General features: G+C 46.5%; 2 protein-coding genes and 1 non-coding gene across 3 annotated transcripts; 2 read left to right on the top strand and 1 right to left on the bottom strand.

The window, feature by feature from the left end:
* Positions 1–17004: 17004 nt before the first annotated feature.
* LOC149338471 (uncharacterized) lies at positions 17005–18513 on the bottom strand. The gene is made up of 2 exons (XM_089550328.1): positions 18372–18513; positions 17005–17453 (listed from the first exon to the last, which is right to left on the bottom strand). Exons 1-2 carry the CDS (start codon positions 18511–18513, stop codon positions 17005–17007), a joined length of 591 nt encoding a protein of 196 aa, XP_089406454.1.
* Positions 18514–38927: 20414 nt separating this feature from the next.
* LOC149338470 (nicotinamide N-methyltransferase-like) lies at positions 38928–59756 on the top strand. Its single transcript, XM_089550327.1, has 4 exons — positions 38928–39034; positions 53899–54037; positions 55052–55262; positions 58661–59756. Exons 2-4 carry the CDS (start codon positions 53902–53904, stop codon positions 59088–59090), a joined length of 777 nt encoding a protein of 258 aa, XP_089406453.1. The 5' UTR covers positions 38928–39034; positions 53899–53901; the 3' UTR covers positions 59091–59756.
* Positions 59757–61739: 1983 nt separating this feature from the next.
* Positions 61740–61813, top strand: TRNAP-GGG (transfer RNA proline (anticodon GGG)). Its single transcript has one exon. It is a non-coding gene; the product is annotated as a tRNA-Pro (tRNA).
* Positions 61814–71590: the final 9777 nt, after the last annotated feature.

The raw sequence follows: 71590 nt of genomic DNA, 5'->3' as shown, positions 1-71590 counted from the left end.
TTGTTCTGCATGCTACGAAGACATTATAGATGGTGAAGAATTTATGACTTGTGCGGATTGCTGTCAAAGGTTTCATATAGGGAAGTGTGCAGGGGTTGGGGAGCGGAGTTTCAAAGCAAAAAATGCTGAATTAAGAAAAGCCCTGAAATGCTTGACATGTCGATCTTCGGCGTCTCGCAGTCATGATAGCAGCAGTAATGCATCTTCTGCTGTCTTATGCAAACAGCTTGCTGAGATTAGTAGGTCTTTGGCAAATCTCACAGCCAAAGTGGATGATCTGACATCTTTGAAGGAAACCGTTTCAAGCATTGAAATGTCTGTACAACATATGTCTGACACGTATGACAAATTGCTCGAAGTATCTAATAGGCATGAGAAGGAAATCGAGCTCCTACGTAAGAGAGTTGACGACATTGAGGCAAACCAGGACGAGCAGCAAATTCGAAAACTGCGTCAGGAATTGAACGACCTGAGCCAGTACAGTAGGCGGCAAAACATGGAAATACATGGAATGCCTGTGACAGATGGTGAAGATTTACTGAGCAAAGTAAACAGCCTTGCTGTGAAGCTTGACTTGCCCACACTTGTAGCAAAGGACATTGAAGGGCTACACCGCCTTCCATCTCAACCTGACAAGGTGCCTGTGGTTTTGATCCGTTTTGCCAACCGATCCACAAAAACAGACTGGATTTCAAAGCGCAAAGAATGCGAAGATGACATTCAATTCTTTGATAACCTGACGGCTTCTAGCAGGAATTTACTGTGGCTCGCTAAAATGAAGGCTAAGGAAATGAAGTACGCTTTCGTCTGGTCAAAGGAAGGAAAGATCTACGCTCGAAAGCGGGCTGGTGCACGAGCCATCAGGATAGCTTGTGAGGAGGACATTGATAAGATGGTTTAATCACTGTTGCTGCGAGACTGCGCAGTACACCTGCTCAACAATGGCTTATTTTACTGCCGAGTCATTCACCGACTTTCTAAAGGACGGTGCTTGCAATCCTCGCAACACACTATCTCTTTACCACTTGAATTGTCAAAGCCTAAAAAATAAATCAGAAGAAGTAGAAGCTGAATTAACTAAACTGAACTTTAATTTTGACCTTATTGCCTTCACTGAAACATGGTTTACCTCAAATGCAGATGTCAGCGAGTTTCCTGGTTACAAACCTATTTCAGTATTTCGAGATGGAAAGCGTGGTGGTGGTGTATCTTTATATGTGCAAAATTATTTGTGCTTTGAGGTCTTGTCGGATTATTCACTTGTTTGTACTGATTTTGAAACTGTCTGCATTGCTTTTCATAGAGTTGCTATTATGGTTGTGTATCGCCCCCCTCAAGGAAATTCTGACAATTTTTTTCGCTTCATTGATTGTTTTCTGAAGTTTGCAAACCAAAACAACTGGCGTATCATTGTGCTAGGTGACTTCAATATCAACTTTTTGGAGGATAACGCTCTGAAGATTAATTTAAATGAAATAATGCTGTCTAATGGTTGTGACAATACTATTGAATTGCCTACTCGCATATCCTTGCACTCTGAAACATTAATTGATTTGTGCTTCACTAATTTCCCACCTCAGAGTTGCATATCCGGTGTTTTTTCTTCTGGGATTAGTGATCACTTGCCTTTCTTTTCACTTTTTCCTGATACGACCAAATTGAACAAACCCGTTCACGCTCGTAGAGTTAATGATGAGAAGAGCATCTCCACATTTTGTCACTTGTTGTCTACAATTAATTGGGTAGATGTATATGGTGAAAATGACTCGTCCCGTGCTTATGATATATTTATTCAGAAGCTGCTTGAATGCTATTACGCTGCGTTCCCAACTCAAACTATAAAAGAACATAGAAAGGCTAGAAAAGAATGGATGACAGGAGCACTTTTGAAACAAATTAAAGAAAAGAACAAAATGTTCTCTCGTTTTTTGGAAACGCGATGCCCGGATGATTTAGTTAAGTTTAAGAAGTTTCGAAATAAATTAAACTCAAATCTAAAGAAAGCTAAATCTTTTTTCTATATTAATAAGTTTTCGTCAATCTTACACAATCCTAAATTACTTTGGCAAGGTATTAACGTTATTATAGGGAACAGGAAGAATTGTCTTCCCTCTGAGCTGAAAGTCAATGGGGTGAATTATGCTGGAGTTTCACTTGCCAATATGCTGAATGAACACTTTTTAGCTGCCGGAGCATACCGACCCTCTGCTAGCTGTCATTCAACTCGGACTGTAGACTCATACTTACCCTCTTGCAGTACTGAATCTATATTTTTGTCCCCTACTTCAGAGGATGAAGTTATTTCTATCATTAATTCTTTTAGAATCACCTGCTCACCTGGAGATGACGAAGTTGCTGCTTTTCCTATCAAATGTGCTGTAAATATTATTGCTGGCCCTCTTACGCATATTTGTAACAGAATGCTACTTTCTGGTGTATTCCCTAGCAAATTAAAAGTCGCACGAGTTACCGTTTTATTCAAAGGAGGCAACAAAAATGACCCAAATAATTACCGTCCTATTTCGGTATTGCCTTTGTTTTCGAAGTTAGCTGAGCGTGTACTCTATAGGCGACTAAACAATTTCTTACAAGCTAAACATCTTATCTGCCCCCAACAGTATGGCTTTCAGGCCGGTAAATCAACAGAATCTGCTCTGTTAGATATTAAGAACTCTATAATTAACAATTTAGAAACTAAGCTTTTTTCAGTTGGAATTTTTCTTGATCTGCGCAAAGCTTTCGATTCTGTGCAACATACAATAATGCTCCATAAATTAAAGACTTACGGGATCCGTGGAGTGGCAAATTCACTTTTGGAAAGTTATCTAACTGCACGGATACAGTACACTCAGATTCATGATGTAAAATCCAGTTTTGGTATGATAAAATTCGGTGTCCCTCAGGGTTCAATTTTGGGACCACTTTTATTTATTCTCTATATTAATGACATTGTAAACATTCCATTAACTCCTAATATCATGATGTATGCCGACGATACTAATGTCTTTTTTTCCGGCTCCAGTCTCCAAGTAATTGAACACCAATGTAATGCCTGGCTTGAGGAGTTAGCGGTTTGGCTCTATGTTAATCAACTTCAATTAAACGTAAACAAAACAAAGTTTATGCTCTTCCATCCAAAAAACAAACCATTAGATCATCACATCAAACTATTTTTTAATGACTTTAACATCGAGCAAGTTCGTAGTTGCCGGTTCCTTGGTGTGTTTTTTCGTAGCGATTTGGGTTGGACTGATCATATAAACTACATTAGACTAAAAATGGCCAGATCTATTTATGTTATTTATCGTGTTAGACATCTCCTCCCACTACAAGTTAAAAAACAGCTATATTTTGCCCTTGTTCATTCTCACCTGGTTCATTCATTCATACAATTTTAGTTTGGCTCTTCATATTTTTTATAAAGTCAAGCATGACTTTAGCTCTTTTTCTAACACTTATAATTCAAGAAACGTTGCGTATGGTCTACGTTCCGTTGCCCTATCTACTGCAAGACCCAGAGCAAATTATGGTAAACAAACAACCGATTATCAAATTATAACATTGTGTAATACCTACCAGTCTCTTATTCAGATTGCTTTAGAAAGTTATAGTGTGTCTGTATTCAAGAAAAAACTGACGATTCTTTTCTCGCCCGGTTAAATTCCAGCTAATTCTGTATACTTAGTTGTTTTTTTTAGTGTGTGTTTGTGTTCTGCTTTTTTTTAAAATGTGCATATTATGAAATGTTTTGTTTATTGTTAATTGATATTTATTATTGTCTATCATTAACTATTTTCTATTGTGATCATGTTTGCTCATTGTTTTTTTATCTCATGTCCATTCGGCCCCCGTTTCCATGATGTGTGATCGGGGTGTAGGCCTTGTCAGGAGGTATGCTTGGTCTACCTCCTTTAGCCTCACCTCGAGGGCATATTGTATATAATATGGCCAAATAAACCTACTACTACTACTACTACTACTACTCAAGCTGGCATCCCCCCGTAACCCCAACCACCCGCGACGAATGGGAAGCCGTGCAGTTCAGCTCGGACCTGGATGACCAGGACAAGGTGGTTTGGTTGGTTCATGGGGTTTAACGTCCCAAAGCGACTCAGGCTATGAGGGACGCCGTAGTGGAGGGCTCCGGAAATTTCGACCACCTGGGGTTCTTTAGCGTGCACTGACATCGCACAGTACATGGGCCTCCAGAATTTCGCCTGCATCGAAATTCAGCCGCCGCGGCCGGGATCGCACCCGCGTCTTTCGGGTCAGCAGCCGAGCACCGTAACCACTGAGCCACCGCGGCGGCTAGGGCAAGGTGGTGGACAGGGCCAGGCTGACAGCAGCCGCTGCAGGAGCCCTGGACTGAGGGTTTCTCCCGGACGGAGCAAATTTTATTGCACCCAATAAGTATCTGACATCATCATCATCAACGCAACACCCCACGGTGGCCTAATGGTAGAACATCCGCTTCGTGTGTGGGAGGTGCTGGGCTCTGTCGCGCGTGTGCATCCTCGGCTTAGGGCAAAAACATTCATTAGCGTAAAAGCATCAAAAATGGTCATCAGCTGATGATTTCACAAAACGGTCGTATCAGATGTCTGACCTTTCCGTAATTTATTTTTTATTTAGTGCGCACCAGGTAACGCAGCATGTTTGTTTGTGTGTGTTTGGTTTAATGGCGCATTGGAAACTCAGGCCATCATGCGCCAAACTCAAGGTATAGGAATAGTTTTCTGTGGCTTTTAATAGAAATGTGAAAAGTGATTAGGGCTGTAGAGGACTGCAAAAGTTTAAACTACCTAGTAATAATACAGGGAAAGAAATTTAAGAATGGCTAAAGGTGCTACAAATGGCTAAAGACTGCTACAAATATTCCTATTTTCCGAGAACCATTACCGAATGGAACAACCTTGCTGGTCATCTAGTCGAAGAGAATAATTTGTCCCATTTTGAGGAGCTGCTGCAACAAGTGAAGAAATTTTGAATGTTCGGTTGATGAGTAATTTGTTTAGATTTACTTAATTATATGCTTGGCTCTATGACTGCAGTATATATATTCTGAGGTTGTGAATTGATACAGTACAGTTTGATGTACTAATTTCGTTGCTGTGACGCCTTGTCTGCTGTATTTCCTTTTCTTTGTCCTTTGGTGTTACACAAATCATGTACCCACCGGCGATGGTCTTGTAGTTCAAGACCGCAGTATTTATAAATAAATAAATAAATAAATAAAAAAGCCTTAAAGAAGGTCAGGTCGCCTCAGCAGCGATCCTTGGCTGGGCAAGATGTTGAGCCTCCCGACCAGTAATACAAAAAACTCAGCCTCCTTCCCAGGAATGAGAAGGTGGCTGAGGTGCATAAAAAGAAATGAAGCAAAGCAGTGGCTGAAATTCAGAGTTTGTTGAGAAAAGCTATCTCTCTCAAAAAGCTAAACACACAAGATATATCGACAATTGCATCTTCACCCAAGAGTATAACATTGGGTGTAAAGGAATGGGCTTGTTATAGAACTCGGTAAAATAAATTTTCCTTAGTTTCTCGACTTTCGTGCATGAGAGGAAAAAGTGATTTACTGTTAATTATTCGCCGCATATTTCACAAAGAGGTCTTTGTTGTTTTGTCAGTAAAAGGTTAGAAGTAATGTGTGTATGTGCTATACGAAGCCGGCAGAGAATAACTTCTTTAAAACGTTCTTGGTGGGTGCAAGATTTCCATTCATCCAACACTGGCTTTATGAAATGTAGTTTGTTACCTACCTTATTGTTCCAAGTTAACTGCCACCTCTTCCTTAATTCACGGTGTACCAAGTGCATGCATTCATCAAAGGGTATGTCTACTCTGTCTATTTGCCTGCAACGGGCTTTAGTAGCACACAAGTCTTCTCTATCGTTGCCCTGAATTCCAATATGACTTGGTACCCAGCAGAATTTTATATTTTGTCCTTGAGCTATGGCTGTAGTTATGTTGTGTATGAGGTCACCAAGTAGCGGACTGAATGCATTTCTAGAGTGAAGGGCTGTAAGTGCACTTCGTGAGTGTGTGTATATAATACTGTTTTTCAGGTTCTCATTTATTATTTTTTTAAAGGCTAGAGAGATGGCATGACATACAGCAGTGAAGATAGACGCACACTGTGGAAGCCTTACTATTTCATTCTAATTCCCTTGTACCACAGCACTTCCAACGTAGGCATCTGTTATTGAACCATCGGTGTAAAAAGCTGCAAAAGTATTGTACTTTTCCTCAAGTGCAAAGAAATTATTGTATGATATGTTGTTGAGGCGTTTGTATTTTACGGAATTGTGTAAGAGTGAAATCACAGATTGTAGGAAACTTGTACCATGGTGGCAGTGGGTCTCGCCTTTGGGCAATGCTTGGTAATGTGTTAAGTACGCTGAGGTCCTGGCATATGTCTTCAAATCGCAAAAGCAGTGGCCGGGGAGCCTGCGGTTTGTTGTTAAAAAGCGTTCTAGAGGGGCACTTTGTAGCGATGGGGTAACATATATGCTTCTGTAGTGAACGGATTTTTAGCATGTAGGAACATGTGAGCATGGCTCTCCTGTCTGAAAGTGATTGTTCGTTGGTTTCTACATAAAGACGGTTTATTGGCGACGTTCTGTATGCACCAGTGGAAAGACGCAAACCTAAATTATGTATTGGCTCCAGTGGTTTAAGGTAAGATGGTCTTGCTGGCCCATAAACTATACTCCCGTAATCTAAGGTAGAGCGTACTAGAGAGCGATAAATTTGTAAAAGACATGTACTATCGGAACCCCAGTGTTTTCGTGACAGTACTTTTATTATATTCAGGGATTGAGAAGCTTTCTTTTTGAGGGTGTTTATGTGTGGCAGGAATGTAAGTTTCTTGTCAAAAGTTACTCCTAAAAACTTGAGTTCATCTTTCACTGGTAATGTGACCTCATTCAGGAAAAGAGTGGGATGAGTGTGCAACCCTCTTCTAAGCGAGAACAGTACAGCTACTGACTTTAGCGAGGAAAACTTGAAACCATTTTTATCTACTCATGTTGCTAGTCTGTTTACTGTCAGCTGTATTTGACTTTCACACGATGCAACACTAGAGTATGTGCAAGGAATCTGGAGATCGTCGGCATAGATTGAATACATGATGGACTTTGGAATTATTTTTGCTAGGGAGTTCATTTTTACTATGAAGAGCGTAGTGCTTAATATGCATCCCTGAAGTACGCCATCCTCTTGAGTGAACTTCTTAGAAAGTGTGGCACCGAGACGTACTTGAAATGAACGGTTGGACAAAAAGTCACACAAGCATTTCAGCATCCTACCACGTATGCCGAGGTCTCCAAGGTCGCGCAGAATGCCAAACCTCCATGTGGTGTCATAAGCTTCCTCTAAATCAAAAAAGACAGCAAGGCAGTGTTGTCTGTGTATAAATGCTTCTCGAACTGTGTTCTCAAGGCGAACAAGATGGTCGGTTGTAGACCATGTTTTTTTAAACCCACACTGATGAATGTCTAGAAGTTCACAGGAATCAAACACAAACATTAACCTAATGTTCAGAACATTTTTAAAGGATTTTGCAAGTACACATTTCAGGGCTATGGGTCTGTAATTGCCAGGGCATGTAGGCAGCTTCCCGGGCTTCAACAATGGTACCACAATGGCTTTTTTTCAAGCCTCTGGTATCTCTCCTGATACCCATATTTTGTTAAAAAATTTCAGAAGTGATACCACAGCAGGTTCAGAATGATGGGCGAGCATTTCTTAATGAATGCCATCTGGTCCTAGTGCTGTCTTTTTACCGGAAGAATGTACGCTCTTAATTTCTTGTAGTGTAATTGGGATATTATATGCTTCGTGAACATTGCCTGTTGTCTGCAGTCTCTGTCTTTCGGCTGTGTTTCTTTATTTTAAAAATGATTCTGTGTAGTGAGAGGAACTCGACATAGTGAAAAAATGTTTACTTAATTGTCGTGTCCGGTCGCTGTGTTGAGTGCAGCGAAAGACGCACACGGTACTTTAAGACTTTGTTTATTTAAAGCTGATGAGGGTGCGACCAGCGTCGACCGAGGCAGGAGCCGAACTGGCCGTCCGAAGAAACGAGGGAGCGGAGAAGCGTCCACGGGAGGGAATGGCTTCCCAAAACAGGAGGAGGATGCGGGGGCGCATCATGGGGGGCATCTGGCGACAGCGTGCGACGAGGGGCAAGTGGTCGTTAGGACGGAGCACTGCACTGGTAACACACAAGAGGGGGGTAAGTGGCCGTTCGGACGGGACACTGCAGGGGTAACACACAAGAGGGGGGCAAGTGGCCGTTCGGACGGGACACTGCAGGGGTAGCACACACACAAAAGCAATAAGGGGACACAACACTTCCTTCCCCCTTAGAAAGTTGCCTGGTATCGTGCAGGGGGTCGGCGCTCACGCGTGGAGGCGCGCTGGCTTTGTGCGCTCGGGGGAGAAACACTTGTAGGCTGGCTGTTGTTCGCTGTGTCTCCTAGGTCTGTCCTGGGCGAAGTCTCTTCTTCCGGGGGGAGGTGCCAGGCTATGTGGGAAGATGGTGCACGTGTTCTCTCCGCTGGCGGACAGCTCTCAGACGGCGTCGTAAATCTACGCAGCTGGTTGAGATGTCGGCGTGCTACTGTGCCATGTATGTTGACGAGCCAAGAGCGCAGGCCTATGCGTCTGACAATTGTAGCTTCCTCCCAGCGTGGATTTTTCAGAAACTGTCGGGCGAGGACGCGCTGCCCCTCATTAAGCGTGCCGCAGCGCGGAATTGCTTTTTCTTCCCGGAACGTCTCTGCCTTTGGCTCGTGGAGGATGGCTGTGAGCTGGGTTCGCATTTCACGCTCGAACATCATTTTCGAGGGGGTCTCGCCTGTTGTGCTCTGAACCGTCGTGTGCTGCTTGAAGAGAAAATGCGCAAGGCGGCGCTGCAGCGAGCCTGTCTGATCTCTTTCAATGGCGCGTTTTAGCTCGGCTACGTAGCGCTCGGCTTGTCCGTTTGTCGCTGGGTGGTAGGGGGCCGATGTAACTGGGGAGATCCCGTTGTCGCGATAAAACTTGAGAATCTCCGCAGACACAAACGGTGTTCTGTTGTCCGATACTACCTTGCGTGGCAGGCCGAATGTTGCAAACAGTGATCGGAGGTTGTCAATGACTGCTGCTGAAGTCGTCTGTCCCATTTGCCTTATCTCAAGCCACTTTGTGTAGGCGTCTACGACCACAAGGAAAGTGCAGCCCTCAATTGGTCCTGCAAAATCAATGTACAATGTGTGCCATGGTGTGTCTGGCTTTTCCCATTCTGGGACAGGAGCTTTCGGCGGGGCGCTCCGGCTGCTCTGGCAAGGCTTGCATTCTCGCACCATTGTTTCGATGTCGTTGTCAATGCCAGGCCACCACATGTAGCTTCTGGCACACTTTTTCATTGCAACGATGCCCCGATATCCGGCGTGGATGAGAGACATAGCTTGTGCGCGTAGTTCTCTCGGAATCACAACTCGGGACCCAAATATGATACAGCCGCGATGGGTGCTCAACTCTGTAGCTCGCCTGCGGTAAGCGTCGAAGTTGTCCCCTTTGAGTTTGTGCACGTTGCCTTGTTGAACAGCTGTGTAAACTAGCCGGAGAGCTGCGCACTTCTGCGTAGATGCTGCAACTGTGCCTGCTGTAAGCGGAGGTTCTGGCAGTGCTTCGAACATCAGAACGTCTCCTGGTGGAAATGGTTCGTCAACAGTTGCGTCTAGTGGCAGACGGCTCAGCGCATCGGCGTTTTGATGTTTACTCCCATTGCGGTAGACCAGAGCGTAGTCGTACGCTGAGAGTTTGATGCACCAACGTGTCATTCGCGGAGACAAAGTTGGTGGCATAGGCCTTTGTGGTCCCAGAATGCCCAATAGCGGTCGGTGATCGGTTATAAAGGTCACCTTTCGGCCGGCAATGTACTGGTGAAAATGTGTCGCCGCGTAGACGATGGCTAGCCCTTCTTTGTCAAGTTGCGCGTAGTTGCGTTCTGCTTGCGACAACGTACGTGAGGCGAAGGCGATGGGAGCTTCCCTTCCTTGCTCGTCAGTTTGCGATAGAACCGCGCCGACTCCGTACGGTGATGCGTCGCAAGCCAAAAGCAGAGGCTTCCTTTCGTCGTAGTGGCGGAGGACTGTACATCTTCGAATCAGGTCTTTCAGGGCATCGAATGACTGCTGATGGCGTGGCGACCATGTCCATGTCACATCTTTCCGAAGGCGTTGGTATAAGTCGTTGGCCACGGTAGCTCTTTGTTCCAAGAACCGGTCGTAGAACGTCAAGAGTCCGAGAAAAGCCTGCAGCTCCTGCTTGTTTGTTGGAGCTCGTGCTTCTGTGATCGCTCGCACTTTGTCCTCGGTAGGGTGAATGCCTTCTGCATCAATTCTGTGTCCCAGAAATTGCACCTCTGGCACCGCAAAACAGCATTTCGCTTTGCTTATGCGCAAATTTGCGTTTGCTAGCCTTTCGAGAACGAGCTCTAGGCGCACTGCATGCTCTTCAGTGGAAGTGCCACTGATAATGACATCATCAAGGTAGACACAAACTCCAGGAATGCTCTGAAGCACTGTCTCCATGAATTTTTGAAATATGGCCGGGGCTGCAGCTACGCCAAAAGGCAGTCGCTTGACTTTGTACAAGCCTTTCAGCGTATTAATTGCCAATAATTCAGCAGTTGATTCGCTCAACTTCAGCTGCTGATACGCCTGGGTGAGGTCCAATGTGCTGAAGACTCTTGCGCCACGCAGTACACTGAATACTTCTTCAGGTGTCGGTAGCGGGTAAGAGGACGCTTTAGTCGCAAGATTGACGGTGCTCCGGTAGTCTCCGCAGAGGCGTATGGTTCCGTTCTTCTTGCGAACTACGACAAGTGGTGTGGCCCATTCTGAATGCTGCGTCGGCTCGATGACACCTTGCTGCTCCAGTTTGTCCAACTCTTTTTCAACTGAATCTCGGAGAGCAAACGGCACCGGCCTGGCCTTCAGAAATTTGGGTTGCGCGTTGTCCAACAACTCCAGTGTGACCGGGGGCCCTTCGTTTCCTGGAATCTCTTCCGAGAATACTCTTCCGTATTTCTCCTGCAGTTGCTCAACCATGTTCTGGCTCGGCGTCTGGTGTATGCCGCATATCATCACGCCTAGTGGAGAAAACCAATTTCTCCCTAGAAGGCTTGATCCTGTGCCCTTCACAACAAGCAGAGGTAGCGTATGGGTCTGGCCGTTGTAGTTAACCTGCATGTTGGCAGAGCCCAATAGTGGCAGATTCTGTCCTGACCACGTTCGCAGGTGCGTGTCGTCTTGTTGCAGGGCTGGTGCGTCAGATGGCCATGAAGTTCGGAACGTGTCCTCACTGATCAGAGTACAGGCTGCGCCGGAGTCCACCTCGAACTTAATCAGCTGGTGATGTACGCTTACTTCTGTAAAAATCTTCGGTCGCGTGCCGAGATTCATGGTGTTCAGGTCGTACAACACAGATGGTGTTGCTGATGTTGTTCCATGGAGATCAGATAGCGGCGTATTCTCTGAGGCGTTGACGCTGTGATTAGGCTGGGAAGGTGACTTTATCTTGGCAAGTCTCCGTTTCGTAATGCATGCTCTTTCGATATGCCCTCGCTTGTGGCAAAAATTACACGTGGCTGACTGGAATCGGCATCCCTGGGGGTTGTGTTGGTCGTCACACCGCCAGCAGCGTTGTGCCTTTTTGACCGATTTTACAACAACAGAAGGCTTGCGCACCTGGTTGCTTGTCTGGTGTACCGGCTCGGTGTTCCGGCGAATCCCTCTCTGCTGGTGACCGGCGCTCTCCGCTCGAACGGCGATGTCGTAAGCTTTGCTGAATGTGAGGTCCTTCTCAGCGAACAGGCGCTGCTGCAGTGACTCGTCACTCAGTCCGCACACAAATCTGTCGCGTAACATCACGTCCAAGGGAAGCATGGTGGTGTTAGCAGAAGAAGCTGCGTCTCCCTCCTGCCCGGTAGCTGTTGTCGACAGCGTTCCAAAATTGCAGTCGGCAGCGAGCTTCTTGAGCGCGGCTACGTAGGCGCTCACAGTTTCTCCTCCCAGTTGATCTCGTCGTTGGAAGCGAGCCCGGCTGTAGACCTCGGATGGCCTTGGGTCGTAGTGCTTTTGCAGTGCTGATACGATGTCGTCGTAAGACACTGCCGCTGGTGTGCTTGGCTGAATAAGGGCGCAGACAGTGTCGTAGGTCTGCTCCCCGCACAGCGTCAGCAGGTTGGCCCTCTTCAAGGCTGGGCCTGTGATATCGTTAGCTTCAAAGTAGAACTGAAGGCGTCCAACCCACGATGACCACGATGAGCCGTTGAATTCTGGTATTTGATTGGGAAACCCTCGCGTAGCCATGGCTTGTCAATAGCGTTGCGTAGCGCAGGTCGAATCCACTTTCTCGTCGCCACTGTCGTGTCCGGTCGCTGTGTTGAATGCAGCGAAAGACGCACACGGTACTTTAAGACTTTGTTTATTTAAAGCTGATGAGGGTGCGACCAGCGTCGACCGAGGCAGGAGCCGAACTGGCCGTCCGAAGAAAGGAGGGAGCGGAGAAGCGTCCACGGGAGGGAGTGGCTTCCCAAAACAGGAGGAGGATGCGGGGGCGCACCATGGGGGGCATCTGGCGACAGCGTGCGACGAGGGGCAAGTGGTCGTTAGGAGGAGGATGCGGGGGCGCACCATGGGGGGCATCTGGCGACAGCGTGCGACGAGGGGCAAGTGGTAGTTAGGACGGAGCACTGCACTGGTAACACACAAGAGGGGGGCAAGTGGCCGTTCGGACGGGACACTGCAGGGGTAACACACAAGAGGGGGGCAAGTGGCCGTTCGGACGGGACACTGCAGGGGTAACACACACACAAAAGCAATAAGGGGACACAACATTAATATATCTGCTTGTTCTTTTATATTTGTCTGCACACCAGGAGCCGTCAGAGGAGGAACCGTGAATGGGGAGGAACGACCATCTAGTTTGTGTACCTGCTCCCACATTTTTTGTTGTGATGTGTCTGTTTATTGATGAAACGAAGCTCTGCCATAATGCTTTTTCGGCATTTCTACGTACGTGCCGAGCCCTAGCTCTTGCTTTTTAAAAGTTAATAAGGTTCTCCTTCGTAGGGTATCTGCAAAATATACCCCAAGCTTTTTTTTGCAGTTTTTTGCTTCTTTGCAATCTTGAGTCCACCACACTTTATGATTCTTCCGTACTATTCCTGAAGATTCCCGATAGCCAAGTGTGCGGCAGCGAGAATACAAGTTGTGAAATTTTCATTTATTTCATGGACATTAAGATTTTCTCAAACAATTTGTTGCTAAAGTGGCTGGTGTTCTAAAAAGTTGCCTTTCTGCTAAATGAAGCTTCCAGCGCCGTGGTTTTGTCGGGATGACTGATGGTGGGGATGACAGGCTGATTTCAGCAGGCAGATGATCGCTTCCATAGGGGTTATCTAAAACATCCCATTTAAAATCGCTAAAAAACAGATGGAGAACTAAAAGACAAATCTAAAACACTCATTTTTCCTGAGCTAGGACAGCAATAAGTGGGCTTACCGGTGTTTAGTAGACAAATATTATTAGATAGTACAAAATTCTTAACGACATGACCCCTGCTATCGGTTTTATCCCTGCCCCCAAAACAAGAGTGTGCAGTAAAATCTCCCACTACCACGTATGGCTCCGGCAACTGTTCTAAAAGGTTCTCTAATTCATGCTGTGTTACTTCGAGGTGCGGTTGAAGATATATGGAACAAAGTGTAATGGTTTCGTGAGCAACCACAGTGGCTGCTACGGCTTCAAATCTAGTTTTCAGTTTGAACTCGAGAGCTGGAACTCAAGACTGCACAACGATGGCTACGCCTCCCGAGAGTCTGCTCGCACCTTCTCGGTCATGGCGGAAGACAGTGTATTTCTCTAGCACCTTTGTGTGCCGAGGACCTAAATTTGTTTCCTGCAGGCATAAAGCAACAGAAGAATTTTTGTTTGAAATGTCTTTGAGTCTGTATAGTTATTTACGAGTCCTAGGCATATCCAGTGTATTATGAAAGCCATCTTTTTGTTTTGTGTGCGTGAAGAAAAAAATGAATTAACTTGGATTCGGCCCCGTGACTCGGGACCTCAAAGTTTTCAATCAATCCAAGGAGCTTCGCCGTCCGTCCGACGTGGACGGCACGGGGTTGCCTTGGGTTGTGTCCACCGCCTCTGCAGAGGCGCTGGACGACCGTGCAGGAGGCATGTTGATTTTCAATGTAGACCTCGGCCTGTCGGAAGAGGTCTTGAGGCCCGCCGACCCGGGGGTCTGCGTTGCCTCTTTTGGGGTGTGCGGAGTAGCGCTAGCTACTCCACACGGGGGCGCGGGTGGCCCCGCCACAGGCTCACTGCGTGTGGCCTGGACAGGTGCCGAAGCCTGGTGTGGTGTGCCGCGCCCACGCACCACGTCGGCGAAGTTTGTTTTCGCACTGAAGGGGATGTGTTTGTTCGATCATATCGCCTTCTTGCTTCCTTGAAAGAAATGTTTTCAGTAGTCTTGAGAGTAATTATTTATTTTTCTTTCTTCCAAGAAGGACACGCTCAGGAGTAGGCAGCATGGTCTCCTTCACAGTTTGCACACCGCGGTGTAGCAACACATTCTTCAGATTGGTGTTCCTACGAGCATTCTGCGCAAGTTTTGCTGCCGCGACAACTCTGTGAGCCATGACCGAATCTCTGACAATTCAAACATCTTCGTGGGTTGGGTATATATGGTCTTACATTTATTTTCAGGTAACCAGCTTCAATGCTTTCAGGCAGTGTGCTGGTACTGAAAGTGAGGATCAGGTGCTTCGTGTCTATTTCCTTGTTATCCTTGAACATTTATGACATCTTGGTCAGAAAGGCCCTCAAGCATTTATTTCTCAGAGAGGTGGATAAAGTCGATTTCAGATATGACGCCTCGGACAGTGTTTAAAGATCGATGTGAAGTGACGGAGACCGGGATTTCCCCAATGGACGCATGGTTTGAGAGTTTAGAGTGTTGGACAGTGTCACGTAGTTCGAGCAGTAAGTCACCGCCGGCTATTTTTGATACCTTGTGCCCAAGGCCCAAGGTATCTGTAAGGCACTTTGCTACTAGGAACGGGGATATCAGTCTTGCTTGTTTTCCTTCTGCTTCGCTATGGACAACATGAAATTTTGGGAAAGATAAGTTCCTTTAAAAATATCATCTGTATCATTCCGCCCTCCTTTGAGAGGGCGATCTGGTTTGGAAATAGGGGGAGCCATAAAAAATTGACGTTTTTCGGTCATGGTGCCACCCACCCACCATGGAGCCCAACAAGGGGACGGGACAGGAACTTACAAGCAAGCCCTGCCCACGCCAGCTGTACACCCCAACTATAACCAAATATGACACAACTCAGGGTAGCTGGCCACACAAGGTTAGCCCTAGCCGCCTATGAAGAGTGAAAAAAACAAAGAAAAGAGGAGGAGTTGTAAGAAAAAGATAGGAAAGTGAAAGATAGAGGAGAGGAAAAGGCGACTGCCGATTTCCCCCGGTCGGGTCAGGCCGGAGGTGCCGTCTACAGGAAGCTGGGGCCAAAGTGGTGTGTTGCCTCCGCCAAGGGGCCTTAAAGGTCCAAACGCTCGGCGTTGGCTCGACCACCAGGATCCCCTTTTCCCCGGACACGGCGATGCCACGCACGGCTAAGCGCGGATGCTCGGGTCCGTGGTGACGCATTGCTCACCACCACCCCCCTACGGGGATGTCCCTACGGATGCCTGGGAAACCCCGTGGTGTCGCCACTCACCAACGATGGATGGATGGATGGATAGGAGCGTCCCCTTTGAAACGGGGTGGTGGTAATTGCCACCATGCTCAGCTTTTCTTTCTTTATTTTTGTTCAACTGAGTTGTCAATTCTCATTAATATTCGCCATCTTCTTTACCTACGGTTTCCTACACTTCTAACCTTATGCCACATCTCTGCTTTTCAGCCACCAATCCTCCAATCGCTTTTTGACAACTTCTACTGCAGATTTATTTACATGACCATTGTTATCTTTAAACCCTAGGGCCTCCGGAAGAGTGACTGTGCCTGCATCGACATTCGGATGGATACCACCACATTTGAGTAGGAGGTGTTCAATTGTTGCCACAGATCGACCACACACTGCACATGTGTCATCTTCTTCGTTAAATTTCTTTTTGTAGCTGCGCGTTCTAAGACACCCTGACCTAGCTTCAAAAAGTAGGGCACTGCCTCTTGAGTTATCATAGAAAAATTCTTTCCTGATCTGCCTTTTCCAGTATCGATATAGTTCTACAGCTATGTTTCTTTTCCATTAAATTAATCCAATTTTTAACTTCCGCGTTTTTAACCTGTCGTTTAATGCTCTTTCTTTCTCCGTCCTCATGACCTGCATACTTACTGGTAAGTTTTTTAGTTCTCTTCCGCCACTGTGAGTCAACGCTCTTCCTGTATAAATATTTAAATACCTTAGCTGCCCACCTGTTATCGTCCAATTTCCTCAGGCGTTCTTCATATAGCATTTTATTCTTAGCTTCCCGTGCTTCGAACGATGCCCAACCCATATCTCCTTGTACTGCCTCGTTTGTGGTTTTGCCATGGGCACCTAGTGCTAATCTTCCAACAGCTCTCTGAATTGCGTCTAATCTCGACTGAACTTCTGCCCTTAAGCACAGAACCGCATTGCCGAAAGTAAGCCCCGGCACCATTATTCCTTTCCAAATACCTCTTAGTACTTCATATTTGTTGTACCCTGTTGCATATCCATAGCGTGCCTGCAGAACGCCGAACCAGGGAAGCAGCCGCACAGCCAGTAGAACCAGAAAAATGAACGTTTATTCAAAAGTGTAGGACGTATTTATAAGTAGCCGAGTGGCCGGAAGATAGGAAGGAGCACGTGTACATAGCGACAGCTCGAAGCTATGAAGGATCGCCAGATAAGGCGATAAAAGGTGCGCGCACTTCGGAAACACGTGAAGATGCCACATTCCTTCCTCCTCAGAAATGAAAGCGTTGCACTGGCTTGCGTTCTCTCGTTGAGCGTCTTAGAGCTTGCTGGCCGACACCCGTATTCAACGGGGCCACCATAATATCTGGTGCTGGAAAATCTGGAGAATCGTTGCCATTTGGGATGCGCCGCGCAATGGTGTCTTCATCCGGGCTCACAGTTTTTGGATGCTGTAGTGTTGCTTCTTCTGGCTCACTGGAATGTGTGGTGGTTGTAGTTACTGCCGGGGTAACCCCTGGTGCTTCTTGCCGCGGGCGGACCTGGTCTACGTGCCGCTGGACGACTCCGTCCGATGTTTCCACTGTCACCATTCTCGATCCAGACGTCGCCTTCACATGGCCGGGTGTCCACTTGCTCCCCGCACCGTAATTGCGAGCATATACCTCACTTCCAGGTAGTGGCAGCCAGTCATCGTTGCTCTCTTTTGGTCCCGGAAGGGCTGGAGGAAAACATGTGTCCAAGCGTGAGCGTGTTTGATAGCCCAAAAGCAGCTCTGCTGGGGATTTACCCGCCTTTTGCGGAGTCCTCCGGTAGTTAAAAAGCAACCGTACTAGGTTCTCCTCCAGGTTCCCTTTACTCATTTTTCGAAGGCCATCTTTTATAGTTCGCACGGCCCTTTCCGCCGCACCATTAGACTGGGGATGGTATGGAGCGCATCGAAGGTGCACAATGTTGTTGTTTGCCAAGAACGACGCGAAGTCTTCACTGGTAAACTGGGTACCGTTGTCAGAAACGACTGTGCGAGGTATTCCAAATCTGCTGAAAATGTCACGCAGACCATTGATTGTCGTCTGCGTTGAAGCATGCGCCATAGGCAGTGCTTCGAGCCACTTGGTATGTGCGTCGACTACTACGAGTATCATTTTTCCGCAGATCGGACCCGCGTAGTCAATGTGAATACGGGACCACCTTTCGCCTGTTTCAGGCCAGTTAACGACGGGGGCCGCGGCTGGCATCGGCAGATTTTGCACACAGTGCTGGCACTGAGCAGACACCTCTTCAATGTTCCTGTCGAGTCCTGGCCACCAGAACAGAGAACGTGCGACGGATTTCATTGCCGGTGTACCCTGGTGCGTTTCGTGTAGGATATGCAGCACTCGCTCCCTAGCTTCGGTCGGTATAATGACCCTATTACCCCAGTACACCAGTTCATGTGCTACGGACAGTTCTAGTTTACAGTCAAAAAACGGCAGTACGGCCCGGGCCATTCCGTTTGTGTTCCTGGGCCACCCATGTAGTATGTACCGTTTGACCTCGACCAGGACAGGGTCAGAAGACGTTAATGCCTTCAGCTCACGCGTTGTTACGGCGCCATTGTTCAGCTGGTTCAGCGACAGCACATATTCGGGCGGCTCACCGTCGTCGCAAGATTCCGAAGACCTCTGTGGAAGTCGGCTCAGGGCGTCCGCATTCAGCATCTGTCGTCCTGGTGCGTACTGTAGCCGGTATCGGTAGGCCCCCAGGTGAAGCGCCCACCGTTGTATCCGTGCGGCGGCCATTGTTGGCGTTTGCTTGTCTGATCTCAGCAGGCCGAGCAGTGGCTGATGGTCAGTCACCAAGGTAAATTCCCGACCTAGAAGGTAGTCACGGAATTTAGTGACGCCGAATACCAGAGCCAGTGCCTCTCGCTCGAGCTGCGAATACTTGCGCTCCGCCTGCGTTAATGTTCGCGAGCGGAATCCGATCGAACTGTGAACGTGACCAGTCGTGTGAAACAAGACAGCTCCCACACCGTACGGAGATGCGTCACATTCAAGTTTAAGTTCCTTCGAAGGGTCGAAATGAACGAGAACCTTGGCTGTTTTAAGGCTTTCCTTGGCACGTTCAAACGCGAGCTCTTGAGGCTCTTTCCATTGCCAACGTGCATTTTTTTCAAGCAGCTGATACAATGGACCAAGTGTGGTTGACATGTTCTGCAGAAACCTCGCTTAAAACGTAACCATGCCCAAAAACGCACGTAGCTCGCTGACATTACAGGGGCTCAGTGCCTGCATGATAGCGTCAAGGTTTTTCTCTGTCGGATGAAGCCCATCACGATCGATGCGATGACCAAGATAAGTTACCGCTGGGCTACGCAACTTGCACTTGTCGATCCTTAGCTTTACACCACACTCTCGGAAGCGCTCTAAGGCGTTTTTGAGCCTCTCCCCGCTGTCACTCGCTCTCTCGGAAATGAGCACATCGTCAAGATAAGCCTGCGCTCCTGGAAGGCCAGCCAGAACCTCATCCATTTTTCTTTGGAATATTGCGGGTGCAGAGGCTATCCCGAAAGGAAGCCTATTGTAGCAAAATAACCCTTTTGGTGTATTAATGACGCAAACTTTCTTCGCGTTATCGTCTAAAGCCACTTGACTGTATGCATCCCGTAAATCCAGAGTGCTGAAATAGTCCCCATCATGAAGTTGGGCAAATATATCCTCAATGATCGGCAATGGGTATTGCTCTGTTGCACACGCTGGATTTACCGTGGCCTTGAAATCTCCGCAGATTCTTACTGCACCGTATTTCTTAAGCACTGTGACTATGGGTGTTGCCCATTCAGAATGAGCCACCGGGGACAGTACGCCCAGAGAAACTAAACGGTCTAGTTCAAGTGACACTCGCTCGCGTAGAGCGTATGGAATGGGTCTGGCCTTACAGAACTTGGGTACGGCGCCTTCCTTCAGGTGCAAGCTGGCTGGAGGGCCCTTGATTAGCCCCAGTTCCTCAGAGAACACGTCGTGGTAGTCATGGAATATGCTTTTCACGCTGGATTCGCTTGCTTCTATTGTTGACGCGCAGTCCTCGACAAACCGAACCACCGGAACACCTGCGCTGTTCAGCTGCTGGATTAAATCGCGACGACAGAGGCTTGGTCCCGCACAGTCCAAGACGGTCAGCGCACACTTTACTGTCGCCCCTTTATGGCAAACCTGGAGCGGAAGCTCCCCAAGTACTGGAAGGCGGCCTGTGTAGGACGATAAATTCAGGCTGGACGGTTTGAGTTTCGGCCATTGCTCGCTATGCTTATCGTACAGTTGACGCGGAATGACACAAACGGGCGACCCAGTATCGATTTCCATGCTCAGCTGCACGCCTCCCCAAGCGGATCGGCGGTTCCAGACAGTTTTTTCGTTGAGATACCAAAGTCCAAATGTGGGCGGCTTCGTGTTCCTCGTCTACTGAGGTTTCCGTCCCTGAAAGGGCGTTAGTTTGCACCGTCCTTGCCGTGCATTGTTCCCGAACCCCGCGGCTTCGACATTTCCTTGCGATGTGACCACGTCGTCCACAGCGGTAACAACGGGCGTTAGACCAGGAGCAACCTGCGTCATTATGTTTTGTACTACCACACCTTGTGCATTCTTTATGCTCGGCAGCCCTCCTCTCATCCGGCTGAATTCCCTTCTGAGACGCCCGTACTTTTAACACGGGTGTCGTTGTCGGTCCAAACATGCGTTCCAAGCCACTATCCGCAGCCTCAGCTGCAAGGACCATGGTCTCAGCGTCTTGTAGCGTTAAATCCTGCTTTGCCAGTAGCTGCTTCTGTAGGGCACTTGACCGTATCCACACACAATGCGATCTCGTAGCATGCGATCCAAAGCACTGCCAAAATTGCAATTGTCAGCTATTCGGCGAATCTCTACCAGGAATTCATTAATCGGCTCTCCCTCCGCTTGACAACGACTGAAGAACTTGAAGCTTTCGGTGATTTCGTGTCTCTTCGGACTGTAGTGCTCACTCAGTACTTCGACGACTTCTGCATACGTCGACGCATTTGGTTTGCGCGGGGCAACCTTTCCTGCCAGCACTTCAATCGTATGCGTATTTAACGCGGCAACCAGCAATGCTCTTTTCTTAGGCCCGTCTTCAATCGCATTCGCTTCGAAGTATGCTTCCACTTTAACAAGGTACGGTTGCCACTTATCTTTGCCTTCTTCGAAGTCCGGAAGGTGGTGAGCCATGCTGGCCTTGGTTTCTCGGTTCTGTGTGGGTTCCTCTTCAATTTCGACTTTCACTGCATGGGCAGTGTTCATCCTCGTCGCCACTGTTGCATATCCATAGCGTGCCTGCAGAACGCCGAACCAGGGAAGCAGCCGCACAGCCAGTAGAACCTGAAAAATGAACGTTTATTCAAAAGTGTAAGACGTATTTATAAGTAGCCGAGTGGCCGGAAGATAGGAAGGAGCACGTGTACATAGCGACAGCTCGAAGCTATGAAGGATCGCCAGATAAGGCGATAAAAGGTGCGCGCACTTCGGAAACACGTGAAGATGCCTCTTCCTGTATGCCTCTTCCTGGATGCCTCTTCCTGGATGCCTCTTCTTCAACGCTCTTCCTGTATAAATATTTAAATACCTTAGCTGCCCACCTGTTATCGTCCAATTTCATCAGGCGTTCTTCATATAGCATTTTACTCTTAGCTTCCCGTGCTTCGAACGATGCCCAACCCATATCTCCTTGTACTGCCTCGTTTGTGGTTTTGCCGTGGGCACCTAGTGCTAATCTTCCAACAGCTCTCTGAACTACGTCTAATCTCGACTGAACTTCTGCCCTTAAGCACAGAACCGCATTGCCGAAAGTAAGCCCCGGCACCATTATTCCTTTCCAAATACCTCTTAGTACTTCATATTTGTTGTACCCCCCTAATGCCCTATGTTTCATCATCCAGGCATCTCTTCGTTTTTTTGTCCTAAGAGATTGTTCATGCTTTTCTGTGTATATCTGCCCTTCGTTTAGCCATATCCTGAGGTATTTGTATTCGGCCACGTTGGGTATTTCATGGCCTTGTATGAGTCAACGCTCTTCCTGTATAAATATTTAAATACCTTAGATGCCCAACTGTTATCGTCCAATTTCCTCAGGCGTTCTTCATATAGCATTTTACTCTTAGCTTCCCGTGCTTCGAACGATTCCCAACCCATATCTCCTTGTACTGCCTCGTTTGTGGTTTTGCCGTGGGCACCTAGTGCTAATCTTCCAACAGCTCTCTGAATTACGTCTAATCTCGACTGAACTTCTGCCCTTAAGCACAGAACCGCATTGCCGAAAGTAAGCCCCGGCACCATTATTCCTTTCCAAATACCTCTTAGTACTTCATATTTGTTGTACCCCCATAATGCCCTATGTTTCATCATCCAGGCATCTCTTCGTCCTTTTGTCCTAAAGATTGTTCATGCTTTTCTGTGTATATCTGCCCTTCGTTTAGCCATATCCTGAGGTATTTGTATTCGGCCACGTTGGGTATTTCATGGCCTTGTATTGTAAGCACCTGATCAGTTGTATCGTTGAAAATCATCAGACCTGACTTAGTTGCGCTAAACGTCTGCATGCTGCAGACGTCCCTCTGCGGGGATAACGCAATATGTCAAAGCTGCCAATACCGACGTAAAAGCGCGGAAACCACGGAAAGCGTTCACTTGCAAAGGGAGGACAGGAGTCTCACACCGTGACCACGATGACGAACGGCCGAAGCGGAATCTCGGACAGCGCAGACGAGCTTACCCCGTTTTTAACTGCAGCAGTCATTCCAGCGGGCACCAAGTTCTCGTGTCGGTTGCCAGTGGCGTTGCCCCCTTGCTTTAATGGCGAACAGTTTTGCGTGCGCCCCGACAAAGAATGCACCACCGAGTGTAAACGACCTGGGTTCCACCCATTCACAGCGGTCGTGACAGCCAACTCGGTCCTGTGGTTCGCCACTCACCGCGCATTTACGCAGCGCTGCTGTAATAACCCAGCCGGAGCGATTTGCGCCCTCGCTGTGTGCCCCTCTGTGAGCTTGGGCCGCATTCAGAAAGCCGCCGCAGAAAAGTTGCTTTATCTGTGTTTTTAACTCTCCCACTCCGTTGAGCACGACGCGGTCATCTCATCGCTGGTATGCATATACGGGGACAGGCGTCAGCGGTATGAGAATGCGCGCCGGATTCAAAACGCAGCGGAGACGGAGCGGAGAGCGTTAAAGCGAAAACGGCAACGAAGTCACCGGTATACATATATACGAGAATGCAAACACGCCCCGCGGCTCGGGCGCGGTCTGTTTGCTTCTCCGCAGCCGAAACATAGTGCGCGATATATGCGGCGTTATCTGCCCCGGGAGCGTTTCGCGAAAGAGGGCTACAGCATTGCCCTTTTCTCATCTTGGCGTCTTTCCGTTCTTTTCGTCTTCCTTTTCGCGTATGAAAGCGCGGAGAGTATAAAACTGGCTGGGAGTCCGGAGCCAAGCGCGTGCGACGGCAACACGTCTGGTCGGAGAGGGGCTGTAAGCGGGAGGACGCTGTGCTCCTTGAATTTTTGACGAAGTTGGCGCCGGCGCGAGCCAAGCGGACGGCACGCAGAAATGGAATCCGCTCTTACGCAGAAGGCGCGGCTGCGGGACTGCTCGGCCGGTTTATTCTGGCCGGGCAGAGCGAGCTCCAGAAACGATCTTCGCTTCCGCTCTCCCTGGCTTCCTGGCTCGCTTTCGTTTTGTTCTTTCTCTCTCCCCCCCCCCCCTCTCTCCCGGCACTCGATTTAACCGCCGCAAACTCCCTGTCTCTCTCTCTCTCCTCGCTTCTTGCTGCCTGGCTACTACAACTTGTCATTTCCCTCTTTTGGGGAGTCTCTCGTTTTTGGCATCTGCTTTTTTTCTGCGCCATTCATGAACGCACGTTTTGTACATTTCTCCTCGGCGCTTCTGGAAAAGGAAAGGTTGCGGGCTCCGTGAACCGGAGCGGGCACGCCATGTTTACTTATGCACGAAGGCAATGCGCGCCATTCGTTTGGATCTTACCCCGTCGGCCGCTTTTGTTTCCGTGTGTGGGGCGCGAACGGTGTTTGAGTGCTTTGTTTCACACTCGTCGTAATCTGCACTTTTTTCCTTTTCCTGTTGCGCTGCTGCCTGCCTTCACCTTTTTGTCAGTGTCACTTTGTCCAACGGTCGCGCGAATTCAAGGGGGTTATTGAACGCGACTGTAAACGGTTATCGCTCCCAGCGGGGTTGCAGAGAGAGGGAAAATGCCAGACCCTGGGTTAAAGTACGAACGGGACTGAAAGCTGCCGTTCTCTTTTCATTTTATTTTTATTGGACTGCTCAAAAAAAGTTATCCATAGTATCCTTTCGGGTGTCAGACGTGCAAAAAACAACATATGGGCCGTGTGCACGCCATGGCCTCTCCTCTCCTGATCGATCAGCGGCAAATGGAAAACCTTCCTACAAATGGCAGCAACAGCTGTATCTGAGCTTAACACCTTGATAAGCCTGCACTGGTGCCAACTAACCTGTGCGCGCGCACGATAAATCACCATGTAACCTGTTGTCTCGTGCAGTGACGGGTCCTCGTTCCAATCATCGCCAGTAGGGAACCTGGGTTAAAGTTTGCCGTGTCGATTGCAGCCCCACGGCAAGCGAGCCCAGTTAGAGGAGCAAGCAGCTCATGCCGCAGTCGTAGCAGTGACTCGTAGTGCTTCTCCGCGCCACCTTACTGCGCTTATTCGCAAGAGCTTCCGTGCTCTGTCGACGCTACATGTGGCGTGCATCAGCTCTCTAGGCTGCGTCGAGATAAGCTAAGCAATCATTGTTATCAGCCAAACGCGCGCTTCTAACGGTTCAGAATGCTCTCTCGCGTTTGCAGTGTCTCATGGGGCGGACAGCAGAAGTTTTAGTCTCCCAGTGAAAAACTACGTTCCCTATGTAAAGCCGCAAGGCCCCAGCGTAAGATGAGGCGAGAAGGCTGCCATGATAGAGCAGAGCAGGGGTGTAAGCACCTAGCCGCGGCAGTTTCTTGTATTGGCACCCTTCGTGGTGACAGGAGTGCTTCCTGTGAATATACTACAGGCAACTTGATAGTCTGGTTAGACTTCGTGTTTTATTCATCCTATTATCAGTGAACTTTTGCCGCAGTCGCTGACAACGATGCTTTGAGCCTTCGTAATCAGGTCGGAAAACAGGCGATGCACTGCGGAAAAAAATAGATAGCGGAAACTCCAGTGATGGGCATCTGAGCTTGATAGGAATTTTCGCAAAGGCACCCGGGAAATGTCGGATGGTGTTGATTTTGGCAGTAAGAATTCCGACGACATGGCTGGTGGATTCGCGCGGCATTTAAGAAACAAAACTAAGTGCTATACAATCTGTAAATGTTGTAAACACAGCAGGATGAGTTATTAGTAGAGTTCGCGGAAAGAGATAATTCACGGATAATGAATACCTTCTTCCGCAAATGAGAGAACAGGAAGTGAACGCGGAAGAGCCTAACGGTGAGACTAAAACGGAATCAAACTTCATACTATGCTCTCACTCCGGACGTGCAGGATGTGGAGGTCATCGGAAATGGGGGCTGTAGCGACCACAGGATGGTAAAGTATCGAATCAGCCTAGTCTTGAAGAGGGAACGGAAGGAACTAGTGAAGCGCGCACTCACACATGAAAAATTGCAAAATTGAACGTAACTCTGATTCCATTCTACATAGGTGTCTGAAAACATCACACTTGCTCGTTGGCGGGATAGTGTATGAGTGAAGCAACGCGAAATGGCAGGCATATGGTTAGAATGTGTCATTCGAAGATATCGACAACAGATGAGGCAGCCGATTCCAGTTTAACGGATGGTTTTGGAAAAGAAAGTGTTGCTGAAAGCAGCTGTCATGAGTTTTTATTCGCGCACTTATTGGTTACGGTCAAGCCAAATTGATCCGTAATGTGACTTGGGGATGCACGTTTCAGGCGGGATGCCGGTGCACGACTAATGTATGTGGTATAAGAATTTAAGCCGAAGCTTTCCTCTGCGTTGTCTTACGATTCCGGATTTGTTGATTTTTCTGCTGTTGTGGCTCTAAAATGCCGACATTTCACTGATATTACTAAAACATAGCGAGCTGCTAAGGAGTGAACTCTTTCTACTTTTTATTTATCGGTTATGGTAGGAGGATTCCATACATGTTCAGAAACCGATTGTGCGGTCTCGTAAAGGGCCGCATGGGAAGCTTGTGGAAAAGAGCAGGTTTTTCGGTGAGGGAATACTAATGAATTAGAGGTCTTGCCAGCAGCATAATTTATTGGATATGACCATAAATGCCAATGCATTTTCAATAAATGTCATCATCTTCATGGGCCTGACGGTGCCCACTGCAAGAAAAAGGCCTCTCCCATATGTCTGAAGTTAACCTTGTCGTGTGCTTTCTGCGGCCACCCTATTCCAGCGAAATTCTTTGTCTTATCCACCTACATAACTTTCTGCCGTCCCCCGCTACGCTTCCCTTCTCTTGGAATCCACTCCGTTACCCTTAAGGACCCCCGGTTATCTTGCCTTCGCATTACAGGACCTGCCTAAGCCCATTTCTTCCTCTTGATTTCGACTGGGATGTCATTAAGCCGCGTTTGATTCCTGATATACTCTACCCTCTTCCTGTCTTTTAACTTTCACTTATCATTTTTCTTTCCTAAGCGCGCTGCGCTGTCCTGAATTGAAATCGAACCCTTTCTATTAGCCTCCACGGTTTTGCCCCGTAGGTAAGTACTGGTAAGATACAGCTGTTACATACTTTTAATTTGAGGTATGTTGGTAAACTGCTATTCATGATCTGCGACAACCTGCCTTATGCACTCTGCCCCGTTCTTGTTTTAGTTATCTTACTCGTTATCCAGATGTGCCGTCACTACCTGGGCTATGTAGACGCTCCCTCACCACTTCCAGCTCGTCGCTACCGATCGTAAACTGCTCTTCCCTTCCGAAACTATTGAACATTACTTTGATTTTCGGCACGTGAATTTTTAGATCAACCTTCCTGCTATTCCTGTCTAACTTATTGATTATACTTTGCAGTTCACCTCCTGAGTCACTCAGAAAGGAAATGTATCCGTACGGCTGTAGCTGTGAAGCCTTTTGTAGCCGTATGGCACCGCTTGGGTGAACGGCAGCGATGCCAAATCGAATCGCAGATTACTAATGTATTTTAAAACAACTCGTCTCCTCAACAGTACCAAACTCAGGGCTCTGAATACCTCCTGTAAACAGGCGGTCGATAGCATTGGCGACATTACTGTGCAGAATTTTTACATAAGGCTGTCATACACTGATTCTGCAGTGCCTGCATGACTGATGAAGTTTAGACTGAGTCAAATGCCTTTTTCGTAATCTATAAAATCTATATATAGGTGTTGATTGTACTCAGCCAATTTCTTTATCATATGACTGATGATGAATTTTTATGGAGCAAGGGCATCTGCGGCCAGAGAGCGCCATGACACAAGGTTTTTCTTATTCTCAAGGTTGGGTCGAATACCCATTTCCCAGGCAGTTCACCCTCAATAAGCCGAGCACCGGGCCAGGGGAAGCTTGCACCCACTGTATCACTGGTGGGTACCCGGCGGCACTGGGGATCAAACCCCGCACCGCTCGCTGGCGAGGATGATGCTCAACCACTGGGCCACTGTTGACTGATATTGTCAATATGGTCTATAATCGAGTATACTTTACGAAGTCCTGCCTGATGATTTGGTTGATTGCAGACTAATTTTGTCCTGACTCTATTAACGATTACCCTAATAAATAATTATAGGCAACGGACCGTAGGATGATCGGTCTGTAATTTTTCGAGTCCTTCACGTCTCCTTTCTCAGGGATTATGATGATGTCAGCGCTCTTCCAAACTTCTCGAACGCTTTAGGTCATAAGACATTGCGTATACAGGGTTTTTTTTTCTAGCCCAATCTCCTTTTCTTCATTCTACATAGCAGCTGTTACCTGATTCTCGCCAGTGGCTTTCCCCCCTTTTCATTGTTCGTATTTTTCTTTACTTCCTCCTTCGTTACTTGCCGGATGTACCGGTGCTGTTCTCTGCTGCCTTTCTTATTAACCTGCTGATTACATTAGTCACTGTGTAGATTTACGTAAGACTCTTCGGCTACTGTAACTATCTCATCCATATTGCTTATGACATTGCCATCTTTGTCTCTTAATGACTACATCTAGTTTTTGTCGTCTAGCTTACTCTGCAAAAATTTTTTGGTGCATTATAGGGGTAACGTTGAGAGACCGGAGCCGGCGGAGTGGGTGAGGGTAACAAAAGCGGGCTAATGACTTTCTAGTCCAAACCTAGAGCAAGAAATGGGCTTGGGCAGGGCGTGTAATACGAAGACAAGATAATCGCTACTTCTTAAGGGTAACAGAGTGGATTCCAAGAGAAGGCAAGCGTAGCAGGGGACGGCAGAAAGTTAGGTGGGCTCCTGAGATTAAGAAGTTTGCGGGAACACGATGGGCGCAGCTGTCAAAGGACAGGGATAACTGAAGAGACGTGGGAGAGGCCTTTGCCCTGCAGTGGGCGTAATGAGCCTGATGATGATGATGGTGGTTTTTAAAGCGATATCTCCACTCTCCTAGGTAAAGCCGGGTATCGCCGTGTGTCCAACATGAGCTTCGAGAGAGCTGCTCACCGGATAGTGAGCAAACTGCCCACCGTGACAGGCGGCAGTTAATTTAATGATTGGTCGCTAGGGAAGAGCAGTTTGGGTCGCAGAAGCCCCACTGACGGCAGCACCTGCGATTGCAGGGCAGTGGCGCATCGGTTAACCACTGCACCACTGATCCAGGAATGAAATGAAGACTCCCAAGGGTCTATGAATGTAGAGTGACCAGTTCTGCATATATGGGAATAACCCATTGCGCTATCGCGTCACACTGTATTCTTAACGCTGAGTTCGTTTCATTTTTTGGCTGCCTCTGTTCTTTAGAGCATGCTCGATTCTCTCCATATTGAATTTCGTTATGCCGGCTATCTTGCTCTTATTTATGAACTTGGTTCTCCCAGATCTCTTCTCTTTGTGGCGTTAAACGCCTTCATGTCTTGGCGCTGCGTAACCAGATCTTTCGTCTCCTGAGTCGTATCCTGTCGAACCAACCTACTGCCCACTTTTCTGCGGATTGCTTAACGATAGCTGTGAGGTTATTTTTCATTGCTTGAACATTAAAGTCGTCGTTTTCAGTTAAATCGGAATTTTTATTTTTATTTATTTTATTTATACATTACTGCAGGCCGTTAAGGCCCAAGCAGGAGTGGGATAAACACACAGAGAAATCCGACGACCAGCAGAAGACGACGCCAAAAGCGGAATTCAGTAGAAGCGATGTAGTAAATACGGAGAAAGAAAATAAAACAAGTCGCATCAAACAACAGACAATGCTTAACGATAAAGTACTTGTTCAATGGCGGAAAGCACATTTTCGGATACAAGCACATGAGGGGGCAGGTTCTGTTCGGAATATCTGTTCGGAAACGATATCCTGAATTCCTCTACTTTCCCCTTAACCGCTAACTCATTAATGGGCTTCCGCTTCGGTACTTTCTTCCGTGCCTTCTTCAAGTCTAGGTTAATTAGAGACTTATCTTCCTATGATCGCTACACCGCAGCTTTCCGAGAAACTCCAAATCCTGTACGGTGCCAGGCTGAGGGCATAATATGAAGTCTTTAATTTTTAGTCTGGTCATTCCGGCTGTTCCACCTACATTTCTTGTTTCCTCGTTCTCGGAATATGTTGATGATCCGTAAATTATTTCTCTGTGCGAACTCTATAAATAATTCAACGTAAAAATAAATTGCAGAAAAATACTATAGAGATTTTCGGGGTGTAATTGAGCGATGCTTTGTTGATCAACTTGTTCATTTGCGGGCGCCACCTCCCTGGCCGTAGTTTCATATCACTAGCAACCGTTCCACTGTAGCCTTACCAGTACGAATAACTTCTCCCCGGCCTGATCGGGGCATATTATGGACCGTTGAATCACGCGAAGAACTGCGGAGAGTTACCAGTAGCCATAGACCCGCCCACCCTCATCCTAACTCTCGTGCTGCCTATACTGCCGGTAGTTTAGCATTGGAACTTAAAGCGCTCTACAGGGCCTTTGCTTCTATTTAGTTAATTTCCTCGTTTTCCTTTCACAGTTCCTTTTGGACTTCATAGTTCTATAGTTCGCTAGTAAACCATTTGTATTTGTATTGTATTACCATTTTGAGTGCACCTGTCAATTTTTCTGTCTTTTATTTTCTCCTCCCCGTCTTTGCCTTTATAGGCTCTTTGATGTAATGTAGTTCTTTTTTCCTTTACATGCACAATGAACTGCGTACTGAACGTACGTACATGTCTCATTCTCTGTAACGAATATAAGTGTTTTTTCCCCTTACATTTTGTTTGATGTTGTACTCCGCCGCCATCAATGCATCACTGTAAGAGGAAGAAAGGACCTCCCAAGCTGTCTATACAGCTTTTTCCCTGGCTGTCCTCGCAACACCTAGTTGCGGAAATAAATCCTCAACCAACCAAACTAAAGTGACTCTGTGATTGACCAACAACAGGTTAAACGGGTACCCCGCTCATTTGGGGTTAAAAAACCTATCGAACAACTCTGTACACAACCCTTATACTATGAGCACTCAGTTTGTTACTGTGCGGAAGCTCTTCCTAGTATCCAGGTGGATATCTTGACAAATGTCCTTGCACCTGACGACCCTCCACGTACCCTCCGCGCTTCCACCAAATTGTCTCCTATCTCATGTATCGCTATTCGAAGTCCCGCTCCAGCGAAGGTGCAGTAATTCTTTCGTATTCGCTTCCCTTCTTATCACTTCACTTCACTTTATTACCTTAAAAACCCCCACCCCAGTTAGGGGGTATTACATAAGGGGTGGGTAAAGATAGCATCAAAATTTATGTAGAAAGATGTATTCGTTAAATATGGCAGTTATAAAATTCAAAAATGAGGATAAACAGGTGGTTGCCGTGACGTCGTGTGGAAGGCCGTTCCAGACTTAGGCTGAGCAAGGAAAGAATGATGCAGCAAACGTAGTGGTATGAGTCTGTGGACGGGAAACTTGCATATGATGACCAAGGCGCAATGAAATGCGTGCTTGAGGGCTAATGTAGGGTGGAATACGCAATGAGCTGTAAAAAAAAACTTATGAAATAAGCACATACTGGCGATACGACGACGATAGGCAAGATTTGTTAGGCTCAACTCTGCTTTTAAAGATGATATGCTGATATCATATGAATAACATGAATGAATGAATCTAGTGGCTTGTACCGATTCTAGTGATGTTAACAAATAGATGTGGTTAGGGCTCCAAATGGGGGGAGGGATGCATATTCTAGTTTTGTTCGAACGAGGGACTTGTAGGCAAGCAGCTTAACGTTTGGTGGTGCATGGCGCAAATGACGTTTCAGGAAACCAAGGGCTTTGTTAGCTATGATAGAATGTTAGTCACCTGCGCATTCCAGGTTAGATCTTGGCTTAGGGTTACACATAAGTATTTATAGAAATTGGTCAATTTTACTGCGACGCCAGAGACTGCGTAAGAGAACAAAAGGGGCTTGGGTTTGCGATGAAATGACAAGTGTTTGCAGTTATTGGGGTTAAGCTCCATGTGTCACTGGCTGCACCAGTCTTCTATACAGGTTAGGTCGTTTTGCAGTGCTAGCTGATCGGATGGGTTAATAATTGTGCGGTAGACGATGGAGTCATCGGCAAACATGCGGATGTTAGAGGAAGCATGCATGGGTAAATCGTTAATATATATAAGAAAGAGAAGGGGACTAAGCACTAAACCTTGAGGAATGCCTGATGTGACTGGGAGTGAATTAGAGGATTTGTTACTAACATAGACAAACTGGGATCGACCTGCTAAAAATGGTTTTAGCCATTGTAATACATTAGGGTGTAAATTTAACAGGGAAAGTTTTAGTAGTAAGCGTTTGTGAGGTACCTTGTCAAAAGCTTTAGCAAAGTCAAGAAAGATTGCGTCGGTTTGAAATCAAAATTTAAATGCAGATCATGAACGAAAATGGCTAATTATGTTTCGCAGGAGAAACCCTTACGAAATCCATGCTGAGATTGATGGAAAAAATGGTTGGAGACAAGAAAATGCATTATTTTCGAAAAAATGACATGCTCCATAACTTTGCATGGTACACTAGTCAAAGAGATGGGTCGACAGTTAAGGGGCGATTCTGTGTTACCTGATTTGAACACTGGAACGACCTTCCCCACTTTCCAGTCACTGGGTATGTTACCTGCGTGAAGTTATTGCGCGAACAATAAAGCTAAGCATGCTGCAGAGACGTGCCGAGTATTCTTTAAGAGGTTTGATGTTATTTCAGCAATACCTGCTGAGGATGATATCTCAATATTTTCGGTAATACAGGCGATTCCATGCGCAGAAAATGTGGGTAAAGGCATTCGAGATATTGGAAATGCAGTTGTATCAGGTAGTGGCGTGTCAGTTTCGTCAGTGAAAACAGATGCGAATGCAGTGTTAAATATGTTCACGCATTCAACGTTACTGGCCTCTTGTCCAAGTGCGTTAGTAAGAGTGATAGTGCGTGTCTGCGGGGGGTTTAGTACTTGCCAGAATTTTCACAGATTGTTGACTAAGACCTTTTTAAGATCTACACCAAAAAATGTGTGTTTAGCGTTTCGAAAAATTGAAAGTACACGTGCTAAGCCTCCTAATGCTTATACCAAGCGCATGCGCTTGGGTTGAGTTGTGCTGCTCGGAATAACCGTTTTTTCTTTTTTTCCAGCGTTTGTGATGACATCGAGAACCATGGCTTATGAATATTGGCACAAAAAGTTATGGTCAGAATAAATACAGACGCAAGGTCTCATATTTTTGTTTTGAAAGTTTGCCAGTTATCTGGAGCACATCGGTCTTGAAAGCCTGTTTCGAAAATTGAAAAAAAATTGTGCAGTTGGTTGTAATTACCTCTATCGTGCAAGCGGATCGTTTTTTTGATACGTTTGGCGCAATTCGGTGGAAAAGGTGAAGGTGGCACGTAAAACTTTATGATCGCTAATTTCGCGGAAATAAGTAAGGGATAATAAACTTTCACGGCGATTAGTCAATATCATGTCTAGAATGTTAGAAGATTCATGTGTAACGCGTGTTGGTTCCGTTACTAATTGGGTGAGGTTAAAATTGAGACACACATCAATGAAATTCGTTGTTTCTGCGTTGCCTGTTGATGTTGTGTTCTGCCAATTAATGCTATGGTAGTTGAAATCGCCAAAGAGAAGGTTGCATGCCTTAGGGTACTTAGTATCAAGTTAGTTTAGGCAACAACCAAGGCTATGCGAGAAATTTTAGTTATTGCTGGGAGGCCGATAGCAGACACGTAGCATGGTTAACTGGGGGGCGGAACGACATATTACCAACAATATTTCAAGCTCCGAATCAATGTTAATAATTGAACAGATCTACTGTTTGTTAGTGGCAATAAGAATACCTCCGCCTCGGTAGTCTTGGCGATCGTTTCGGAATACGTTACAAATTGGGAAGTCGGCCAGAACATCACAGGCGGTGATGACACTTGTTAGCCATGTTTCAGTTAGTATAAATATGTTGTTTGCGGATGAGGAAGCAAGATTAGATGCATGCTCGCGCTTGGGAATAAAACTGCGTATGTTTGTGAAGATAATGGAAAAAGAAAGATTTGGAAACTTATCTCGAGGACTACTGAATGGACGTACGGTTGCATGATGATGAGCCGATTGCTATGGGATTTCTTGCACCGTCTGTGAGGATTCGTCGAATGCATAACGCTTCGAATCAACATGCAGTGTTTTGTAGCGCAGTGAAAATGCCGTTTTTTTTTTTGCTTCGGGCGAATGCAACGAGCTGTTTCCGTGCGGTACGAACCCGGCGTGAAAGGTCCTCAGCAATGCTACAGTTGGTACCCTTTAGCATAGTGCTCTTGCAAAGAATTAACTGCTTCGTTTTAAAGGAGGCTAAATTAACTATTATTGGGGCGAAGATGTTCGGTTGAGTGGCGTCCGAGACGGTGAGCGCGCTCTATTTCTTTGGGATCAATTGTTAACTTCAGGGTCTTATAGCAGTGGCGGATGAATGTTTTTTTCGAAATGGGCATATGTTTCTGATGGATTGTCATCTGTGATGCTGTAGATAATTAAGTTGTTTCGTCGTGAACGATTCTCAGCATCGCCTATGCGGGCATCTATTTAAGAAATCTCAGTGGTTATTTCAGTGGTATTAGCGCTTATTGTGTCTAGGTCGGTGAGTAGGGCTGCTATGTCTTGATGGAGCGTTTCAAGGTCAGCCAGTCTGTTACTTATGTCGGCAATAATTTTTTCGGTAGATGTCAGCTGGCTCCTGAGTCCCTGAACCTCACTGATTAGCTGCGAATTACCAGCAGAAAGCTTTTGCAGTTTTGCAGCCCCACCATTCTGCTCTGACAGTCTAACTCACTGATCATGCTTTGCAGTTCATGTCCTGATTGGCTTAGCAAGGCAATGTCATCAGCGAATCGCAAATTACTCAGGCATTCTGCATTAACTATTATCCACAAATCTTACCATTTAAGGCCCCGGTATATTTCCTGTAAGCAGGTGGTGAATAGCACTGGCGAGATCGTGTCTCCCTGCCTGACACCTTTCGGTATTCGAATTTTATTGCTGTCCTTATGAAGGACTATAGTAGCTGTGATATCGTTATAAATATCTTCGACTATTTTCACATAACACTGTTCCCTACCTTGACTCCGCAATGCCTGCATGACAGCTGAGGTCTCCACTGAGTCAAATGCTTTCTCATAATCAATCAAGGCTATATATATGGGTTGGTTATATTCTGCTCATTTCGCTATCACCTGATTGCAAGTGTGAGTATGGTCCATTGTGGAGTATCCTTTACGAAAGCCTGCCTGATAATTTGGTTGTTTGAAGTCTGAGGTTGTCCTGACTCTATTAGCGATTACCTTAGTAAATACCTTGTAGGCAACGGACAGTAAGCTGGTCGGTATGTAATCTTCATGTTCTTGACGTCTTCTTTCTTATGAATTAAGATAACGTTAGCGTTCTCCCAAGCTTCTGGTACTCTCGAGGTCACAAGGCATTGCGTATACAGGGTGACTAGTTTTTCTAGCACAATCTCTCTGCTGTCTTTCAACAAATCTGCTGTTATTGATCCTCACCAGCTGCTTTCACCCCTTCGCAATGCTCATAAGGCTTTCTTTACTTCTTCTTTCGTTACTGGCGGGATGTCCCATTGATGTGCTCGACTGCCTCTCTCAGTAACTTGATGACTACATTCGCTACTGTATAGATTTGTGTAGAACTCTTCAGCTACTTTAACTATCTTATCCATATTGCTAGGGACATTGCCCTCTTTGTCTCTTAGAGCATACAGCTGGTTTCTACCCATCCCAATTTTCTCTTCACTGCTTTTAGGCTACCTCCGTTCTTTAGAGCATGCTCGATTTTTTCCATGTTAAACTTTCATATGTCAGCCACCTTGCGCTTATTTATTAACTTCGATAGCTCTGCTTGTTTTATCCTGTCTTCAGATGCGACTTGCCGCAATGTTCAAAGAAGTAAATCGCAATACATGCGCTTTTCAGCGCGCTCTCCTTCCTCTATAGCACCCGAGTCATTCAAGCACACAGCTTTGGTTATAATGCCCCACACCTTACGTCACAACCGTGAACTGAATCACGGGACGCAACGTTATTACCACATGGCTTTCTTACTGCCTCTGCTGACAACCTGCAAGGTCAAAAATCAATGTCAAAGTTCGAGATGAAATGTAAATGTGAAAGTTCAATGAGAAATATTAAGGTCAAAGGACATGATAAAGGTCAGAGTTAAAGGGGAAAGTTCAAGGTCAAAGGGGGTCCACTAAGTGGGCCACGCATGGTTAGGTATATGTGCATAGCGACACTAGCCGTGAGTTATCTCAACGTCTTCTCAGGGTCATTAGGAAGCTAATGGCGAAATGCGTCCCAGATATGTAGTCTAGCTTTCGCTACAAAAAAAAAAAACAAAAAAAACTAATTAGCCGTGCTTATGAGAAGGTAGCCCTGTGTGTTACACACGTGATTTAAGTTTGCCGGTCTTGGTTTAAGAGAAATGGCGGTTAAATTTTTTTGCGATTGTTGTGCCAAGAATATTTTTTAAATTTTCAGACACCAATGTTCATTTAGAAAGAGCGGCTGTTTTGTAAAGAAGCCCATCTCATCTGATTCAAAACTTTTTTCTTTTTTTTTTTGGGGGGGGGGGGGGGGGGGGTTCGATGAACGGCATTACACTTCGCACGGTTACTGAAGACTACGGCAATGTTCGAGCCGCCCTCAGACTTTCTGTGGCTATTTTCTTTATCACCTTCACCACCTTCGCTCTGGTCAATACTTCTGGCTTGTGAAGGAAGACGGTGGAAGAACTGGAAGCTCAGCTGTGTTATTGCCTTCTTAACTATGTCGCCAACTTTGGAAACAAAATGAATTAATTTTGCAGTTCGGTCATGGAGAATTTCTTTAATACCGATGTTTTTTATACTAATCTTGTGAACTGACCCGCACTGATTCTCATCTTCAGTCTTCCTTAGTTCTTCAGGTCATGTTTCATCTCACCATCTAGCGCTTTGAGAGCGGCATTCATTCTCCTCAAGCAAGCGCACTTTTTCCAGAAGCCTTCGACATTTTTTGTTCTGGTCTAAGCGGCCCTTCTGCTTCCTGACTCTTTGGGCATCTCACGCTTAAAGGCAGCCGTATAACTTAAAAAGATCTAGATTGCATTTGTAATATCCAGAACACAGAACACTTTGGGAAGCAGTTGACAGCCAATGCGACGTAGACAGAAACTGCAAATGTAGGAATAACAACTAGGTGGCAGTAACTACAACCCGCGAAACAACTCCAATATGAGCATCCGCTGCCGTGTGGCTGCTGAGACGATCGGGTTGTTTTCATGGAGCGGGTGAGGCGTCGACCACGTGATTTCGATATGGCGCTCCTCTCACCGGCGGTTTGCACAGCTGAGCCCGTTGGTCAACTTTCAGCAGTTTACCAGCTTTCTTGCGCTTGATAAAAGTGAATGCTGGCAGGGTGAGCCTGTAAAACAAGTCGAAAATGAGCGCTTGCTAAGCCTGTCGTCTCAGCTGACAAGTTGATAGTGCGACATTCAGTACATCTGAAGATGCAACCCTATGCTGGCACAACGAGGGTGTAATGAGCTGCTGAGCTGTAACTGGGAATTCACTTCGCAACCATTTAAAGTAAGCCAGTAAACTGTGTGAATGACCATGGAAAAATATTTTACACCACAGACGAACTTCGCTCCGCTTGATCTACTGATTTTAATAAGAAAAGTTTGTCTTCGACTTGTGATTACAGAATAAAAGCAGGTTAAACTAACTCTTCTACACTCCTTTGAAAAGGTTGGAGGAATCACTATATATAACTACTTGCCACACAAACAACTGCATTTTTATTAACTGGAGGTGGTAAAAGTATGACTGCTAAAAGATACTAGCTGAAGAAGCTTGTGAGGAGCACGAGTCACAAACCATAGCGTAGCAGTATTTATTAAGAATGTGAGTGTAACTCTTTTCGCATGTGTTTCATGGTTCACAGTGCGGTGTGCTGATGTGGTGTATTAAATTTATCTACATTGGAAAAATAACCAAGCTTTGTGTTCTTTGTGAATAGTTCCCGATACCTGTTACAGTTGCCAGAGTGTGCTGGCCGTAATCGCACACTTATGCTTAAACATATTGTGAATTACCTGTACAAATCTTGCAAGGAGATGACATCAAACAGTCCTTCCGAGCCCGCGCGTAGATTCAGAATGCAAGAATACCACAAATCAGAAAGGGTCACACAAGCGGGACACGCTAACTGCGCGTTCACAGGTACAGTCTTGTCAAAAGTTTAGTGCCCAGGAGGTTTGTTTCTAAGCCTTGTAGCGGGACTCTGGCAGCATTCGGAGAAGTCCTAGGAAGCAGGATCAGAAACTTTCTTGCCTGCAGGAAGTTTGGAACGCTCGAGATCCATTACTTACGCGGTGTGGTCCAGAAGCGAACCACCTGGGTTCCAAACTTTGACAAAGGCTGCACATCTTTCTCTGTCTTATATACTCCATGAATGGGACTCTCACGGGCTAGTGGCTATTACCCGCTGAGCTAAGATACCAGCCTCAATTATAAAGTTGAAATTGCACAAGCAGCTAGAAACAGTGTGTGCAAGCGTGTTTCTCAATGCGGTGTCAGCAATAATCTGTTGGCGGCCGCAGAACATCCGTATCCGCTTATGGCGTTGGCGACCACTTCTGTCCCTGTACATAGCTTCCATGAATAAATTAGTAAAGAAAAAAAACATATACTGACGCCGTGTGCTCTAAATTACGTTGTAAGCATTGTCTTGGCGAAAAGCACAAGCAGCAGTGGGCGCCAAGGTGGCCTGCGGGTGAGTCGCAACACAGAGACGCTATTACATATTAATTGCAAATGGTAACAGCATGGTCTCCACTCAGCTTAAAAGTCAGCCTCATGTGGAGAGGCATATATAACAGAAGCGGTTGTGAACAAGGTGCCCTTAGCGGGGCCAAATCGTCTTTATTTTAACAAGATTGGTCGGCGTTCAGTACTTTCCGCGCTCTGTGTGTGTACGTGTTCTCTGTCTCTGTCCGTGTTTTTTTCGCGCAGTTTAATCATGAACGACAAACACCAACTAGCCCGCCAGAAAACCCTTCTTGAGTACTTTCCCGCCATGAACATTCCCGACCAGACGAGTTTCAGTTAAGGCGTAGATTTCATAACATAAACTAAATAGTGAAAAGAGCATGGCGACATCTGTGAGCACGGGCCCAGGACGGCACGTGGCGTCGTAATCATTTTCGCCTGCTGTCAGAGATCTGACCTTGCCCAAGTGAAACTTTTAATAAATACACAGTCGCAGCATCATCCGTATCGGGCGATATGTTACTGCAAAACCAACTCACTCCTGCCCTTTTTTTTTGTTGCCTGGCTGTATATGCGCCAGATTTTTTTTTTCCGTGGATAACGACAGCTGTATCTGGGCTGGCAGGTAACTTATGGGGAATCCCAAGGTGCGCTGGGCAAAACAACTGGTCGTCGCTAGTGGTGCTGCCGCCCCTCCATGTTCCCTGCTCCATATGCATCGATGCTTCATAAACAGCCTTTCCTGGGCCAGGCTCCGCAGGTGGAGAGCGGAGGCGACCTTTTGCGCACGTGTCTGACAGTGGCCTTTCATTCCATCAACGTAGGTGAGTTCGAGACCAAACATTAACTTGGAATTTTTTCTCCTCATTGTACCTTTCAGCCGTTTTTCAAGCAGTTTATCGTGAGCACATAAACTCGCAAATGTAGATTGAAATAGCACCGTTCCAGAGAGAAACACCATGGAATTTCTTGGCTGGTTCTCGCAATACTGACTACCTAGTCTTTGCGCATAGTATTCATTTCCTTTGCGGTGATGATCTTAATACCCTGAATGGTTCATGATGTTACATTAAAGGCATGAAGTTTTATATGTTTTTTTAGTGTTTTAATTCTGTGACACTCAGTGCTTCTCTATGGCAAACAGTTATGAAGTATTCTTTTTTTTTTTGGGGGGGGCAAGCAAAATGAAACATGTCTTGCGTAAATCTGCGTCGAGCGCGCTTATTTTTGTGGGAAACTATCTCCTTTGATCTTTTCTTTGCATGTGCTAAACTGTTGCACAGTAGTGTTCACCGCAAGGAAGACAAGAGCGCAAGAATGATAGCAGTTGGAGCTCGTAGTTATTTGCACCGTTTTGTAAAAACACACCCACTACCAGGTTCTTTTCAGAGCCATGCTAAGAGGCTCGGTTTTTAGCAGCAGCACAATAGATCTCTCAAGAGTGGAACTATTGTTAGCTCGAACCATAATGTTTTTACCAGAAGCTACGAACACAGGCTCTGCTCGAAGTAAACTCTGGTAATAGAGCGAAACAGCGCGAAAATACGGGACTACAGCGCTTTGTTCTTCCTATTTGTAGTCCCGTGTTTTCGCGCTGTTTCGTTACAGTTCATGAACCAACTAGCTCAACAATCGTCCCTCTTGTAATGGGCTGAAGAATGCATAGAATGTCTCGACTTCATCGGGGAGACATCGCGTTATGTGGTAATTAATCACTTTAAATGGGTTAAAAATTGCAGACAATTGTGCATTCGCTACAGTTTCAACCATCTGAAACTAGGCATTTTTCTTTAGAGCCTATTACATAGGCAAATATTGCGTTGAAATTCTGTTTATTACATCGCAGTGTATAGCAGCCGACCTATGCACGCTACTTAGCAATTTCACCCGATTTATGCCAAGCTGTAGTGCCTATTTTATAGAGCACTGATGAAGCGTTGTCTAAACGCTACGTTTGTTCGTTCAGATTGTGTATGACCAACTGGCCCCACAGTGTACTCTGTTAAACTTCAGTCCTGTCCTCATCTTTCTGTGTCCTGTTTAAACGCTACGTTTGTTCGTTCAGATTGCGTTGTCTTGAACCATTGATTATTTGTTGATTTTGGACGCGCATCACTATGACTTCTGAAGAAGCGTACGTCTGTACTCCTGCAGTAAAAATATATTTTTGTGTACCATTACCGATACATGAAACGTGAAAACAGACTACAGAAAACAGCACAGACTACAGCTCATCTTCGCTCATTCTTCGTGCCAACTGCTCGGGACTGGAACAGCCTGCCACTCGACTCCGTGCACCACTCCGATCCACTGCACTTCTATGCTGCCATCCAATCTCTCATTAGTGGAAAATTCAGCCCATCCCTCATGTAATACCCCATTCCTCGGGCATTTGAGGTATCTATAAATAAATAAATAAATAAATAAATAAATAAATAAATAAATAAATAAATAAATAAATAAATAAATAAATAAATAAATAAATAAATAAATAAATAAATAAATAAATAAATAAATAAATAAATAAATAAATAAAAAATATTCAGGGGGCACTTTGACTGTCTAAAGTGCGTAGAGGCGAAAGCGTTTTCCGCACCACTTTCAGTGCTTCTGTGGCACTGGTGGCGTCACATGTAATTGAGTACTAATTACTAAGTGATGACAAATCACTAATTAATGGCTAATTACTGATTAATGCCTGAATACTAATTAACTGCTAATTAAGCTTAAGCTTAAGCTTAAGCTTGGCCTTTAGGAGTGGAACGCGACAGCGTGTTGTAGCGCTGCCAGGGAGTTCACAGAACGCCACCACCCGTTCGGCGCGATGCCTTGCCGTTTCAACGGTTTTTGAGGAAAGGAAATTTCGCAGTAAATCTCTGTCATCTTGGTGGACACCTGAACCGCACCGTAGAGGAACGGAGGAAGTGGGAGTGAAAGAAGAAAGACGAAGATGGCCCATAATGAAGAAAATGAAAATTGTATTTGAGGAAAGAAAATTACGCAGTAACTGTCTCACATAACTCGGTGGACACCCGTCAAAATTCAGGAGGGGGGGTGCACTTTTTTGACCTAAAGTGTGGTCACTGATGTGTGGTTAAGATATTAAGCTTCGCCTCTAAGAGTGGAACGCGAGAGCGTCTTGCAACGCTGCCAGGGAGTCCATAGAACGCCATCGCCCATTCGGTTCTACGCCTCGCTCGTCGGTAAATTGGTTTTTGAGGAAAGGAAATGTATTTCTCTCTCATATCTCAGTGGACACCTAAACCTCGCCGGAAGGGAAGGGAGGAGGATGGCAGTGAGCGAAGACACCGTATTCACTAGACGTGCCTTTGTTCATTCCAAACCATCGAGCTGGCATGGCGCAGTGGATAGCATGCTCGTCTCGCACTCCGAAGACCGGGGTTCGATTCCCGAGCTCGACCAATTTCTTACTAGGTTTTATTTATTTAAATGGCCTAACTAGAGAAGTTAATTGGGCTAATTGGGTAATTAAGCAATTAACTAAGCTCAGTCCCACTTACATGGAGCATCACTATATGGTCCCTTCAATTGGTTGCATGGTTACTAGCCAAAGTACAATTGGCCCCGTTTGAAATTGGCGCACTGTGACGTCACGACCGTTTCGACCAACTGAAAAGCGTGACATTCTCTGTCGACAACTGCTGCTTACAACGATGAGACATTAAAAGCTTTCGCCTTAATAAATAAATAAATAAAATGGACTCTAGAGAATCAAACAAGAAAATACAGAAATAGGAACTTTTGGAAAAAATGACAGGGGCGGGGTACATTAGCACTTCCCAAAGGTTTTCATCAGGCCTATCAAATAAAATTAACTGCTCTAGTACCCAGCCCTTGTATCCAGTTTCATACTAGTGTCGAGCTAGTATCCAGCACTAGTACCCAACCTATAAAACTAATATATTGTTTTCCCTTTCCCGCTCCACTTTTCTTACTCGCACTTCATTTCAGAGTGGCGATATGTATGCTTCTGGATAACAAGTCATGCAGGGCAATCTATGCATGCATACTTGGTCACAGGAAGTTCAAAAAAATGTTTTCTTATAAACATGTGCATCACCCAAGACCAGCTTACGATGATGAATGAATGAAAGAAGTAAATTTCTGTAGTTTTTAGGATGTGTAAAAAGAAGAGAATATAAAAATGCCTAAACAACGCATAGCTTGAATACTTTAATTTTGAAATCAACAGTATAAAATAAATTCACCGCTTCACTTCAGGCCAGTCTGGATAACAAAATAAAGATAATCGCAACAAATCATTCTAGAAATTTTGTTTGGAAGCATTTGTTATGAGGATTACTAACACAGCAGTGTTTCTTTAGCATTTCCTCAAAGATTATTTTATTATTTGATACTGTTACAGCGTAAAAAAATTGCAGGAAGATTTCGCTTGTCACCAGTTACTGTAGGATTCACTGTAGGAGTGTGCAAATTAGTACTGTACGACTCACTGAGATTTGCCTAGTTAAATACGTCACATTAATTTCTTCTTCCTCGTCTCTTTGCTTCAGGTTGACTTTTCGAAGGCCTTTGATAGTTTTCGTGACAGTTTCTTCTTTTGGCTTTTAGAAAGCGTCAGTGTTTGTTCAACTATCGACATTGAGGGTTTCCTTTGCTAATATAACGGCTCCACCCTTTTGGTTGTGAACGGTTGCCTTACTATCCTCTCCCTGTGACTTTGATACCGCCGGCTGCAGCTCTGGTGCTTTCTTTTTCTATTTTTTTCATCAGTAACTCACTAATACTACTTCTTCATGTGCGACTGCGGGCGAGTTGCAGATGCTTTTTTATGTCCACGTATTGTCGACCGCAGGGTCACGGAACTTAAATCGAGGGTGTAAGAAAAGGGAGTGGTTCCCAGAGAACAATTAACATTCTCCTGAGTCATGACTCAAGTAGACGACTTCTGCGCACTTTGGTTCTGTTTCCAGCCCAATGGTTTGGTTTTGGTTATGGGGTTTGACGTCCCAAAGCGACTCGGGCTATGAGAGACGCCGTTGTGGAGGGCTCCGAAAATTTCGACCACCTAGGGCTCTTTTGACGGGCACTGACATCACACAGTACACGGGAGAATTTCGCCTAGAATTTCGTCGATAGAATTTCGCCTTCATCGAAATCCGACCTTTTGGCTAATATCAAAGTGTACTTTCCAGCAAAATGGTTCCGTCGAAGTCACTCCTGTGGTGACATGCCTGGAAAGTATGGTCCCTGCGCTTCTGTTCATTAGTCTGACATAAGCTTTGAGCTGCTTCACCCTTTCCGACTTATTGTTGGTGTCCCCAACCTAGACGCCAAGCACTCGAAGCAGGGGTTTTGCATACCATGCCTTGCATCTTTGTGTAGGATGACGGGTTTTTACGACGGTGGAGGAGGCGCCTGATAATGTTGTCCGGCTTGTACCCAGTTTCCACCCCTTTCCTAGAATTCTGGCCAAGGTTTCACTGAGGCCTTTTACGTACGGATTGCGTACGCGTTTTTGCTCCTTGCGTGCGCTTAGCCTATACGTAGAATTGTTTCTTTGCGTTTTTTTTTAAATTTTGGGTATCTATTTCCCAGGGATGTTTTCTTTTGTTGATGAGTTTTAATGATGTAGGGGCTGCCTTGCACCAAAGAGCGTCAGAGAACAGCGTTTCCTTCTACACAAGGTTAGGTCAAAGACTTTTTTCGAAGCGCTTCACCTCAGAGAAACCGAGCACCAGGCCATTAGAAAATTTGTACGCATTGGAAACTGATGGGCATCCGGCGGTACTGGGGATCGAGCCCCGAACCTCTCAACCGGAACTTAACTGTCGGAAAATGTCTACCGATACACATTTATTATTCGATTGCTACAAAGTGCACCTCCAGAACACTGTTCAGCAATAAACCGCAATCAATCAGACCTCTGCTTCTTCGTTCTGAGGAGATTGTCAAAACTTGGAAATACTGGACAGCTTTGCTGATGTTGCCTCAAGGCGCTACCCAATGCCCCCATCGTACAGCCTCCCCACTGTATGTGACTATACGTTAACACACTTCCGAAAAAAAAAGACCACAAGAGTACACATTACAGAAATACCGGGCATGCGAAGAAAAATGACATCTACCCAGAATTTTACACTGATGGCTCAAAAACAGCGAATTATGTCGGAAGCGTGGTTGTACAAGGAGACTGGCAAAAAAAAGTAAGGCTTCTTAACTGTGTATCTATTTTTACTGCTGAATGTTATGCAGTCTCTAGAGCTGCAGGCGGAATAATAAATAACAGCATTAAAAACAATATAATCTACACAGATTCACTTAGCGGGCTCGGAGCATTACACTGCAAAAAAGGAGCCGAACCTTTAGCCGGAAACAGTACACAACACAGAAAAGTGAGAACCCAGGGACATACCATAAATTCTGCTGGATGCCGAGCCATGTTAGAATATATAGTAATGAAAGAGCCGACGACATACCCCCTAGAGACTGCAATAAATTAATACACAATAATCTCAAGGCGAAATGGCAGGAAACGTGGGACAATGAAGTCAGTAACAAACTACACTTTGTGAAGCCCGTACTGGGTGAATGGAAAAACTGTAGTCATCAGGAACGTGTCATAGAGGTCATTACATGCTGTCTTCATATTGGAAATACACACCTTAGACACAACTACCTACTAACAAATGAACACAAACCTATACAAACCTACAAACCTATGCGGAGATGAAATTACAGTTCACCACATTTTATTGTCATGCAGAGAACATGAATCACCGAGGAAAAAATATTTAACTCGATGCTACGAAGAACACATTCCCCTTAACCCAGAATTGATTTAGGTCAGATGCACTGATTGATATCCCAAAGCGTTGTTAACTTTTTAAGGGGAGCAGGTCTCCTTGAAAAGCTCTATTTCTGACCCTGCGTCTTGATATATATGGCGATACACCTTCTCGTTCCGGAGAAGAAGGCTGAGGTGTTATATATGATGGGTTGGGAGCCTGGAGATCCTTGCCCAGACAAGGATGGTGATGAGGTTACCTGACCCTCTTTCATCATCTCCCTCTTCATCGTCAGCCTGACTAGTCCGCAGGAGGGTTAAGGTCCCTCCCATGCCTCTCCAATTAACTCTCTCTTTGCCAGCTGTGGCCACCGTATCCCCCAATCTTAATCTCATCCGCCCACCTAACTTTCTGCCGCCCCCTGCTACTCCTGCCTTCTCTTGGAATCCACTCTGTAGCCCTTAGGGACTCTGTTCCCCTTAATTAAGCTCATTTCCTTTCTCACTGAGCATTTTTCATGCAAAAATTAATGCAGCAATCAAAAAAGTTTCAAGCGAATGCACCCCGCTTCCTTCGAGGCGCAAATAACCGGGCACTTATATGTGTTGCTGATTGTCCCTTCGCACTCAGCTGGCGTATCGCTCGGACATTGATTCTGCACATTTTATTTCGGCGCTGGCAAGTAGGAACCGACTAGCTGCGCGCTGGCCGAAGCGCGTGTAGCCGGTCGTGATAGCCGTGCTGAGTGCTCACGCGAGCGGCTGACGTCACCTGTGCGAGGACAATAAAGGCGGTGTCATCAATGTCAGAGGCGCTGTTTGTGGGTCAAGTTTCACTTTTTGTCGTGCATTCAAGCGAACTTCAACGCTGTGGGCGTCATTTTTTGCTTGCATTGAGCGGGAGCCATTTTTCCCCTTGCATTGAAGAGTGCAGTTAGGGCATATGGAGGGCGAGTTTCAATTCCACGTATGCAATAAGTCTCTTAAAGTGAAAGTTTCTGAAGTTATTCTGAGCGTTTCAATTACTTAGCTTAAAATTAGTGTTTTTTTTGTGATATTATGGCGGCCGCCATTGCCCACAGTACAACAACGGCAAAAAAAAGATCCTAGCAGGCGTGAGGTTTTTAAAAAAAATTTTGTTCACCTTCGTAGAAACACCCTGTATAATGTGCATATTGTTACGCCGCGTAGTGGCTGACTGAGGACTTGGAGGAAGAAGAGGGAGGCGCGCGCAGACTGATCTGGGCTCTGAGCCGTTTCCGGCCAGCTGTGCTCCGTCCAGCCTTCACCTGCATAAAACCCCTTTCATCGGCTACATTTGGTGGAGGTGCGGGGTAAACACGTCCTGGATTCACCAGTACCCCGTCGCAGCCGTCGTGTAGCAGGTTTGCCACCTTTATCGCCTGAAGAATTCATTGCAATGGCTACCACGCAAGCGACGCACACCCAGGAACTGCGAGCTGAAGAAAAGACGACCTTGACCCTTCAGCGAGATCCGCGCCCATTCCACGGCGAGACCGAAGAGGACGTTGAGGAATGGCTCCGACATTACGAAAGGTGCAGCAAGTACAACCGTTGGAACGCTACCGCCCGCATGTACAACGTTGTTTTCTTCCTTGCTGGCACGGCTCTGACTTGGTTCGACAACCACGAAGAAAATCTTACGACCTGGAGCCGGTTTGTCGAAGAAATCACGAAGACCTTCGGAAATACTCTTGCGAGGAAGGAACGCGCTGAGCATCAACTTTCCCAAAGAGCTCAACTACCTGCTGAAACGAAATACATCGAGGAAGTATTGAAACTTTGTCGCATGGTCAACCGGCAAATGCTAGAAGAAGACAAGGTAGGACACCTTCTCAAAGGGATTGCTGAGGACGTGTACAACTTCCTGATTTCCCGAAGCACCCTTGCTACGGTTGCGGATGTCATAAAGCAATGCCTTGCATTTGAGGCGCTCAAAGCACGCCGGATAGCTCCCAAATTCGGCCGCCTTTCCAATGTGGCAACCGTTGCCAGCATCGACATCCCCGAGCCTGAAGACATCGCTTCTATAGTCAGGAGGACTGTACGTGAGGAGTTGGCTACTCAGCGGCGACGTACAAGTTTTGATGAACTTTACCAACAGGCTTCGAGGCCCATACCATCACTGGAGCAGCGTACGCCATGGACTGCACCGAATAACGACCCGTTTAACAACTCCGGTATTGAGCAGAGCCAACAACCGACGTCGCACCCGTACTTCCAGCAGATTCCATCCCGTCCTGATGAAGTACCTCGCGGTGCGTCTCGCCGCGCGTCCGTCGCCTCTCCTTGACCTTTAAGGGATCCTGCTGTGAGCTACCAAAGCCGCCAGCCACCGATATGTTACGGCTGCGGGTTCAGCGGACACATCTCCCGCTTTTGCCCGCGTCGCCAATTTTCTCGACCCCCTCTGCAACGCGCACCACGCTTCAGGAATGACGCCCAGTGGGAGCAGCCACCCGCTACCTTCTATCGGCCTCCTTCTCTCCAACGCGGTGCACGCAATGACTCCCCTGTCTCCGATCGCTGCATCACTCCGTCGCTGCAGCGAGAGGGCCGTTCACTATCCCCGCGTCGCCGCTTTGTTTCTCCACCGCTGGGAAACTAGGCGGTGCGACCGATGGAGGTAAGGTCGCCGGACAGTCAACATCGAGAATACGTCTGCCTATAATCATGCTCAAGAACAAAGTGTCAGTGACTGTAGACAATGTTCAAACAGATGCTTTAGTTGACACTAGTGCCGCTGTGTCTGTTATGAGCCTTTCATTTAAAAACCGCCTTCGACAGAAAGTTATGTTTGTGTGGGACCGAATGGGTAGGTTTTGTGGAGCTGGGGGTGAAACGTTAGTTCCGGTTTGCCTGTACTACGCTTCAGTTGTGCTTAGTGACGAGTGCTACCGAACAGAATTTGTTGTGTTGAGGCGTGCCACGCATGATGTGATCTTGGGTGTTGACTTTTTGCGCGAGTGTGGTGCAACACTAGACTTCAGTGCCGGTTTTAGAATTCCATGAGTTAAAGGTTGCCGAATGTGCGAAATGTGCTGGTAAAGGCTGCGAAATCGTTTTGCTCTAGCATTCGAAATGGTGGCGTAATCGCCGAATAAAGTCGTCGTCGGCGTTCAGGCTTCTCTGGAGTGCACAGCGACGGGCGGGGGCCCCGATAATGACGTCACGCATGACGGCACTACGTTTACAGCGAAGAAAGGTTTATTTCATGGAAGAAAACTGACGTCATCGAAGGTGAAGCTCACGATGCATTGTTTGCCGCCATTTGACGACGCACAGCAGCAAGCAGGCGTAAGCAGCGGACATCCGAAGTTTCGGCGATAATGACGTCACTGCCGAGTTTCCTCGCACTTCTCCAACGTAGTGAGGAGAAGCCTGAACATCGTCGCGGTTTTAATCGATGATTATGTCACCATTCTAAAAGCTAGTTCAAAAATACTTTGCACGGTTTATCTAGAAGCTTGATAGATTCGAATTATTGAATAACCTCGAATTCTCAAAAAACCGTTTCAGCTTCCCTTTAAAGCCAAACATTATCCCCGTATTAGTAGATGACATGTCCCAGCCTCATGAAGGAGCTCTCTCCCTGCAGGAAGATGTGCTCCTGCCGGCGATGACAGCAAAATGTGTGCCTGTGAAATCATCTCAACATTTCGTGGGTGCGAACTCATTAGTCGTCGAGCCAAATGTCTCGAACGGGGCGAAAAAAAATATTTTGGTGCCACACTCCGTCGTCGAGGCAGTGGATGGCGGCGCACTCATCTGGACTGTGAACGTGTCAGAGGAGCCTGTTCGTCTTCCTTCTGGTTTAACACTCGCAAGATTTGAGAACCATGTGACCTACGCCATTGAAACTATTTCTGATGTCAGCGGAGCAGCGCCCGGGAAGTCTGAATTTTCTGCTGAGCTTCAGCGCATGGTCAACAAATCACTCCCGTCTAGTGTACGCCATACGCTGCAAGAAATCTTGGCGCGTCATGCTCAAGTGTTTGACTTTGCCTCTGAGGGATCGGGTAGTCATTTCCCAGTATAAAACCCATTTCATCCGCTACAATATAATAACCGGTGCAATCACTCTACATAATTACACCGATAATGAGGTTAGAGAACAAAAAAGAGACCGTAACTGGTTCCTCTTCGTTAAAAAGGATTAAACATGCTAGATTTAAGAATGAAAATCAAATTGCAGATCTTTTCAATTAATCAGAATATATAGTTTTCGTAAACTACAAACGAAAAAAGGGTGGTCCTTTCGCCTAATAAAAGATCTTTTTACTTGATACTGTGCACTTGAAAACTTGTCACCTAGGCAGTAACACCGCCGTCAAAGTAGTCAATAAAGTTTCACCACTATATGCAGTGCCTGCTCTGAACATTGGTGTTCCTCAGTGGTGTGCCACTCGCCGAGATAAGAAAAGAGCACCTTTAAAGCCGAAATAAGAAGAATAAATAGACATGCAAGAGGAAGCACTGGCTCGCAACTTTTATACGGCAGGCTACAAAATATACACGCTGTACTATAGCACGAAATACACTAACCCATTGGTTATACGTGGCATGATCCTACCTAGAGCGAAAGAGCTCAACGAGCCAACTGTACCTGGCAGTAAACTAAAAACTAAATACATTTTTCCACAAGGGTGAAGGAACATAGCTCACTGATGAATCCCTGCTCCGGCAAATGTGCTGTTCCTACTATATCGTGCGGCAGGTGTTCCCAGTGGCAGAGCAAAACTGTGCTGCTTTTTTTAGTTTGTTCGTATAAATTTATTTTATTCTAAATATGCAAACGCTCAGCGATGCCTGCGCTTGCGCAGGAAATGTAGGTTTAAGGTTTCGAACAAAATTTGTTTTGTTCAGAGCTATATATACAGGGTGTCCCGGCTAAATGTAACCAATCTTTTAAAAAAGACGAAGTGTCCTAGTCCAGTGAAACCAACTAAAATTCTTCAGAGTCGCATGGCCTAGTCTCGAGTATTTTTTTCATTCTTCAAAGTTAATTAGTTAAGCTTAATTAGCTATCTTTTTCATTATTGACTTCAGGAAAAAAGTGTAAATGAATGTTTCAGGTCGTCTCGAAAAACCGCTAGTAATGCTGTTTCCATCACGGTACGATTTACGTAGTTTCATTTATCGGCCTTAAATGAAAGTTATCACGTGACCAGCTGCTCGCTCGCATCTCTGCCCCAATGTGCACCCAAAGTCTCATCGAGGAGAGGACTTCAGGAAAACAGGATTTTATTCTCTAAGGTGCATCTTGAATTAGAAATGTTATAGCGCAAACAAAGACACGGACAAGAGAGACGAAACACACATATAGCGCTTGTGTATGTGTTTCGTCTCTCTTGTCCCTGTCTTTGTTTGCGCTATAACATTTCTAATTCAAGATGAATTACCAACTCGCCCAACAGGAAGTTTTAATGAAGGTGCATCTTAGGACGTTCGGACGTATGTGCACAAACTATCGCACAATGTCAAAAGGGTGGCCAACAAGTTCGGAGTGGATGTTGTGTTTACAGCTCCTTTGAAATTGTCCCGCCTGTGCGCCATGACCAGCAGGTGCCAGGGTAAGAGAGCAATGAAGAACAAATGTGTCACGAAACACCAAACACAGTTTGTGCCCTGCACTGTTGGTGTGGTGTATAAGGTTCCACTCAGCTGTGGGTCTGTGTACATAGGCCAGACAGGGCGCTGTCTCAACGACAGGCTCAGAGAGCATGCCAATTCACTGAGCTCAAATGGAGGCTCGAACCTGTCATTGCATTGCCTTAAATGCAAACACTATGTAGACAGGAATAAGAAGAAGAAACAGCAGTGCCGCCCTCTCCTCCGTTCTACGGTGGTTATCGGGAGAGCTTCCGATAGGGTGGCCCGGGAAATTGTAGAGGCTCGAGAGATATCTAGTACGGCAGGCTGCGTGAGTAAAACATCGATAGCCCTTCTCAAAAAAAGAACTTGATTTTCTTCGTGACCGATAACCCGCTTTCATGTTGCTACTTTCTGTGCATTTCCGCGGAGTTTGAATTGTCTTGTGCCTATCACAGATGTTATTTCTGCTTTACCATTGTGCTCCCACACGTGTTGCACTGGCTATCGTACGCTGGCGCCCTTTCTGCTTTTTAAGGCGATGTATCGTTTCCGAAAAATACAGATGCAAGTTTGCGCTACTGTGTGTGTACGTGTTTCTCCCTTTCGTCTTGCGTTATTCTGCGCAAAGTTTTCTTGAATATGACGTTGAAGTGGCACGGTTGTCAGGTAGAAGCTTTTTTTTTATTGTCCGAGTTACGGTTAAGGGCCGGTATAAAAACTACTTTACGTAAATGGTACGTTGCTGCAAATGTTTCAGTCAGCTGATTTTCAAAGCGATCTACAACTTTTCCATTGACACTTTGTTCATCAAATCAATAATTAAAAAGTTAGCTAACTAAGCTTAACTAATTACTTAACCTTGAAAAACGAAAAATACTGCAGACTAGGTCACGCGACTCTAAAGAACCCTCAGTTGGTTTCAGAGGTGTTTTTTAAAAGCTTGGTTACATTTAGCTGGGACACCTGGTATATTTATGTGTAACCACCCGTTGATAAATGCAGTGCCTGCAATCTCGCATAGCATAAGACTCATTCAATAAAGTATCACCTGAAACCATGCGTGTGTTCTGCGTAGTTTATGTCCTTCGCTCCATCCCTGTTTCTCACCCGCTGACGTTTCCTGAAACTCGACTCCTCAACTAGTACTTCATTTGTAATGCGTTAGTATTAGAAGGGTGTGTGTGTGAGTGAGGAAATGGCGACTGCCGTCTGTCAGTAGCCAGTGGCAGGTGACACACCAGTCACGTTGGGCAGGTGTAATCTGCCCGCCTGGTTTCGGACGAATTTGGCATACTACCTATACGAAATTAGTAACCTCGGATATAACAAACCGTGTTAGGCCACCTCGAGTATAGATAACTTTATTTATTGCATTAGATGGCTTGCTTAGGTATAGAAACCCAAAGCGGCTCAGCTTTAAGGGGCGCCGTAGTGGAGGGCTCCGGATAATTTGGACCACCTAGCGTTATTTAATGTGCACTCACATCGCACAGTACACGTCAAGCACCCGGGCGTCAAGCATCAAAATGCAATCGTCGCAGCCAGAATCAAACCCGCGTATTTCGAGTCGTCAGCTGAGCACCATTATCACTGAGCTACCGTGGCGGATGAACATTAGAGTGTTAGCCTAGGATATAGGTATCATAAGTGTGCTACTTCTGATATAACAAACTTGCGTGTGTTAGTCTAGGATATAACGAAATTTCGTATGTTACCTCCGATATAGCGAACCTAATGTGCCTTCTCGGACATAACGAATTTTCGCATCTGGAAACTAGATGTGACGAACTTAGTGCACGACACACATTACGCACATTACGAATCTAAGTGCGCAACTTGTGATAGAACAAACTTTAGGGCGTCAGCCCCAGATATAAAGAACGTTGGGCTGCTAAGTCATTCGCAATCCACCGAGGATCGCCTAGCAAATTTTTTTACTTCACAGCTCAGCGAATTTGATGGCGCTTGCCGGGAGGATAGACAGAGGCGGCTGGTGCCTTTACGTGCATGAAGGCAATCTTCTATGCTCAATTAAAGATGGGCGATACTGCGTTATGGGATGAAGTTCGGATGTCTGCGGGGATAAGGTGGTCGTAGGTGACGCAGGAGTGCGCTATTAGGCGCTAAACTGAAGAGCAGTTTATCCAGCAATAGACGTAGTTAGGCTGATGATAACCGTGATGGTGACAGTATACTATAAATCAAATGTGGTGCTTGGATTGAAAGTTTGAACTAAGTGGTTATTTATGATAACAAAACAAAGGCGGAGACGAAAAGACGTGAGCACTGTGCTAAATGAGATCTACATGTTTTATTCCACGAAAGGGCCCTTTTATAAATGAGTTGAGCGAACGAACGAAGGCAGCAGCTGTATAGCAAAAGCAGATATCTACGCTATTCTCATCACACACATTTTTAGGCGAAGTCGCCCTCTGTCGGCGAGGTCAGGCTTAATATTCCCACCGCGCGTAAAAACATAAAAGCTCAAACACGAAAAAAAAACACGAATGTAAAGATTCAACTTATCTGAAAAAAACTATAGAATGCAAAAACATCAAGAAAACGCATGTAACTTGTCTAAAGGTTAAGAAATCGAAAGTTGAAATGTAAGTGCTCTTTGTCAAAACCTCCCTGTACATATCTGCTGGTTTTTTTTTGGTTGCTTATTTTTTATTTTGCCTTTATTTTTACTCTTTCATGCCACTGTGTACGTTAAATCTGTCTGAACTGCATTGTGTAGCGTATGACAAAGTGTGGTGCACCAGTTAGGCTCATTGATGTTTGGTCTCTCCAAACCCTTTTTGTTTCTGTTTTTTTTTGGTAATCGAAAGTAAAAAACAGTGCCTGCAAAAGTGGCAGCAAAGAACTTCGATTAAGTTCCCTCTGCGTGTAGTTCTACTGCCTTATAATTACGTTCCTATGCATTTAATACAATGAGCCAAAACCAACAAGCACAGCTTTCTGTATTGTGCTTGAGATTTGCTACCCGATCTAACTTGTACTAGTCATTCAACTTATCTTTGTTTGTTTATTTTCCTTCATTGAGAGCGCAGAATTGAGACTGGTAATGCCAGTAACAAGAACATCACTGTAAGAAACGCCAGTCATAGATTAGTACCAACGTCGTTCACCGCCAGTTACCATTGCTCATCGAATGCAAATGTAGATCGCGTTGTTACGTACTTCATGGAATGCACACCAGCCGCCGGAACACGCTACGTATCCTGAGGACACAAAGAAAACAAAAGCATTTTCAGTGCATTGTACCACTTATCTTTCACTGTTGTTCGCCTTCCCACGCAGGAGATGAACAAGGATCAAGAAAAACTAGAGGCAAGAATACGCGCCGAGTTTACTCCGGACAACTATCCCGCCCAATCGGTGAAACTCCTACCAGTTGTGAACTTCTTTCTTAAAGAAATGTACTCCATAACAACCTCGAGTAAGCATGTGTGTTTTAAATCTTGAATTTTTCAGGGAAGCACTTACAGCCAATTTGTCGAAGAATACAGATCGTCATTTATGGCCCGAGAGACGCACGTAGCACGTAGTGGTATGATCTTCCTGTGGACTCCCCCGCGAACCCGGCCTCCTAGGCAGGATGTAACTTGCACTGCTTTGACCTCTTCCTCTGCGTAGGCCGTAATTATAATTCTGATCAAAGATTGTTGCTTCTCCCATTCTCCACCTAACGTGACCAGTCGCCACTCACGAGGACGGCTAGTAACGGCAGGCAAGCAGGAATCGATACTCGAGCCCGAACCAAACCATCGAGAGCGTTGGTTATAAACTAGCAGCTCACTGCCGCCTTAGTCGTCACATTATGAAATCTAGCACAGCCTGCCCAATCCTGCTCTCGGTACAAGCTGTGCAGTGTCGACAACGATAAAATCGTCCAACATGCGAGCCATCCAACCGACGTACAACCAAAAGGTAACATATGCGCAACAACCCCCCCCCCCCCCCCCTCATATTTTATTAAGCATAGAAATCTGGGCTAGTTGGTTGCTAGTACAATTGTGAGACATTCCAGCGGCTAAGAAAAGGCACGGACGAAGGTAGACGAGACAGGACGAACGCCGGACTTCAACTGAGGTTTATTCCACGAACAGGTATTATATAGAAAGGGGGTGCAAAGAGAAGTAATCGTGACCAGTTAAAAAAACCACTATCGAACAAATGCCAAAGGCACGAGTGCCATGCCACTCATGTTTGCACATCGGTGCACCTTCTATTTATCGCCTACCTTAGTGTACCAACCCTACTTCCCCGACTCTCTATCGGATGGTCTGATTTTTGCAGATTTTACATGGCATTTGCAGATTAGCGGTACAAGGCCGGCAGTCAGTCAGTTATCGCAAACGCAGTCGATGAGAACACGCTTCAGAATCATTATGACATCCAGGGTTTCGCAAGTGACCAACATTTAACTAACATTGTTTCGTTCTGTTTGAAGACCTCGTGAAAGGCGGCAGCAGACTTCTAGAGGTGGGCTGCGGTCCCTCCATGTACATGGCAATGGCGGCCTCACTGGCGTTCGACCACATCGTGATGGCCGACCTGGTCCCGGCCAACATCCGAGAGGTGCGCAAGTGGATCGGCGCAGCGCCCGACGCCAAGGACTGGACGCCGTTCGCCGAGCGCCAGGCCGCCATTGAAGGGCACCTGTAAATAAGATTCGAATGTCCGGGTGCTATCTGCACGCAGTAGTGCGCCTGGGACGAAAGTTCGCCCCAGAAACGGCTTGAGGGCGCCGTTTTCTTTGCCAAGCGACAAAACAGAAAGTGTGGAGTTCTAAAGAAGATATGTAAAGAAAAGGAAGATGCAAGAAAATCGGGGTGATTTACTTAAAAAAAAATCACATCCGAAACGGCTGATTGCCCCGCCGCGATGGCTCAGTGATTACAGCGCTCGGCTGCTGACCCGAAACACGCGGGTTCGATACCGGCCGCGGCGGCCGAATTTCGATGAAGGCGAAATTCTAGAGGCCCGTGTGCTGTGCGATGTCAGTGCACGTTAAAGAACCCCAGGTGGTCGAAATTTCCGGAGCCCTTCACTGCGGCGTCCCTCATAGCCTTAGTCGCTTCGGGACGTTAAACCCCAATAAACCACGCCAAAACAAACGGCTGATTTAAGAAAACAAACTCTGGCAGTTTGCACCCGAGTTCTTAATGAGCGAAACAACACACATCCAATGGAAGGGAGTCCATGGCAGCATAAACAAGTTGTTGAGATTGAAAAAGAGCCACATTGATGAAGTGGTGAGCTTATAGTCTTCTAGTTAGGTAATTATTGCATGCGTTGCCGAGTGAGGATGAATCTGCCGGCTGGATACCGACACTCTACACCCAGAGAAGTCAGTTAAGAGCAGGATGCTCCTCCTCACTTATTTCTGTCCTGCTGTACCGCTTAGTTGTTTCTACGGAAGGGTCCAGGGATGAATAAGGCAGCATGACGGAAAGGTAGCGCCATGGACAGGAAGGTGTTAGTTTCGCAAGATGACGGCACCTTTGAGGAGAAGTTCCTAAGTGAACAAATTTCCCCCTGAAGTTTGTGTAGGCAAGTAATGCTCTCCAGTCTTGGCGAAGGGACCTCTGGTTCCTTATACTTACATCTGACTTGTACGAAAAACGGGTTTACGAACGCACTGAACAGCCGGTGGGAGTAGGATTGTAGTAAGGGATTAATTATTCACTACCATCCATCCAAGCGCAGCCATATGGCCACAAAGGAAAGCTACTCAGCTTTCATAGGGGCTTTGTAGCTGAAGAAAAATTCTGCATATCCCGGGGTTCGAACCCGGAGGAGGATTCTACTACACCTTGGGGGATTTCATAACACAATGGACCAACCATTGGCACTTTGTTTTGCTGATCAATTCGCTGTCACCCTGTCATATGATAGCCATTCCAGATTGCTCAGTCGCTGTAGCGACTACTACGGTGAGGCGGCGGTCCCGGGTTCGCACCCCAGACCAGGACGAATATTTTTTCAACTGCAAAGTTTCTGTGAAGTCTGTATAGCTTTCCTTTATCATTTGGTTGGATTCTAACAAGTAATTACTCCCGGCGCCGGCCCTTCTCGCCCGATCTCCTCAGCTCTTCGATCTCCCGCCGTTTCGCTCCAAAACTCGCCCTTAAATCCCCTTGCTCAAATTTCTGGGGAACCTCGTTGTAACCAATAGGAAATGTGCTTGTCAGAGCCAATCAGGAGAATTTCGTTCGAAATGAAGCAGCCAATAGCAGGTCGGTGCTCCTGGGGTTGTTGTCTCGAGCGCACCACGCGAATTACGTACATGAAGACGTTGCGCATTTCCGCTTGGTTACAGCGCAGAGACACATACGCACAAACACGCCAGCGGAAGCACAGGGAAAGTGAACACCAAGTCTGAACCACGCGCACTGCCCTGGTCGCGCTTCCCCATTCGCTGCTCGCTTCGAGGACATCCGGTCCGTCGCGCGCTCCGCTGTTAAAGGCAATAAATTTACACGTGACCCCCCTTCCTCCCGAAAACCCAGTGGTCCGCGCATCGGCCGCGTCTAGCGGCCCGAACACGACCTTACAAGGCCGGGCCACCTCACTGCCGTTATGCCGACGTTGCCTCCATCTGCCGCGTTTGTTTCAATGCAAGCCCATTTTGGCGGCGCCCGGATGGCGGCAGCTTGAGGATCCCCGAAAAAAAAGCTAACACACACAAAAACCAAATGGCCAAAACTACCGGTTTCAGGGTGCGTGCGCGATCAGCAGCTCAACTTTCCCTCACCGAGAATGATGTAAGCACACTTACTGTACGCACAACACAAAGTACGTTGCAACCATGAAAAAGTGCGGAGGGACGTACGAAACAAAACATGCGGAAAGGCACACCGATAATACACAAAGCTACTAAAGAAGAGCAACTGGCGTCTTAAGGATAGTCCCGATACTTTTCGTACTAACTCATGAATATAACGACGGCAATATAAGACACCAATACTTCATCCATGCCGTAATAATGAAAAAGACATTTCAACTTGTGACCAAGAAACGGCATCATTTTCAGGGCACTCAAACATTATGTTGCATGCAAACGAAGGCAGTTCCGAGCAGTTGATACCACCTTGTCTGTAATCGTTGAAGCATACGGCGTAAAATCGGCATAACTCCCGCATAAGCAACATTTGGTCATGTCTATGTCCATAGCCTCTAGTAGTAGGAAAATCTTTCCCTTCTTTTAAGTGGCACAGGCTTGGTAAAAACCGACAGACCTGGTGAAAGGCTAATCCAATCTGCACATGCACAACCTCCGCCTCAGGGGTTTCACAACGGCCCAAGTTGTAGGCAAGAAGACTGAATGATGGATGTAAACCAGGGAGAGACAATTTGTTTTATTGATTGTGCATGTACAGTTCGTATAAGTTAGTCCAATGACTTTGGGGGAATTTTCTAACGGGCCCGGCAATAAATTGGTAATAAGGAATAAATTACTAATCAGAATCCACCCTGTAGTAGTAGTCACACGGCTACGAAACGAAGCAGTGCAGTTCTCAGGAAGTTCATGGTTCAGGAAAAATTCTTCCTGGACCGGAGGTCGGACCAGGAGCTGCCGCCTGGTCAGACCAGTCGCACATTCCATAGTAACAAGAGCGGCTAGCAAATGGCATGCGAGGTAGAAGCGATGAATAACTCTCAAAGCGGTGAGTGTTAGTTCAGTGAGTTTAGGGGACTCTCCCAAGGTGGAGCTTGGGAGGTCTTCCTGTCGAAGTTCCCCCAACAACAGTAAATTCTGCATACACCAAAATATCTGCGCACAGACGTTTTAGTAGTTCACTCCTGCAAAAAATCCGCCGCCACTGCCGGTAAGAAACCATGATTTGCTGCGTAACGCAACGCCAGAACTGGTGAGTCACCTAGACGTCTGTACAGTATGATCCATTTGAATGGCCCAGCAATGCCACTTGGATATGTAGTAGGAAGCATTTTGGGGCTTTGTGCACGTAATGCTGAGGTTTTCAAGGTTGGAAACGACTGGAACAGATCTAGTGCTAGTATTAGAGACAGTTCTTTCTTTCACTTTTCAATGCAGAGACGCAGCGAAAGCGGCCGACATCATCAGCGCGAGGACACGAAACGCGGTCCGTGACGTCACCCTGTGCAACATCACAAAACCGGGCGTTTTTCTAGACGACCGCGCAGAAGAGTTCGACGCCATCGTGGCCTGCCTGTGCCTCGATAGTGGCTCGGCCAACCAAGCCGCCCATGAGCATGTCACCGCCAACCTGTCGAAATTGCTTAGGCCTGGCGGCATCCTGATTGCATGCGGAGTAACCGGCAACTGCAGCTACACTGCGGGCACCTTGACGTTTCCGTGTCTAAACACTAGTGAGGAGTCGATTAGGAAATCGATGAGCAAAGCGGGATTGACAGAGGTCCGCTGGGCGGCCGAAGACTGTCCATCCTCAATGAAGTCGCGCCTCACGCACGAAGCAACTTACGTAGCTGTCGGCCGCAAGTAACTGCGTGCAACTGACGCCGGCCACTATCGAATGACGAGAGAGATAAGTCCGTCGTCCTGGTGGCGGAAGACTCGCTGTGCGGTCAGTATTGTTATTTTGCATAAAAATTGCCCACTATCTCCGTCCACGATACACGTTTTCTCGCAGCCTTTCTAGTAAGCTAACTTTCAGGCTTCAAGTTCGGTTCTCCGTATGCACTGTGCTATTACACGATGCTCATAATAAAGAGCAGCCGTACTTTCAACGAGTTGTGTCATGCCAATTGTCATTACACCATTTGCAACATATAGAGAATTATTGGTTTTTTGAAACATAAGAAGGATCCGTGATTTCCGACAAGGGGGGTATCAGTAAAGTTGTGAACTCACTGAAGGCAACTGTGAGTTCCATGCTGTTGTATGCTTTGCAGAATGATTATACAGAGGTTAACCGCTAAGCCGGTCTTCAACTGTGCCCAGTCGGTCTCCTGTCTGATCACTATCGAGTTCACAATATAAAGAACATCACCATGATCATCATGATCATCATCAACCTGACTAGGCCCACAGCAGGGTGAAGGCCTCTCCCATGTCTCTCTAATTAACCCTGTCCTTTGCCAGCTGCGGCCACCGTATCCCGCAAACATCCTAATCTCATCCGCCCACATAACTTTCTGCAGCCGTCTGTTACGCTTCCGTTCCCTTGTACGTAGCCGAACTTAAAAGGACGTATCCGATTCGAGTTGTTTCATTCAAAAATCCGAAAGGTCAGGCTCTGACTGTCATTGTATCTGCATCGAATGGATGGCGGGGGGGGGGGGGGGGCATAGCTGAACGGTTTATCTACAGCGTATTTGCCTCACCGGAGCAACTGAACAAATTGCAAAAAGGGGGAGGGGGGGAGTAACTCTCCCCAGGTAGCTCAGGTGGCCCCTGGAAGAACTCTAGTTGCTTCCTTGACATAACAAAATCAATTCGCCTGTTGGTTCCGCCTCATTAGCTGCTTGATGCTCTCCATAGATGTAGGAAGTATTAAGGTTCGCAACAGCGCGCGGCGCTTTAGGCTGGTTGCAACGTTGGTAGGTGTGACGCACGCTTTAAGCTACCACGATGTCGGGCCTGTGTGGTACGTAGAGAACACCATGCCTGGTTGTCCTGCAAAGAATGGTACTGTGCAGTCATTTACAAAACTAGCCATCCTACTGTCGCAAAAAGCCGGCGCTCAACAAAGAACATCTTAGAATAATGAGTGAATCAATTTATTTATTGAGGTCATTTGGCGTTAAAGTGGAAAGACGGGCTAGTTGGTCGTGGTCCGTAGAATGCATTTTTTTTCAGCGCAAAGAATCCCCCAAGGTGCAGTAGATTTGTAATAAGGGAGTAATTACTCATTGACATCCACCCGAGCGCAGCCATACGGCTACAAAGGAAAGCTACACAGCGTTCTCGGAAACTTCGTAGTTAAAGAAAAATTCGTCCTAGTCCGGGGTTCGAACCCCGGACCAGGCTCAATTGCCAGGACGGCAATTGAGCTTGCCGTCCCGGTTAGCTCAATTGGTAGAGCGACTGCTCCGGTGAAGCGGTGGTCCCGGGTTCGAGGACGGATTCGCTCTCGCCCTACCTTGAGCTTGCCGTCCCGTTTAGCTCAATTGGTAGAGCGACTGCTCCGGTGAAGCGGTGGTCCCGGGTTCGAGGACGAATTTTTCTTTAACTACGAAGTGTCCGAGAAAGCTGTGTAGCTTTCCTTTGTAGGCGTATGGCTGCGCTTGGGTGGATGTCAATGAGTAATTACTCCCTTATTACAAATCTACTCCACCTTGGGGGATTCCCCTAAACATTTGACCAACACTGTTCCCACTTCGAGTTATTGATCAATTCGCTCTCGCCCTGCCATGAGCTTGCCGTCCCGGTTAGCTCAATTGGTAGAGCGACTGCTCCGGTGAAGCGGTGGTCCCGGGTTCAAACCCCGGACCAGGACGAATTTTTCTTTAATTACGAAGTTTCCGAGAAAGTTGTGTAGCTTTCCTTTGTAGCCGCATGGCGGCGCTCAGGTGGATGTCAATGAGTAATTACTCCCTTATTACAAATCTACTCCATCTTGGGGTGTTCCCCTAAACATTTGACCAACACTGTTTCCACTTCGAGTTATTGATCAATTCCCTCTCGCACTGCCATGAGCTTGCCATGGGGTGCTGACTGCTTATTGTGTCACAAACCAGAGTCAGTAGAACACGTCTTTATTGATTGCTGGGATGCGCTGCTTTTTTGGGGCGTGCTCCAGCGTACAATAAAGAAAGACTCACCCTTGACGCCGTACGAGATACGATTCCTGGACGTTAAGCCGGATCTTTATAAATATGATGTAATTTTCCTGCTTGGCCTTCACAGTATTTGGCGAAGCAGGATGGCTGTACGACACTGTGATGAAGATGCGCGTTCTGTCCGCGATTACTTCAAAGAAAAGATATTTAAGCTACGTGAAGTGTACAATGAGCTATGTTTTGGAGATGAAGTTATCGAGTTGGTGGGAGAGGTGTGTTCCCTGAAGCAGTTTTGATTTTCTCACGCGAGTGAAACGCATGTCCGCTCTTGATGTTTGAGAGTGCAGCGCAGAACATCTGTTTATGATCTGTTGTAATCTGTCAAAACAGGCAATAAAGACAAAAAAAAGTCCCGGTTAGCTCAATTGGTAGAGCGACTGCTCCGGGGAAGCGGTGGTCCCGGGTTCGAACCCCGGACCAGGACGAATTTTTCTTTAACTACGAAGTTTCCGAAAAAGCTGTGTAGCTTTCCTTTGTAGCCGTGTGGCTGCGCTCAGGTGGATGTCAATGAGTAATTACTCCCTTATTACAGTGCAAAGAACACAGCACAACACATACACGAAGGACGAACGCTGACTACAACTGTTGGTTTATTGGAGCAAACAAAATATGTACACAGCAATGTTTTCTACCTCCAGCTCACAAGCTCATGCCCAGCACATTCGCATCTGCGTTTAAAAAGTTTAAGAACTCAGCAGTTTTCACCTAGGCACATGTGTCCGTCTAGTCTTTAGATATTGACGCTCCTTGGACGATAACATAACAGATGCGGTACTAACGCAGGTATCTAAACAACAGATTGCGAGAACACCGCAGAGCAGGGAAGTTCCTTGTAAAGTGTAACCACCTGGCTGAACACTGCAGCCGGTACCGTAGCCCTACGACACCATCGTGCGTCCCAGCCTTGAACACGCTTCAAGCAGAAGAACTGGAAGGAAATTTTTGACGCCCTTGAGATACACAATGAAGGCGATAAATGCGTTAGTACCGCATCTGTTATGATATCGTCCAAGGAGTTGCGATATCTAAAGACTAGAAGGACACGTGTGCTTAGGTTAAAACTGCCTAGTTGTTAAACTTGCTAACGCGGATGCGAATGTGCGGGGCATGCACTTGTTAGCTGGGGTACCAAACCTTGCTGTGTATATATTTGATTTGTGCAAATAAGCTATCAGTTGAAATCAGAGTTGGTGCTGCGTGTATCTCCTGTCTTCTTCCTGTGTTTCTTTTTTGCCGAAAAAGTGCATTCTACTTTATTTGGCGACCCATTTTTTTAATGGTTTCTAAACTTCATTTTGAACGTTTAAAGATCAGGTGTACAGGTGCCATTACAAGTAAATGGAAGGCAATATTAATGAAAAATTTGAATCACTGCCCGCCCCCCCCCCCCCCCAATTAATGCATATGCATCCTTGAATGCATATGTGCAGCCTCATTGTGATTGTACAAATCGCACTGTGCACCAACAAACATGGACTGCTTTAGATTTAAAGAAATTAATTTTTTTCGACAAAGTAGCCTTCCATTTACTTTTGACGGCGAGTGTACATGAACGCGTGCATGACTTTTATTGCTGAAAGCATACTCACTATCAACAAAACATAAACCCGGTCAGGAAAATTGAAACTGGAAATCCAAAACATTGTGACAGTGCGCTGCGTCTCTCCAGAATGGCACTATCTCCGGCGACATCTTCCCTTTTCTGGGACCCCGGAGGCGCTCAAAAAGCGACTTTGTGGCGCCAGGAATCGTCGGGTGTCCGGGCCCAAGGCTCATTATGGGTCTGAAGTGTGACGCCCTGGCCGTCATGTTTAATCCCACGCAGCAAGTATTCAACTGGTCAAGAACACCCTCGCAAGAGTGAGAGTGGCGCCGGCCGGAGGAGAAACGGCGAAAGCTGGTGGGAAAATGCGGGATAAGACGGCGAATGCCGCAGTCGTCGGCGCTAAGAGAAGGGCGAGAGAAACGCTCCAGCATGAAAAGAAAAGGACCGCCCGAATGGACGGAAAAAAGCGAGGAAAGCTGGTCATTGAGGTGACAAGCTAGGCCCGAGACGACTCCTCTGGCAGTCGATCATCCGGGGCCCGAAGAGCCCATGAGATCCGGGAAGAGCTGAGCCTCGGCGAGTGAACAAGGTCCACTCCGCAGTCCTTCTGTTCCTTCTGACGAAGGCTGCGGTGACTGTAGGGTAAGGTTTGGTTTGGTTTATTGGGGTTTAACGTCCCGAAGCAACTCAGGCTATGTATGGTGGAAGCCGTAGTGAAGGGCTCCGGAAATTTCGACCACCTGGGGTTCTTCAACGTGCAGTGAAATCGCACAGCACATGGGCCTCCACAATTTCGCCTTCATCGAAATTCGGCCGCCGCAGCCGGTATCGAACCCGCGTCTTTCCGGTCAGCAGCTGAGCGCCGTAACCACTGAGCCCCCGCGGCGGGGTTGTAGGGTAAGGGTGCGGGCTAGTTGGTAACCCATGAATAAAAATATAGAGCGCAGCTTAAATTCGACCGCCGCGGGCGGCATCGAAACCGCGTCTTTCGGGTCAGCAACCGAGCACCATAACTACTGAGCCACCGCGGTGGTCCCTTTTCAAGATAATAAATTGTGCTTCACGCAGAGCTCCGTACTAACGTACTACGACCCTGAAAAGGAGTTAGGGCTTGTATGTGGCCCATCGGCGTACGCCCAGTGGCCATTTTGCTCGAAAAAAAAAAGGCTTGGTTGAAAGGCCGACCGCTTTCGCGTCGAAAACTCTCATCAAAGCAGAGCGAGGATACGCGGACATCGAAAAACAGGCACTAGAAGTTGTGTTCGGACAAAGGAAGTTTCCCAAGTATTTATTAGGGCAAGGGTTTTGCATTTACAGTGATCATTAGCCCTTAGCAGACCTTTTAGCGCATGACAAGCCGGTTACTGCTATGGCAATGGCATGTGTTCAGTGCTAGGTTTTGTTGCAGCCAGCCAACAACTAAAGATGGCTTTAGCGGAAGTCGAGCAATATTTCGAGCGCTGAGGCCCTGTCATGGCAAGCATTGACAAACTAAGCCGAAGAATCTGATTCGCGCAGTTCTTTTTTTTTTCGTTCTTGACGACTTACTTCTTTCTGCTAAGGAAATCAAACTGGAAACACGCAAGGACGAGTTTCTTTCGTAGGTGCTTTTATGTACACAAAACCTTTGGCCCCATCAGAGGCATCAGAGCGCACACTATTTTGTTCGCCGCTGCGAACTTTGACCAAGATTGTGTAACCTGGGGAAGCCGCATAGTAGCACCGGTGTCCCTGTGTGCAAAAGTTTTGTCGTTGTTACATGAAGAGTATCCGGGAATGGACTGAATGAAAATGTTGTCAAGAACGCACGTGCGGTGGCTGAGATTAACTCACGACATAGAATAAGCGGTGAAAGAATGTGCCACGTGCCAATCGTTGCAAAATGCGGCATCGAGTCTTCTCGTGTTGCCGTGGGGCTGACCTACGCGTAGATGGGAAAGAGTGCACCTTGCTTTTGGGGACCGGGATCAACAATGGTCTCTTGTGTTTGTGGATATGCATTCTAGGGGCGTGGACGTGTCTGTGATGAACTCGCCGACAAGAGAAAAACTCTGTGCTGCGTTTGCCGCGTACAGATTGCCCTAAGACGTGGTGACGGACAACGGCCCGCAGTTCTTTTGTGTGCATTTTTCGACGTTCTTGAGCAGTAACGCTGTTCAGCACACGAAATGTCTTCCTTACTATCCTGCAGCAAATTGCAGTGCGTAGCACTGCGTGTAGACGGTGTAACTGTTCAAGCAGATCCTGGACGAGCACCGGAAAGCGATGATAATATCCATGCAGCTCCGTATTGATCACTTTTTGTTCTGGTACAGGAAGACTCAAACGGGGACCGCTGATGAAACACAAGCACAGCGGTTCCTGTCATGGACACCCCGAATGTGACTAATCCTGCTTCACCGTGACCTATAGAGCAAAAAATGGGAAGCAGATTAGACTGTCTAAAGCAGTCGCGAAATAGAAATCACAGATTCTGGAAAGATACGGAAAGGGTGCCCACGTCCTGGTAAAAGGTCTCCGGCCTGGCGATGAAAAATACATAGTAGGGACAATCTGCTGGCAGGCGACTGCCTGTGCGTAGTGATTCGTACGAGGAAGGCAGAAGGGTACGCTCTATCTAATCATCCCCGACCGTGTAGATTTCAGGATAGTCTGATGCCTGGTCACCAGACCATTCTTGACGTGTGAGATCTGTCCATCGAGCTTCACCATCCGCCGTCCAATGGGACTGGGCTACACACCTCAAATGACATGGTCACTGAACTAACGATACTTCGGCACCTCTTCCCGGCATTACCCAGTCGGGCTCTGTCCCTGCTGAATCCACTGCACCGCAAACTCATCTCCAACTGCCACCTGACCCCCAACCGCAATCCAGTCCTGAACCTCCGCTCCGACGCAGCACCCGTGTAAAGAGGGGCCCAGACCCCTATCGGCTGTAACGACAACGAAACACTGGGTGGGGGAAGGTTGTTTTGTCACTGCTATCAAAGTATGCTGGCTTTTGACATCCTTGGTCTTGATGTCGCGGCTATGAAAGAGCTGCGGTCTTTCATCTGGATTGGTCTTCTTCTGTTTGTCCGGATTTGAATTACCACAGGAGTGAGATCCGCAGTCTGGTATGTGCGCTACTGACGTGGAGATACAACAAAAGAATTAAATGTAGCTTGGTTGGTTTGGCTAATTAGAGCTGATGTTTCGCTGATGTAGGCCAAGCAACTTCTGATACTAAGGTGGCCATATTGTTTCTTATGTCTGCTTGCTTGATAACATCATACACCTTAAATTGGGATGTGATTAGTACGGTTCACAACAAACAACCTTCTGCCCAAGTTGTAATGTTCTGAAAATTAATTTTGCACGTAGCGCGTTATTAATACCGTACGTCAGTTTCAGTTATACTGGCGACTTTCTCCAGTGGCACCGAAGTAGACTCGGGAGGATGCGCACAGTTTCTAGTTTTTTTATTCTTCAAAATGTTCAGCGATCACTCGGCTGGTTTTACTATATTTTGTTCACGGAAATACTGGCATCGAAATGTGATTTCACTTTTCTGTGCACTTTATAGGAAGATTAGAACTTTAGGGAATCTCACTTTACGAAATTTTTAGCTCCCTAATACAGTTCTCAAGCGCCTCTATTGTAGTTGAAATTATTTTAAGCTTTCCATTATTCCGTCCAGCCAGCTTTAACATATACTATTCTTTTAGCCTTTCCTAATGTTTATGCGCGTTCTGCAGTACAAACTCCCTGCCTGATAATGCACGTTACGAAAAAACTCCCGAGAGAAAGAGAGAGAGACAGACTTCAATGAATAAAGGAGAGGAAAAGAACTGCCGAGGTTCTAGACCTTTTCTGCGGCGAGCAACAAACAACATGCTTACCGCCCCACCACCAACTCTTCTGTAAGGTCGAAGACTTCGAGGCCAACCTCTGTGGCTCTAGCAAAAACGACCCGTTTTCAAGTGACCTTACTGTAGGGTCCTTGTGGCCCTGGTCAGCAACAGGGTGTGGATATGCGCGCTAAACACTCCCGCCCCGATCATCACAGCAATGAAAATAAACGATATGCGCAAATGCACCAGAAGGAACGGCTTTCTCAGTGGCGGGCACTGCGAGGACTAGCCAAGACATAGCGCAGAATGTTCTGTGGAAGAGAGTTATTGTGATTATATTTGCGGGTGATTGTGCTCTTACGAAACATACTACACGGGCAGTAACCGTCAGAGAAAGAAAAATTGAAAAGTAAAAAAATGCCAGGTTTAGGAATCATGAATTCACCTGCTTTGATGGAAAGCAAAAGCATGGTAAGGCACCTCTTCAAAATGTGGGCCCCTCGCTCAAACTGCCTAGGCTCGATCGGGTAAAGCTGCTTACCTACATGTAGCTGCGATGTAGATGGAGCACGAAGCGCGGATGGATGGTCGTGTAGCCTAGTGGTGACCGGCTGTTTTGCCTAAAGCATGTGCTGTAGGTGGGAATGGCAATCAAATGACTCGGCTTCCCAATGCACAGCTGGTGCTATGGACTGAAAAAATGCTGGTGCATCCTTTCCAGCAAAGTAAAATGTCGCAGGCATTAGCTTATAGCACCTTACCAAGCTGGGTGAGTCGGATTATACTGAGAATGTGGACTGCTACAAGGGTGCACGGTACGGGCAGCGATCTTTTCCAGCAGGCACAAACTGCCTCAGTGAAAAGAACGCCTACAATCAAGGACATCGCATTTTTGCCTTCCCACCTGCCGATCTGAGGCCGGGCTTACAGATGACGCAGTGCTTTCTTCATTATTTTGGCGTTCGTATAAACATCTTTAAGCGAAACTGCTTCGAGATTGGGAGAAGCCCCCGTTCAGACCATTTACAGACGGCAATAAGGGTACAGATTATTAAGAATTACCCGCGAGCCACCTCGACGTTCACTTCGGCTATCGCTTTTCGCCGTGGCAGGGCGTACTCAAACATTTAGCGCACGTAGCATTAATACATTTTTTTTTTCGTTCGTGACACTTCCTTCGTAGTGTCAGAGGGTCAGAGGCGACGTCCGAAGGCATCACTGTGATACAGTTAATAGTATTCGACAGCTTCGCACAAACTATATCTGTTGTTTAGTACAAACGGCGTTTTCAAGAAGTCCAAGCAGATTGACATGTATGTATGAACAGCTTCAGTTTCAGTAGCACAAAACAAATGCATCTCCTCACGCTAGACACATTCGACCGAAAAGGGTGAAAGCAAGCCGAATCGAACAATATGGTATTCGAAAACTAATGATCATGACCAACACGTAATTCTCTGAGCAAAAATGCAGTTGCGTGCTCGAATTCGCTGAATAAAAGATGTCAGCAGAAAGAAAAGCGACCACATCTGATTATGATTGAAAGTGATTTAAAAGTGACCAGAGGAAAACGTTGTCGAGAAAGAACCAGAAAAGCTAAAAGCGAAAAAAAGAACATTTCAACACATTTATGCGTTTCCAGTTAACGGAGCAACATCAGAGCGCTACGGTACGTCGATGTGCGTGACCTTGTCCGCTAAACTCCAGCCACTTGTGCACCGAACACAAAAATTTACATTGTGCTAATGTTCCTCGCTATTGAAAAGTTGCTACATGGTTCTAAATGGTCAGCCACTAGTTGTGACAAAAATCAGTCGAGGCAAAAACTTGTCAAAATTTAAATTCACAGCTCGTCTCTCAACCACGGGTGACGTTTGCTGCAGAGACACGCATGCCCCTGTTGGCCAGGCTTCTCATTTGCGCTCGTCTGCAGGACACTGCGGAAGTAGAAGTAGTCTAGTTTTCATGTGCTTTCTGCTCAAAAGTTAGTCATACTTGCAGCCAAATAAAAATCACGCGCATTCGAAGGTGCGCAGTTTTCTGGCAGCGTGAAATATTTTTCCATTCATGTTCCTCACATTCTTTGTGGCTTTTTTCTTTGTAGCACACTGAATTGGCAGCTTGAGCTGCACTCAAATCAAACCTGCAGCACCCTTTAAGGGCTCTTTCTGTCCGCATTGAGCTGGTTGAGGTTGCATCATGAGATTAAGTTGAATGTCGCTGGATGAAAACGGATAAGTTATGCCGTAGTCACTAGGGCGCCACTTAATACGCGCTTCAAACTTAGCGGCAGAGTTGTGCAGGCGCGGTTGTGCGCATCGCCGTTGTTATTACTCTTAGTAGCTGAAAAAGCGCCCTAGAGAGATCCATCCGCTTGGTGCTGCGCGTCGGAATCCGTGCTTGGTCTCACCGCTGCGTCGGCTGCTTGCTGCACAGCTTTTTTCAAGTACCAGGATTACCTGTTGTGAGCGTTTTTTAAGGGTCCTTTGCTCATTACCGCTGCTGGCACACAGCCCTATTATTTTCTGTTTGTCGTGTGGGGCGTGTTATCTCGCGCGCGTTCTTCGGATGCGTCAAGATATTTCGCGCAGCTATGCTGACTATGGAAACGAAAATGACAAGTGTAACGGTAAGAGGCAAGAAGAGAGTCGAGTGAGTAAGAGAAAAAACGAGAGTTAATGGCATACTAGTTGAAATGAATGGCGGAAAATTGGCATGAGCAAGGCATGCATGCAATGCGAAGGGAAGATGACATATGGTCCCTTAAGATAACGGAGTCGATTCAAAGAAAGGGCAAACTAAACGGAAAGCGGCACAAAGTCAGGTGGGCGCATGAGATGAAAATTGTAGGTGCAGGCAGCCGCAGTTCCCGCAGAACAGAGGTAATTTGAGGGCAGTGAGAGACATTTGCTCTGAAGTCGGCGTGGTTCTGATGATGATTATGGTTCTTCCCTACGGTGCTGGGGTTGCTGTGGAAGTTTGGAGCCGTTTTTAAATACTGAGCTACCGACGACCTCGTCCGTTGATATTCTGAAGTATGCCCTTTGCTCTCGCCATCGTGGAGTTTCTTTAGTGGCACAAGTGCGTCCGTATATACGCCCTGCTTTCATTTTTTGGCAGATTCTGTTCGAGGGGGGGGGGGGGGGGGGGGGGTGTAGTTCGTTATTAATATATAACACACGCAAGCGAAATGGAACTTTTAAGGTGACAGCGCACTTGCGCAGAGCGAGTGTAAGACAAGGCGCGACGCTGCGTTGTAGCCCCACTTGCAAACTAATCGCAATTCACCTCATTAATGTGTGCTTTATAGTTGGCCTGCCTGTACAAAGAAACATTTGTACGCAGTTGATCCGTGTGCAGCCCTATTAACTCCATTCTAATAGTCTCTGCTTTTGGCTGCCAAGAAGGTCGCTGGTGCTAGACAAAAGCAAAAACAAACAGGCAAACGAAAACTACAAGGACCTTGGTTCGGATCCCACCAGCGGAATGTCTTTGGTTTTAAGCAATTGTGTTTAAAATAATTGCCCTATTAATCTCTCATTGATGAACACCGAGAAATAATCCCCTATGCTCCTTGGTGTCGGTATCTGTTAGCTTCCGCCATATATGTCATAACGAGCCCCTCTTTTTCCTTCCCTTGTCTGCTCAGTAGCTTACGAGGGCCTAGAATCTTGTAGTCTTGACACCATAGGTAGCATGAGAGGGTTCTCGCACAGCTTCCACCCTCACCATTCGATCACGTTCCTGCGTGGCACTCGCGGTAATAGAGTACGTACTACGTCCGCCGCTATGGACGATGGTGGCGCTGTTTGACACTCTCACGGTTCGGTTACATTACACATAAATACCCCCGAACGCAGAAGACTGGACAGCCGTCGCCATAGCTCAGTTGGTAGAGCACCGGACGCGAAATTCGGAGGTCTTGGTTTCGGATCCCACCTGCGGCATGTCGTTGTGTTTCTTCTGCTTTTTAAACAATTATCTCTAAAATATTTGCCCTATTATCTCTCGTTGATGAACACCACGAATTAAAAAAAACCTATGATACTTGATTTTGGTGATTATTGGCTTCTTTCATGCAGGCAACGTTATAGTCATGGATAACGCAGCATATCGGTCTGTGAGGCAGAATAACGTGCCGCTTATGGGTATACTCTGAAAAAGGACACAGAGGCTTGATCCTCCGGAAAAGATGTAGCGTGGAGCGGCGACACGGTGAAGGAGGAGCTCACGAAGCTTGTCGAGAACGTAAAGACTGGCGGGAATCGATGCCGTGTGGACTATATCGCTGAAGCGGCTGGTCACCTCGTTTTGCGCCTGTCACCCTACCATTGCCATCTGAACCCTAGAGTGCTTGCTTGTAGCGACGTCAATGGTTTCGTGGCGAGTGCAACTATTACGTTTAAGCTCTAGGACACGGAGGCTCTCGTTTTTCAAGGCATCTTGCATGTGAGTGCTGACAAGTAGAAGAGCTATGTGGAGCATTTCATATCATTTATATTTTTTTTCCTTAAAAGGGTTCAGTGGCATTGCATAAGGGGAAAGAGTTTGTATGCTTAAGTTTCTTGAACATGATGGAAATAAAAAAAAATGAAAAGAGCCAAACACAACGCAATGAAGGAAGAAAAAATTGCAGCTAGGTGCAGAACTAGATCACAGTGAAATAAGAATAAGAAACGGAAAAAGCGGAAAATAAGGCAAGAGGTGCAGTTCGTTCGGGCGGAATGATTTACTAGGTAATAAGACTTTTCAGTTTATCGCGGAATTGTGCTTTATTTGTGCAGGTCACTGCTTTCGGGCAGGTAATTTCATAAGACTA

The sequence above is a fragment of the Amblyomma mixtum genome, chromosome 6 (assembly GCF_055824585.1).
Source record: "Amblyomma mixtum isolate Tamu chromosome 6, ASM5582458v1, whole genome shotgun sequence".
Classification (NCBI taxonomy): Eukaryota; Metazoa; Arthropoda; class Arachnida; order Ixodida; family Ixodidae; genus Amblyomma; species Amblyomma mixtum.
The sequence above is the reverse complement of the archived record's forward strand: the minus strand, read 5'-3'. Positions and strand labels throughout refer to the sequence as shown.

Coding starts and splice junctions, on each gene's coding strand:
- LOC149338470 (XM_089550327.1), top strand. CDS start 53,902: ATGAACAAGGATCAAGAAAAACTAGAGGCAAGAATACGCGCCGAGTTT. Junction 54,038..55,051: donor GTACTCCATAACAACCTCGA/GTAAGCATGTGT, acceptor TTCTGTTTGAAG/ACCTCGTGAAAGGCGGCAGC. Junction 55,263..58,660: donor GCCGCCATTGAAGGGCACCT/GTAAATAAGATT, acceptor TTTTCAATGCAG/AGACGCAGCGAAAGCGGCCG.
- LOC149338471 (XM_089550328.1), bottom strand. CDS start 18,513: ATGGCCGCCGCACGGATACAACGGTGGGCGCTTCACCTGGGGGCCTAC. Junction 17,454..18,371: donor TTCGGAATCTTGCGACGACG/GTGAGCCGCCCG, acceptor GTTTTCCTCCAG/CCCTTCCGGGACCAAAAGAG.